At 38.5% G+C, this 72,089-nt stretch overlaps 1 protein-coding gene across 5 annotated transcripts; it reads right to left on the bottom strand.

Annotated features, from left to right (window-relative positions):
* Positions 1-19,801: 19,801 nt before the first annotated feature.
* On the bottom strand, positions 19,802-55,896 carry Sult2a8 (sulfotransferase family 2A, dehydroepiandrosterone (DHEA)-preferring, member 8). Of its 5 annotated transcripts, XM_006540427.2 has the most exons (8): positions 47,572-47,674; positions 46,601-46,630; positions 36,900-37,166; positions 34,464-34,672; positions 32,553-32,679; positions 25,334-25,428; positions 22,745-22,913; positions 19,805-20,935 (listed from the first exon to the last, which is right to left on the bottom strand). In XM_006540427.2, exons 3-8 carry the CDS (start codon positions 37,033-37,035, stop codon positions 20,823-20,825), a joined length of 849 nt encoding a protein of 282 aa, XP_006540490.1. In that variant the 5' UTR covers positions 37,036-37,166; positions 46,601-46,630; positions 47,572-47,674; the 3' UTR covers positions 19,805-20,822. The 5 variants fall into 5 exon arrangements, with proteins under 5 accessions (NP_780459.1, NP_001186235.1, XP_006540490.1 ...); NM_175250.5 differs by lacking the exons at positions 46,601-46,630; positions 47,572-47,674 and adding an exon at positions 55,558-55,703 and having other exon boundaries at positions 19,802-20,935; NM_001199306.1 differs by lacking the exon at positions 46,601-46,630 and having other exon boundaries at positions 19,802-20,935; positions 47,572-47,667.
* Positions 55,897-72,089: the final 16,193 nt, after the last annotated feature.

Genomic DNA, 72,089 nt, shown 5'->3' on the forward strand with positions numbered 1-72,089 from the left:
ATACTGAATACCTTAAATACACAAAATGCTGAAGAAATCATAAAATTATGATTCTTTTTTGAGTCAAAATTTTAGATAATAATAACACGTAAAAGTTAAATTCTGGCTTTTTTTCATCCTTTCACCCTGATATCCACAAGTTTTGTCATACTTTAATCCAAGGTATGGTTCAAGATGTTAGATTTCACCTGTGCTTACTGTCTGCTATCAGGGACTCTAGGCCTCTGAAACCACAAGTCAATTTTAATGCTTTTTTAAAATACATGTCATGATCTTCTATCTCAACAATACAAAAGTCAATGAGACAGTCACCAAGATACAAAACCCTATTACGTGTGCATAACTAATAAATAATATCCATCTAATTATATATCAATTAATCTCTGTCTCTAACTCTGTCAGTCAATCAGTCTGTCTGTCTGTCTTTCTGCTGCCTGCCTACCTATCAAGCCAGCCATCTTCAAATCTACCCAACCATCTATCTTATACTCTGGAGAGACATAAGGATAGTAACAATGAGTTCATATGGCAAATCAGCAGTATAAATCTCAAAAAATTAATTCTAAATAGTGCTGTGGTATGATCACATGGTAAATGGATTGCCAAGCATTGTGTGGACATGAGGGCCATTCCTATTACCATTAAAAATATAGCAACCACCCATTACAAGGACCTTCCTCTCATTTATCACATTCAAACTTTGGCGCAAGCATGCCTGGATTCATACACTTGCATTCACGCCATCAGAAACACAGATATCTACAAACAACCAAAGTAAAGCTAAAAGACAAGCCAGATGTAGTGACACACATTTGTAATGCTGACATGTATTAGATAGAAAAAGATGTCCAGGAGTTTAATGTTATTTTCTGATCCTCAGTGAATTTGTGGCCAGCTTGGAATCATCCAGATTCTGTCTCAAAACAAACAAAAGATACAAGAACACGTTAGTGTAGATAACAATAATTAACCTATAATATATATTTAAATGATAATTAACAGTAGTTCTACCATGAAAGTGATTAAGAGGTATCTGTTTGGAGGCAGGGATTGCAAAGGGCATGTCTACAAGGCTAAGCTAAGTACATTTTGTAGACAAGGGTGGCTTTGAACTACTGACACTCTTCAGTTCTGGGATGAAAGAATTGTATCATCCTCCTCAACCTGGATATTTGTTATTTCTTATACTTTATTGGAGATGTGTAAAGTGTCAGTTTATTCATGGATCTAATAACAACTACCCACCCACAAGATCTGTCTGTTAGTGGTAAATAATGTTCAGTAAGCTGACAAGCCAGCACCTGTCTCCTGGTGAGGTATACTAAGAAGCTAGAAAAATTTGATGACAGAGATGGGAGGAATGATATTTTATATGATGTTAGAAAAAGATCCCAATCAATATAGCATATGATTCACTGCAATAAAATGAAGGTATGAATCAAGGTTTATGAATATCATTAATAATAATATCAGTGAAGATAATGAAGGTAATAGGGTATGTGTGTGTGTGAGAGAGAGAGAGAGAGAGACAGAGTGAGACAGAGAGAGACAGAGACAGAGAGACAGAGGCAGAGAGACAGAGAGAGAGGGAGAGAGAATGCTTTTGTGATTTTAAAATCATCTTAGCATTTATGCATGAGTGCTGCAGACCCTCTGGGTCCCTGAATCTTCGTAGAACGGGATCTCTTGAGCAGATGGGCAAAGAGTTGGATGGAGTGACAGACAGCCAAACACACAAGAGAGGTGTTGAATCTGAATGTAATTTTCCAGTCGAGCCTCAGACTTTTTATAATACAGAGTAAATTGCAAATCATAACAGAATGAGGCACATTGAATTTTTCCAGGTGCAAAAGGAGTGACTTCAAAAGGAACCAGATAAATGTTTAACACTAGAGATTAGCACAGATGCAAGGGGAGTGACTTCAAAGGGACCAGATAAATGTTTACATTAGAGATTAGCACCAGGGTTGTAAACTCTTGACACGCCTCAAGAATAATGTAGTGTCACTGACCCCAAAATTCTCTAGGCCTTGTTAAATTATCTATGTCTGGAGACTTTCCATTTATCAGTATAGTATACTAATTTGCTCTTGGCATGGGATGTAGTCTGTAATATGAATTTCTATCTCAGTGAGAATTTTAGACTCTTTCTGCAGACAACTGAATTAATGGCTAGTGCTTTATTGTTTTATGGTAGTGCTTAATTAGTTACTGAATAGGTTAAACTCCTTGCTGCTAACTGGAATCTAAGAACACTGGGAAAAGGCTTTAGCTATGTTAGAATACAATCTTAAAAGGCATTTACTATAAGGTAATGCTTAATAGAGTGCACGTTGATCCATACATTAGACTAATGTGAGAATGGAAAAATTAATTTTATGGTTTATATAGATTAGGGAGAAAATGTCAGGCCCCCGGGAAGGGAGTTTCCTTGAAACTCTTTGCTTCATGAACCAGCTTCCCAGCTTTCGCTTTGTCAAGCTGACTCCACCAGAGTGCCGTGACACATGAAGTAGATCTGCTGATTAGAAGAAATAGAAAAGGCACAGCCAAGTATGGCAGACAAGAGCCAGAGGTTTCTATGAACATAGTGGAGCATGTGTCCTTTTTATATGTTGGCACATGGTATACCCACGAGTGCTATAGCTGGATGCTCAGGTAGAAATATTTCCAATTTTCTATGGAACTGCCAGACAGATTTCCAGAGTGGTTGTACCAGTTTGCAATCCCACCAGCAGTGGAGAAGTGTTTCACTTTCTCCATATCCTTGCCAGTATCTGTTATCACCGGAGTGTTTGATCTTAGACATTCTGACTGGTGTGAGGTGGAATCTCAGGATCGTTTTGATTTGCATGTCCCTGATGAATAAGAATGTTACACATTTCTTTAGGGACTTCTTGGCCATTCAATTTTTCTCAGTTGAGAATTTTCTGTTTAGTTCTGTACCCCATTTTTCTTTTTTTAAATTTTATTTTATTGGATATTTTATTTATTTACATTTCAAATGCTATCCCCTTTCCTCGTTTCCCCTCTGGAAGTGTCCTATCCCATCTCCCTTTCACCTGCTTCTAGTAGGGTGCTCCTCCACCTATCCACCACCTCCCATCTCCCCAACCTGGAATTCCCTTACACTGGATCATTGGGCCTTCACAGAACCAAGGGCTTCATATGTAGTAGAGAATGGCCATGTCAGGTGTCAGTGGGAGGAGAGACCCTTGGTCCTGTACCCAATTTTTAATAGGGTCATTTGGTTCTCTGGAGTCTGACTTCTTGAGTTATTTGTATATTAACCTTTTATTCGATGTAGGGTAGGTAAAGATCTTTTTCCAAATCTGTAGGTTACTGTGTTGTCTTATTGAGAGTATCCTTTGCCTTATAGAAGCTTTTCAATTTTATGAGATCCCATTTGTCATTTGTTGATCTTAGAGCATGAACCATTGGTGTTCTGTGCAGAAAATTTCCCCTGTGCCAATGTGTTTGAGGTTCTTTTCCACTTTCTCTTCTATTACATTCTGATTGTATGTAGAGGTTTTTGATCTACTTGAACTTGAGTTTTGTACAAGGAGATAAGACTGGATGTATTAGTCAGGGTACTCTAGAGTCACAGAACTTATGGATAGTCTCTAGATGGTAAAGGAATTTATTGATGACTTACAGTCGACAGCCCAATTCCCAACAATTGTTCAGTCACAGCTGAGAATGGAAGTCCAAGGATCTAGCAGTTACTCAGTCTCACACAGCAAGCAGGCGAAGGAGCAAGAGTTAGACTCCCTTCTTCCAATGTCCTTATATTGTCTCCAGCAGAATGTGTGTTCCACCACACCCTTAATCCCAGATGAAAAGGTGTAGCCCAGATTAAAGGTGTGTTCCTTAAACTCAGAGATTTAATCTTCTGAAATCCATAGCCACTATGGCTCAAGATCTCCATACCAAGATCCAGATAAGGATCTCCAAGCCTCCAGATAAGGGTCACTGGTGAGCCTTCCAATTCTGAATTGTAGTTCATTCCAAATATAGTCAAGTTGACAACCAGGAATAACCACTACACTGGATCAATTTGCATTCTTCTACATGCTGACTGAACCTGAACCAGCTCCATCTGTTGAGTATGCTATCGTTTTTCCACTGGATTTTTGTGGCTCCTTTGTCAAAAATCAGGTGTCTATAGGTAGGTGGGGTTATTTCTGGGTCTTCAATTCTATTCCATTAATCTACCTGTCTGTCTCTGTTCCAACACCATGCAGTTTTTATTACTATTGCTCTGTAATACACTGAATGTAATAGAAGAGAAAGTGGAAAAGAACCTCAAGCACATTGGCACAGGAGACATTTTCTGAACAGAACACCAATGGTTCATGCTCTAAGATCAACAAATGACAAATGGAATCTCATAAAATTGAAAAGCTTCTATAAGGCAAAGGAGACTGTCAATAAGACAACATAGCTTGAGGACAGAGACAGTGATTTTCCCCAGTTCTTGTATTATTTTTCTTTTTGTTTGTTTGTTTGTTTGCTTGCTTGCTTGCTTGCTTGTTTGCTTGCTTGTTTGCTTGCTTGTTCTGAGACAGGGTTTCTCTGTGTAGCCCTGGCTGTCCTGGAACTCATTCTGTAGATGAGGCTGGCCTCGAACTCAGAAATCCATGTACCTCTGCATCTCAAGTGCTCGGATTAAAGGCATGCACTACCACTGCCAGGTAAGTTCTTTGATTGTTAAGAATTGTTTTTGATATCCTGCTTTTTTTTTTTTTCATATGAAAATGACAATTGATACTTCCATGTCATTGGAGAATTGCATTGGAATTTTGACAGTGATTGCACTGAATCTGTAGATTGCTTTGGGAGAATGGCCATTTTTACTATGTTATCCTGCCAATCGATGAGCATGGGAGATCTTTCAATCTTCTGAGGTCTTCTTTGCTTTTTCTCTTCAGAGACTTAAAGTCTTGTCATATAGATATTTTACTTGCTTAGTTAAAGTCACACCAAGTTATTTTATACTATTTGTGACTATTTTGAAGCATATTGTTTCCCTAATTTCTTCCCCAGCCCATTTATCCTTTGAGTAGAGGAAGCCTACTGACTTGTTTGATTTAATTGTATATCCAGCCTCTTTGCTAAAATTGCTAATCAGCTGTTAGAGTTCTCTGGTGGAATATTTTGAGTCATGTAAGTACATTATGATACCATCCATAAATAGTGATATCTTGACTTCTTCCTTTCCAATTTGTATCCCTTTGATCTCCTTGTGTTGTCTAATTGCTCTGGCTAGAACTTTGATTACTATATTGAAAAGACAGGGAAAGAGCATGCATCCTTATTTATAATACCAGAATTTGAAAACAACCCAGATGTCCCTCAATAGAGACATGGATACAGAAAATGTGGAACATTTATACAATGGAGTACTACTCAGCTTTTAAAAACAATGACTTCATGAAATTAACAAGCAAATAGTGGAAGTAGAAAATATCATCCTGAGTGAGGTAACCCAGTCACAAAAGAACATACATGGTATGTTCTCACTGATAAGTAGATATTAGCCAAATAGCTCAGAATACCAAGCATATGAACCCAAGAGAAAGAAAGACCAATGTATGAATGCTTCAGTCCTACTTATAAGATGGAACAAAATAATCATGTAGGTAGATGGAGGGATGGAGGGAAGGACCTGGGAGGGAGAGAGGAGGGGAAGGGAAAAGGGGTGTAGGATCAGGTATGGGAGGAGTCAGGGGAGAAGTACAGAGTGTCAAAAATTTGAACAGAGATCAAAAGAAGACAGATGTCAGCTATTGATTAAGGTGTTATGCAATTTGGCTCAGTCACACACAGGTGATAATGAGGCAAAGTAAATGTTTATTTTAAGGATCAGGGTGCTTCCTTTTAGAGACCTTCTGGGGCTTTATTTCATTTAGTATGCTTGTGCTTTTCAGCATCTGTTCAGACATAAGCAATAATCTTGGAACTGGCAATAACTTTTTCTAAAAAAAAAATTGAAGATGTTTTATTGTTTTTTTTTTTTTTTTTTACATTTCAAAGGTTATCCCCTTTCCAAGTTTCCACTCCCCTAACACCCATCCCAGCCACCCTCCCCCTGCTTCTATGAGGGTGCTTCTCCACCCACCCACTCCCACTTAACTGCCCTAGCATTTTCCTACACTGGGGCATTGAACCTTCACAGGACCAAGGGCCTTCCCTCCCATTGATGTCAGATAAGGCCATCCTTTGCTACATATGCAGGTGAAGCCATGAATCCCTCCATGTATATTCTTTGGTTGGTGGTTATTCCCTGGGAGTTCAGGGAGTTCCAGTTGTTGATATTGTGATTCTTCCTATGGGGTTGCAAACCCCATTCAGCTCCTTCAGTCCTTTCTTAACTCCTCCATTGGAGTACGCATGCTCAGTCCAATGGTTGGTTGCAAGTATCCACATCTGTATTTGTCAGGTTCTGGTTGTTCCTCTCCAGAGAAAGCTATATCAGGTAACTATCAGCAAGCACTTCTTGGCATCCACCATAGTGTTTGGGTTTGGTGTCTGTATATGGGATAGATCTCCAGGTGGGACAGTCTCTAGATGGACGTTTCTTCAGTCTTTGCTCCACACTTTGTCTCTATATTTCATTTAGACAGGAGCAATTCTCATGTGAGTATTATGTTTCCCCTTATAAGAAGGACTGAAGCATCCATGCTTTTTGGTCCTTATTCTTCTTGAGCATCATATGGTCTGTAAATTGTATCTTGGGTATTCTGAGCTTTTGGATTAATATCCATTTATCAGTGAATACATACCATTTATGATCTTTTGTGACTGGGTTACCACATGCAGTATGATATTTTCTAGTTCGTTCCATTTGACTAAGAATTTCATGAAGTCATTATTTTTAATAACTGAGTAATACTCCATTGTGTAAATGCGCATTTTCTGTATCATTTTTTTTCCTGTGGAGGGACACCTGGTTTGTTTCAAGCTTCAGGCTATCATAAACAGAGCTGCTATGAACATAGTGGAGTGTTGTGTGTCCTTGTTATATGTTGGAACATCTTTGGGTATGCATCCAGGAGTGGTATAGTTGGGTCCTCAGGTAGCCAAAATTTTGAGGAACTTCCAGACTGATTTGCAGAGTGATTGTACCAGTTTGCAATTTTGCCAGCAATGGAGGAGTGTCCTTCTTTTTCCACATCCTCACAAGCATCTGCTGTCACCTGAGGTTTTTTTTAACTTAGCCATTCTGACTAGTATGAGGTGGAATCTCTGGGTCGTTTTGATTTGTATTTGTGTGAAAACTAAGGATGTTGAACATTTCTTTAGATGGTTCATTGTCATTTAATATTCCTTAGTTGAGAATTCTTTTTTTTTCATTTAATAATTATTTTTTATTGAATATTTTCTTTATTTTTAATTTTAAACAATTTTTATTAGATATTTTCTTCATTTACATTTCAAATGCTATCCTAAAAGTCCACTATACCCTCCCACTGCCCTGCTCTCCAACCCACCCACTCCCGCTTCTTGGCCCTGGCATTGCCCTGTACTGGGACATATAAAGTTTGCAAGACCAAGGGGCCTCTCTTCCCAACGATGGCCAACTAGGCCATCTTGAGAATTCTTTTTTTAGCTCTGTACCCCATTTTTAATAGGATTATTTGGTTCTCTGAATTCTAACTTCTTGAATTCGTTGTATATATTAGAATTAAGCCTTCTATGAAATATAGGATTGGTAAAGATTTAGAGTTGCTTATGTATTCTATGATATCATCTGCAAATAGTGGTATCTTGACTTCTTCCTTTCCAATTTGTATTCCTTTTGTTTTTTAATTGCTCTGGCCAGAACTTCAAGTACTATATTGAATAAATAGGGAGCAGGCTTTTCTTGTCCCTGTTTTTAGTGGGAATGCTTCAGTTTTCTCTCCATTTAGTTTGATGTTGGCTACTGGTTTGCTGTATATTGCTTTTACTATGCTTAAATATGCGCCTTGAACTCCTGAACTTTCCATGATTTTTTAACATGGAAGGGTGTTGTATTTTGCAAAAGACTTTTTTTCAGTATTGAATGAGTTGATCATGTGGCTTTTTTCCTTTGAGTTTGTGTATACAGTGGATAACATTGTTGTATTTCAGTATATTAAACCACCCTGCATCCATGGGATGAATCCTACTTGGTAATGGTGAATGATCAGTTTTATGTGTTCTTGGATTCAGTTTGTGAGGATTTTACTGTTAACTTTTGCATCAATACTCATAAAAAAAATTTCACCTGGAATTCTCTTTGTTGGGTGCTACACACACTCCAGTGAAGTTTGCTTGGCAGGCCGAGAGGCCTGGGAGCACTCACGAGGCAAAGAGTTTCACCGAAACTCACCTCCTGGAACTTTGGCGTTCTCAAAACCATATACTCATACCCTATCCCCATGTTAGTCTGGTGTATGGATCTACGTGCTCTCTTTTAGTATTATCTTATTATAAGTGCCTTTTAAGATTGAATTCTGATATAGCTAAGCCTTTGCCAGTGTTCCAACATCCCAGAAAATACTTAAAGCCAACAAACTTGGAATTCAATAGGAATTCAGTAAGAAAGTTACCTATTCAGTAACTAGTTAAGCATTACAAAGGATGAGCTAAAGCAGCTCAGGGCTGGTCTGCAGAGTGTTTACTTAGGACAGCAGTCAGTCTCATCAAAACAAAGGAATACACATTGGCCTAGCTAATAGGTGGGTTTACCATGAAAGAGTTAGGGAACCCCACTGAGACAGAGATCTTCAGTACAGCCAGGTATATCAGGCTACATGGCATATTAGAAGAAAGTTGGTGAATTCTTCTGACAAATGGAGATTCTCCACAGATACTTAAAAGTTATACTCATACAAGAATTTATCAGGGCCCAGGAAATACGGGGGTTGTGGTATTGCATTATTCATGAGAAGGTCTGCTAGAGCAGAACCCCTGAAGGTGGGCTTAACAATAGACTAGCTTTACACCTGGCTCCCTTCTTTGTGGCAGTGGCCTTGTCTCCGCCTTCTTTTGATGTTACATTCCTTTTGTATTATGTCACTGTAACTCGCCGGTGGATGCATCTCACCTGGTTTCTTGTTATTCTTCTGTATAAAAAGTTTGATGCTCGACTTGACAAATTACATTCAGATTCTACACAATCTCCTGTGTGCATCTGTCTGTCATTCGCTGACTCCTTGCCCATCTGCACCCAGAGACACATCCTATACAGACAAGGGACGCAAGAAGGTCTGAGGCAGTTTTGGCGCCTGAACAGGGAGAGAGCACATGGATCCATACACCAGACTAATGCAGAGATAGGGTATGAGTATATGGGTTATGAGAACGCCAAAGTTCCAGGAGGTGAGTTTCCGTGAAACAGTTGGCCTCATGAGTGCTCCGAGGCCTCTTGGCCTGCCAAGCAAACTTCACTGGAGTATGCATAGCAGTTGGATATTTGTGTGGTTTTAGGATCAGCTTAACTTTGCTAAAATCTGCAGTAAAACCACCTGGCCATGGGCTTTTATTTTGGTTGAGAGATTTAATGATGGCCTCTACTTCCTTAAGAATTATGAGACACTCCTCCATTGTTGGTGGGATTTCAAGCTTGTACAACCACTCTGGAAATCAGTCTGGTGGTTCCTCAGAAAATTGGACATAGTACTACCGGAGGATCCAGCAATACCTCTCCTGGGCATATATCCAGAAGATGTCCCAACAGGTAAGAAGGACACATGCTCCACTATGTTCATAGCAGCCTTATTTATACTAGCCAGAAGCTGGAAAGAACCCAGATGCCCCTCAACAGAGGAATGGATACAGAAAATGTGGTACATTTACACAATGGAGTATTACTCAGCTATTAAAAAGAATGAATTTATGAAATTCCTAGCCAAATGGATGGACCTGGAGGGCATCATCCTGAGTGACGTAAAACGATTGTAAAGGAACTCACACAATATGTACTCACTGATAAGTGGATATTAGCCCAGAAACTTAGGATACCCAAGATATAAGATACAATTTGCTAAACACATGAAACTCAAAAAGAATGAAGATCAAAGTGCGGATACTTTGCCCCTTCTTAGAATTGGGAACAAAACACCCATGGAAGGAATTACAGAGCCAAAGTTTGTAGCTGTGACGGAAGGATGGACCATCTAGAGACTGCCATATCCAGGGATCCACCCCATAATCAGCTTCCAAATGCTGACACCATTGCATACACTAGCAAGATTTTGCTGAAAGGACCCAGATATAGCTGTCTCATGTGAGACTATGCCGGGGCCTAGCAAACACAGAAGTGGATGCTCACAGTCAGCTATTGGATGAATCACAGGGCTCCCAATGGAGGAGCTAGAGAAAGTACCCAAGGAGCTAAAGGGATCTACAACCCTATAGGTGGAACAACATTATGAACTAACCAGTACCCAGGAGCTCTGGACTCTAGCTGCATATGTATCAAAAGATGGCATAGTCGGCCATCACTGGAAAGAGAGGTCCATTGGACATGCAAACTTTATATGTCCCAGTACAGGGGAACGCCAGGGCCAAAAAAATGGGAATGGGTGGGTAGAGAAGTGGGGGGGATAGGGTTTGAGGGACTTTTGGGATAGCATTGCAAATGTAATTGAGGAAAATACCTAATAAAAATATTAAAAAAAAGAATTATGAGACTGTTTAGATAGTTAATCCAATCCTGATGCTAATTTAGTACCTGGTATCTGTCTAGAAAATAACCCATTTCTTCTAGACTTTCAAGTTTTGCCTTTTTTGGTTTGTTTGTTTGTTTTGTTTTTCTTTTTTTAAATTTTGCTTTCTTTTTTATTTTTATTTTTTAGATATTTTCTTTATTTACATATCAAATATTATCCTCTTTCCTAATTTTCCCTCCAAAAATCCCCTACCCCTTCTCCCTCCCCCTGTTCCCCAACTCACCCACTTCCATTCCTGGTCCTGGCATTCCCCTGTACTGGGGCATAGAGGCTTCCCAGGACTAAGGGCCACTCCTTCTATTGATAACTGACTAGGCCACCCTCTGCTACATATGTTGAGTATAGGCTTTTGTAGTAAAATCTAATGTTCTTTTTTTTTTTTTTTATTTCCTCAGTTTCTGTTGTTATGTCTCCCTTTTCATTCCTGGTTTTGTCCATTGATATTGAGAGATATTAAGGAAAAGTAATTATTGCTTCCTGTTATTTTTGTTGTTAGAGTTGGGATTCTGTTCTCTGGCTGTCTTATTTTAGTTTTGTTGAAAAATTACTGTCTTGCTTTTTCTAGGGTGTATTTTCCATCCTTGTGTTGGAGTTTTCCCTTTATTATCCTATAAAGGGCTGGATTCATGCAAATATATTGTGTGAATTTGGTTTTGTCATGGAATACCTTGGTTTCTACATGTATGGTAATTGAGAGTTTTGCTGGATATAGTAGCCTAGGCTGGCATTTGTGTTCTCTTAGGATCCCTATAACATCTGTCCATGATCTTCTGGATTTCATAGTCTCTGGTGAGAAGTCTGGTGTAATCATAATAGGCCTGCCTTTATAAGTTACTTGATCTTTTCCCCTTACTGCTTGTAATATTCTGTCTTTACTTAGTGCATTTGTTGTTGTGATTATTATGTGTCAGGAAGAATTTCTTTTCTGGTCCAGTCTATTTAGAATTCTGTAGGTTTCTTGTATGTTCATGGGCATCTCTTTCTTTAGGTTAGGGAAGTTTTCTTCTGTAATTTTTTGAAGATATTTACTGGCCCTTGAAGTTGAAAATCTTCATTCTCATCTATTCCTATTATCCTTAGGTTTGGTCTTCTCATCATTTCCTGGATTTCCTGGATGTTTGAGTCAGAATCTTTTTGGATTTTGCATTTTCTTTGATTGTTTTGTCCATGTTTTCTTTGAAATCTTCTGCACCTGTATCTCTTCCATCTCTTGTATTCTGTTGCTGATTCTCAAATCTATGTTTCTTGATTTCTTTCCTAGGATTTCTATCTCCAGAGTTTTGTCCCTTTGGGTTTTCTTTATTGTTTTTACTTCCATTTTTAGATCTTGGATGGTTTTGTTCAATTCCAGTACATGTTTGATTGTGTTTTCCTGTAATTCTTTAAGGGATTTTTGTATTTCCCCTTTAAGGACTTCTGTCTGTTTATCAGTGCTTTCCTGTAATTCTTTAAGGATTTCTTCCTGTTTAGTAGTGTTCTCCTGTATTTCCTTAAGTGCTTTATAAAATGCTTTAGAAATTGTGGTATCACACCTAGAAAATGCAGTAGAAGAAATACAGCATCAGTTTTCTTTAGAGTACTCTGCTTGCTTTGTTATGGCCTCTGTATCCTTTACTCTATAATGCATATTATTGACAACAGAATACAATCAATAATCAATAAGGAAAAATGCAATATTATGAGAATGTTACTGTAGATTTAATATTCCTCAAAAAAGTACGTACAGACCTGAACGGTGCTCACCAAACACCCAATTTCTTTTCATCCATTGGTAAAGGTTTATTATAATAGGTACAAGATTTAACCATTTGCCATGCTTTAATGTGCATTCAGTACTGTGGTTGGATTGTGTTGGTAACACTTTCAACACTATGAAGTATTTATTCTTTAAAGGGATAGTGTGGTCACTTACACATTCTGATAAAAATTAATCATCTGCCGCAAGGGCCCACACGGGACCACCCACGGGATCCTAAGACCTCTGGTGAGTGGAACACAGCGCCTGCCCCAATCCAATCGCACGGAACCTGAGACTGCGGTACACAGGGAAGCAGGCTACCCGGGCCTGATCTGGGGCACAAGTCCCTTCCGCTCGACTCGAGCCCCGGGCTACCTTGCCAGCAGAGTCTTGCCCAACACCCACAAGGGCCCACACGGGACCCCCCACGGGATCCTAAGACCTCTGGTGAGTGGAACACAGCGCCTGCCCCAATCCAATCGTGTGGAACCTGAGACTGCGGTACATAGGGAAGCAGGCTACCCAGGCCTGATCTGGGGCACAAGTCCCTTCCGCTCGACTCAAGCCCTGGGATACCTTGCCAGCAGAGTCTTGCCCAACACCCGCAAGGGCCCACACGGGACCCCCCACGGGATCCTAAGACCTCTGGTGAGTGGAACACAGCGCCTGCCCCAATCCAATCGCGCGGAACCTGAGACTACAGTACATAGGGAAGCAGGCTACCCAGGCCTGATCTGGGGCACAAGCCCCTTCAGCTCCACTCGAGCCCCGGGCTACCTTGCCAGCAGAGTCTTGCCCAACACCTGCAAGGGCCCACAGGGGACTCCCCACGGGATCCTAAGACCTCTGGTGAGTGGAACATAGCGCCTGCCCCAATCCAATCGCGTGGAACCTGAGACTGCTGTACATAGGGAAGCAGGCTACCCAGGCTTGATCTGGGGCACAAACCCCTTCCGCTCCACTCGAGCCCCGGGCTACCTTGCCAGCAGAGTCGCCTGACACCCGCAAGGGCCCACACAGGATTCCACAGGAGATCCTAAGAACTCTAGTGAGTGGAACACAACTTCTGCCAGGAGTCTGGTTCGAACACCAGATATCTGGGTACCTGCCCTGCAAGAAGAGAGCTTGCCTGCAGAGAATACTCTGCCCACTGAAACCAAGGAGAGTGCTACCCTCCAGGTCTGCTTATAGAGGCTAACAGAGTCACCTGAAGAACAAGCTCTTAACAGTGACAACTAAAACAGCTAGCTTCAGAGATTACCAGATGGCGAAAGGCAAATGTAGGAATCCTACTAACAAAAATCAAGACCACTCACCATCATCAGAACGCAGCACTCCCACCCCACCTAGTCCTGGGCACCCCAACACAACCGAAAATCTAGACCCAGATTTAAAAACATTTCTCATGATGATGATAGAGGACATCAAGAAGGACTTTCATAAGTCACTTAAAGAATTACAGGAGAGCACTGCTAAAGACTTACAGGCCCTTAAAGAAAAGCAGGAAAACACAGCCAAACAGGTAGAAGTCCTTAAAGAAAAACAGGAAAACACATCCAAACAGGTAATGGAAATGAACAAAACTATACTAGAACTAAAAGGGGAAGTAGACACAATAAAGAAAACCCAAAGCGAGGCAACGCTGGAGATAGAAACCCTAGGAAAGAGATCTGGAACCATAGATGCGAGCATCAGCAACAAAATACAAGAAATGGAAGAGAGAATCTCAGGTGCAGAAGATTCCATAGAGAACATCGACACAACAGTCAAAGAAAATACAAAATGCAAAAGGATCCTAACTCAAAACATCCAGGTAATCCAGGACACAATGAGAAGACCAAACCTACGGATAATAGGAATTGATGAGAATGAAGATTTTCAACTTAAAGGGCCAGCTAATATCTTCAACAAAATAATTGAAGAAAACTTCCCAAACATAAAGAAAGAGATGCCCATGATCATACAAGAAGCCTACAGAACTCCAAATAGACTGGACCAGAAAAGAAATTCCTCCCGACACATAATAATCAGAACAACAAATGCACTAAATAAAGATAAAATATTAAAAGCAGTAAGGGAGAAAGGTCAAGTAACATATAAAGGAAGGCCTATCAGAATTACACCAGACTTTTCACCAGAGACTATGAAAGCCAGAAGAGCCTGGACAGATGTTATACAGACACTAAGAGAACACAAATGCCAGCCCAGGCTACTATACCCGGCCAAACTCTCAATTACCATAGATGGAGAAACCAAAGTATTCCACGACAAAAACAAATTCACACAATATCTTTCCACGAATCCAGTCCTTCAAAGGATAATAACAGAAAAGAAGCAATACAAGGACAGAAATCATGCCCTAGAACAACCAAGAAAATAATCATTCAACAAACCAAAAAGAAGACAGCCACAAGAACAGAATGCCAACTCTAACAACAAAAATAAAAGGAAGCAACAATTACTTTTCCTTAATATCTCTTAATATCAATGGACTCAATTCCCCAATAAAAAGACATAGACTAACAGACTGGCTACACAAACAGGACCCAACATTCTGATGCTTACAGGAAACCCATCTCAGGGAAAAAGACAGACACTACCTCAGAGTGAAAGGCTGGAAAACAATTTTCCAAGCAAATGGACTGAAGAAACAAGCTGGAGTAGCCATTTTATTATCGGATAAAATCGACTTCCAACCCAAAGTTATCAAAAAAGACAAGGAGGGACACTTCATACTCATCAAAGGTAAAATCCTCCAAGAGGAACTCTCAATTCTGAATATCTACGCACCAAATGCAAGGGCAGCCACATTCATTAGAGACACTTTAGTAAAGCTCAAAGCATACATTGCACCTCACACAATAATAGTGGGAGACTTCAACACACCACTTTCTTCAAAGGACAGATCGTGGAAACAGAAACTAAACAGGGACACAGTGAAACTAACAGAAGTTATGAAACAAATGGACCTGACAGATATCTACAGAACATTTTATCCTAAAACAAAAGGATATACCTTCTTCTCAGCACCTCATGGGACCTTCTCCAAAATTGATCATATAATTGGTCACAAAACAGGCCTCAACAGATACAAAAATATTGAAATTGTCCCATGTATCCTATCAGACCACCATGGCCTAAGACTGATCTTCAATAACAACATAAATGATGGAAAGCCAACATTCACGTGGAAACTGAATAACACTCTTCTCAATGATACCTTGGTCAAGGAAGGAATAAAGATAGAAATTAAAGACTTTTTAGAGTTTAATGAAAATGAAGCCACAACGTACCCAAACCTATGGGACACAATGAAAGCATTTCTAAGAGGGAAACTCATAGCTCTGAGTGCCTCCAAGAAGAAACGGGAGACAGCACATACTAGCAGCTTGACAACACATCTAAAAGCCCTAGAAAAAAAGGAAGCAAATTCACCCAAGAGGAGTAGACAGCAGGAAATACTCAAACTCAGGGGTGAAATCAACCAAGTGGAAACAAGAAGAACTATTCAAAGAATTAACCAAACGAGGAGTTGGTTCTTTGAGAAAATCAACAAGATAGATAAACCCTTAGCTAGACTCACTGAAGGGCACAGGGACAAAATCCTAATTAACAAAATCAGAAATGAAAAGGGAGACATAACAACAGATCCTGAAGAAATCCAAAACACCATCAGATCCTTCTACAAAAGGCTATACTCAACAAAACTGGAAAACCTGGACGAAATGGACAAATTTCTGGACAGATACCAGGTTCCAAAGTTGAATCAGGATCAAGTTGACCATCTAAACAGTCCCATATCACCTAAAGAAATAGAAGCAGTTATTAATAGTCTCCCAACCAAAAAAAGCCCAGGACCAGATGGGTTTAGTGCAGAGTTCTATCAGACCTTCAAAGAAGATCTAATTCCAGTTCTTCACAAACTATTTCACAAAATAGAAGTAGAAGGTACTCTACCCAACTCATTTTATGAAGCCACTATTACTCTGATACCTAAACCACAGAAAGACCCAACAAAGATAGAGAACTTCAGACCAATTTCTCTTATGAATATCGATGCAAAAATCCTCAATAAAATTTTCGCTAACCGAATCCAAGAACACATTAAAACAATCATCCAACCTGACCAAGTAGGTTTTATTCCAGGGATGCCCAGATGGTTTAATATACGAAAATCCATCAATGTAATCAATTATATAAACAAACTCAAAGACAAAAACCACATGATCATCTCGTTAGATGCAGAAAAAGCATTTGACAAGATCCAACACCCATTCATGATAAAAGTGTTGGAAAGATCAGGAATTCAAGGCCCATACCTAAACATGATAAAAGCAATCTACAGCAAACCAGTAGCCAACATCAAAGTAAATGGAGAGAAGCTGGAAGCAATCCCACTAAAATCAGGAACTAGACAAGGCTGCCCACTTTCTCCCTACCTTTTCAACATAGTACTTGAAGTATTAGCCAGAGCAATTCGACAACAAAAGGAGATCAAGGGGATACAAATTGGAAAAGAGGAAGTCAAAATATCACTTTTTGCAGATGATATGATAGTATATATAAGTGACCCTAAAAATTCTACCAGAGAACTCCTAAACCTGATAAACAGCTTCGGTGAAGTAGCTGGATATAAAATAAACTCAAACAAGTCAATGGCCTTTCTCTATACAAAGAATAAACAGGCTGAGAAAGAAATTAGGGAAACAACACCCTTCTCAATAGTCACAAATAATATAAAATATCTTGGCGTGACTCTAACTAAGGAAGTGAAAGATCTGTATGATAAAAACTTCAAATCTCTGAAGAAAGAAATTAAGGAAGGTCTCAGAAGATGGAAAGATCTCCCATGCTCATGGATTGGCAGAATCAACATTGTATAAATGGCTATCTTGCCAAAAGCAATCTACAGATTCAATGCAATCCCCATCAAAATTCCAACTCAATTTTTCAACGAATTGGAAGGAGCAATTTGCAAATTTTTCTGGAATAACAAAAAACCTAGGATAGCAAAAAGTCTTCTCAAAGATAAAAGAACTTCTGGCGGAATCACCATGCCAGACCTAAATCTTTACTACAGAGCAATTGTGATAAAAACTGCATGGTACTGGTATAGATACAGACAAGTAGACCAATGGAATAGAATTGAAGACCCAGAAATGAACCCACACACCTATGGTCACTTGATCTTCGACAAGGGAGCTAAAACCATCCAGTGGAAGAAAGACAGCATTTTCAACAATTGGTGCTGGCACAACTGGTTGTTATCGTGTAGAAGAATGCGAATCGATCCATACTTATCTCCTTGTACTAAGGTCAAATCTAAGTGGATCAAGGAACTTCACATAAAACCAGAGACACTGAAAATTATAGAGGAGAAAGTGGGGAAAATCCTTGAAGATATGGGCACAGGGGAAAAATTCCTGAACAGAACAGCAATGGCTTGTGCTGTAAGATCGAGAATTGACAAATGGGACCTAATGAAACTCCAAAGTTTCTGCAAGGCAAAAGATACCATCAATAAGACAAAAAGACCACCAACAGATTGGGAAAGGATCTTTACCTATCCTAAATCAGATAGGGGACTAATATCCAACATATATAAAGAACTCAAGAAATTGGACTTCAGAAAATCAAATAACCCCATTAAAAAATGGGGCTCAGAACTGAACAAAGAATTCTCACCTGAGGAATACCGAATGGCAGAGAAACACCTGAAAAAATGTTCAACATCCTTAATCATCAGGGAAATGCAAATCAAAACAACCCTGAGATTCCACCTCACACCAGTCAGAATGGCTAAGATCAAAAATTCAGGTGACAGCAGATGCTGGTGTGGATGTGGAGAAAGAGGAACACTCCTCCATTGTTGGTGGGATTGCAGGCTTGTACAACCACTCTGGAAATCAGTCTGGCGGTTCCTCAGAAAATTGGACATCGTACTGCCGGAGGATCCAGCAATACCTCTCCTGGGCATATATCCAGAAGATGCTCCAAATGGTAAGAAGGACACATGCTCCACTATGTTCATAGCAGCCTTATTTATAATAGCCAGAGGTTGGTAAGGAATCAGATGTCCCTCAACAGAGGAATGGATACAGAAAATGTGGTACATCTACACAATGGAGTACTACTCAGCTATTAAAAAGAATGAATTTATGAAATTCCTAGCCAAATGGATGGACCTGGAGGGCATCATCCTGAGTGAGGTAACACATTCACAAAGAAACTCACACAATATGTACTCACTGATAAGTGGATATTAGCCCCAAACCTAGGATACCCAAGATATAAGATATAATGTGCTAAACACATGAAACTCAAGAAGAATGAAGACTGAAGTGTGGACACTATGCCCCTCCTTAGATTTGGGAACAAAACACCCATGGAAGGAGTTACAGAGACAAAGTTTGGAGCTGAGATGAAAGGATGGACCATGTAGAGACTGCCATATCCAGGGATCCACCCCATAATCAGCATCCAAACGCTGACACCATTGCATACACTAGCAAGATTTTATTGAAAGGACCCAGATGTAGCTGTCTCTTGTGAGACTATGCCGGGGCCTAGCAAACACAGAAGTGGATGCTCACAGTCAGCTAATGGATGGATCATAGGGCTCCCAATGGAGGAGCTAGAGAAAGTAGCCAAGGAGCTAAAGGGATCTGCAACCCTATAGTTGGAACAACATTATGAACTAACCAGTACCCCGGAGCTCTTGACTCCAGCTGCATATATATCAAAAGATGGCCTAGTCGGCCATCACTGGAAAGAGAGGCCCATTGGACTTGCAAACTTTATATGCCCCAGTACAGGGGAACACCAGGGCCAAAAAGGGGGAGTGGGTGGGCAGGGGAGTGGGGGTGGGTGGATATGGGGGACTTTTGGTATAGCATTGGAAATGTAAATGAGCTAAATACCTAATAAAAAATGGAAAAAAATTAATCGTCTGACTATGAAAAATAAAATGAGACAATTTGAAAGTGAGAAAAAGCCAAGACATTGACAAAGGCTCTGATGGAAGAGTGAGTGAAATAGTCTAATTTTGTTTTTAAATACTCGGCTAGTCTAGGTCAGATCATTTAGAATATAAATAAAAACTGCATCCATATCACATGAACCTTCCCTTTACCATCTCAAACATCTTATTCCTATTTCTAAAAATATTATTCTCTCTGTAGATCATCTGTCCTACACTTCTACCACAGAGAACTGAAGAATGTCTCTGGTATTCCTCTCAGCTTGGCCTACATATCCCCAATACCACAGAGTAAGTTACTAAGTCTCAGTCTTGACTTACACCTCTCAGAGTAGACTGAATAATAAAGTTTAGAGACATTAAATAAAGAAAAATAAAGAAAAATAGTCATGATTGTTTTTTTTTTAATTTTTGTTTACCGACATTATTGATTATAAGTGAAATGATGGAGAAATATTAAATATGATGATACTTTAAAGCATTTCTTCAATGCAAGCAATAGAAGAAGTAATTATACTTTTGTTGTTCTTGTTGTTCCAAAGGTGTTTTTTTTTAAATTCGTTGAAAGAAATAAAATTGTATTTTAAAAAATACAGAAGTCTTCTACACTGAAAGACAGGAACAAAACGAATAAGTTAGTATTTTTTCTGAGGCCAATCTGATTAGCTCTGTATTGGAATCTTCCCCAGCCTGTTACACAAACAGGCAGGCATCTTTTCTACTTCAAAGGTATGAGGAGCACTCTACTGCTTCATGGCTTGTCCAGGCATGAAGCTTCCCTGGAAAGGGGTGGGAGAAGTTAAGAAACATCAAAAACAGCTGAATCTCTTTCTTATCAAACTGTACAAATTTCTACTTCCATAAGTAGAGAACCATAAAAACTGAGTAGGCTCATGACCTGGATTTTCAACAGCTGGTCATATTTTAGGAAAATCCTTACTAAGATTTGAAAGTCACCTGTGACCCACAGGGCCAGACATAGAGGTGTACAGAAGTGGTCCAAGAGCAGAGTTATGATTGTTTCTGAATTTTACTTTTCTTTAAAATGTCTGAAACACTCAGAAATCAAATTTGTATAATTATTTCATTATTTAAGGATTTGACATCAAGAAATATTTTAATTACAGAAATTTTATGGGTGGAGCCATCATGGTGCATTTGTGGAAGTCTAAGAATAATTTCAGGAACTACTTCTTTCCTTCAACTATGTTGGTGCCAGGATTGAACTCAGATCCTCATGGTCGTTAACAAGATTCTTTATCCTTGGAGTCACTTCTCTAGCACAATACTTGATTACTACAGTATGTGAGATTAATTAGCAATTTATATGCCACATCCTTAAATCAAAAACAAGTACAAGGAAAACAAATCATAGAGAGTATTCCAATAAGATCCACAGTGTTGATTATTCCCATGAAAAGAGCTCTTGAGGAAAATCAGCTGCTTTCTCCTGAAATGCTTTATCAAAGGCTTCAGCCTGGGCTACTGTAAAGTGATTCTTCCAGTCCCCTGTGATGCCTGAAAAACATTGATAAAACGGTGAAGACAGATCTTGCGATAGGTCTGATGAACAAGCTTGTCTCCTAATTCAACTGTGCCAATATTCCTGTGCAGATGCCTAAAGATCCCCTTTCCCCTAACTTAAAACTGAGCAGATCCTACAGATATAAATAAATGATCACATTTCTTTGTTTTTAAACATTGCACTAGAGGTGTTATGCCTTTGGCAGGAAAAGTTACCATAGTTTTGATAACTGTTTTAAAGATAATCATCTCCTGATCATTTCAAGAAGAACCAATCTGAGATCAGTTGTTGTGAATTATCTGTTCTTTCTTAGAGTAGCAGGGATGGATTTGTTTCAGTCATTTCTCATTTTCATATAGGTGGGTAACTCCATTCCTTCTCATATTCCATCCCTTTAGTGCAGAAGGGAATACTCAATGCAAACCAGGTTAACGAAGGATAGTTGATACAGTTAGTGCTAAAAGCATCTGAGGGGGATTACCACTGGTAGAGCAAATGGAGGTTGGTTTTGATAACAATGGATGTAGGCTGCTGCTAATGGTAGTCAGTGTCTTGTTTGATCATTTAGCAGACTTATCTCTGAAAGAGTGAATCAGTACAGGGTACTGTTTGTCACAAGTGAGGAACTCTGTGTTCTTTGAATTGTTTGGGGACTGGCAAGCAGAAGAGAAAAATGATAGGAGGCAGTTATTTATACACAACACACACACACACACACACACACACACACACACACACACTCAGAGCATGAAGCAATTCAATCTCCAATAACTTCAAAAACACTATCAAAGGTACATTCATGCGTAGAGACAAATACAAAGGTACATGCATGCATGCATATTCACATATTTACTTAATGGAGCAAATCTGTAACCATATTACTTTTTCTCTTAGCATTTTTATATCATCTAAGTCTATGGAGGCTGTAAATTACATCTTAGTCACAACTTGCATAGTCGCTAAAAAAAAAATATCACCAAAAATACATAAAAAACACATAGTCTTCAGAAACACATGAGAACCACAGGTTTCTCTTTAATATGAAAAAATCATACCTAATATTAATATGTCTATACGTGGAGATATGTGTGGGCTTATGTTGTGAGGGGAAAAAAGAACCATAGAAGAAGAAAATGAAATATAACACTTGATATATTTGAGTGGAAAGAATAATTTAGGTGATAGAAGGGCTAAAATTGAATAGGAGATATAAGGAGAAACAATAGAAAAAATTTGAGAATATCATGTTGCAATTCATACTTGATAAATGAAAATTTCAAGGATTTAAAGTATAGAATGGGCATGAGAGAGGTGGCTCGGTAGACAGATAATTTATTTCTCACCTGGGTGAACTGGAGTTGAGATCCACAAATCCTATATGAAAGCAGGGCAAGACTAGTAACAGCTTGTGCTCACAGATCTCAGGATAGAGAAATGGGGGATATTTAGGTAAACTTGCTTAGCAAGAGGAGCTGAAATCATCCTGTTTTGAGTTCATGGAGGGACTCTATCAAATAGAGAATAACAGAGAGAAAGCAGGAGAAACCCAATACTTCCTTTAGGAATCCTCTTGAGTATGGACACATGTATACACCCACACACACCTGTACAAGGATGCATCACAACACTTGTGATCATGTATGCCCACCATACATATATCCATGCTTATTAAAAAAGAAAGAAGGAAGTGAATAAATTAAATAAGGTAACACATAAAACCAACTTGGTGTCATCTTCCTTTCCCAATCACATGAAATTCCATGTATATTCATATACACCTCAGAAATATAGAATGTCTCTACCTTTTCTCATAATGAATTCATGTTTTTCTATATTTGAGAGACATGACTGAGATATCATCCTTTCTTTCATGATCTGAAAAGAAATGTTCTTCAAAACTAACTCCAGTTCCCCTGATTCCAAATTCTCTCCCAGGAATTCACAGATCTTCTTGATGGTATTTCTTGTATCCTGAAGGAAAACAAAAATACCAGTGGGATTTGAACCTGAACAACAAAATAACAGGAATTGAGAAGGGTGAAAGAGAAGGAGAAGAATAGAGAATGAAAGTAATAAATAAAGGGAATGAGGTTTGGGAATGCTGAAAAGGCTCAAGGGAGAGGAAGCAAAAGTGAGAAGTAACATCACCATTTGTCCTCTGACCTCCACATGTCCACAATGACAACAAATATAGAAGAGCACATACAGGTTCCATCAGTCACAGACACACACACACACACACACACACACACACACACACACACTCACAAACTCACATACATTCACACACTGTTTGAAAGCATATGAGGGCCGAAGGAATGGCTCAACACATGCCCATTGAAGGGAGCCTGGATTTTGTTTCAATAACTCTCATCAGTTAGCTCAGAATTGGTTGATACTCCAACTCTGAGAATTCATCTCCTTGTCTGGACTCTGCAAGTACTTTCACTCATGGACCACAACTAACTCTTTCCCGAACCCTACTCACAAATTAAATCAATCATTTGGATATGGTTGTGTAGGCTTGTAATCTCAGGACTTTGGAAACAAAAGCAGTCACATTTCTCTGAGTTTGAGACAAGTCTGGTCTACATAGTGAGTACCAGCATCATCACTGTTATATAGATAGAGCATCAAAATCAAAGATATTATTAAATGAATAAAATAAATCTTTAGTAATTTGTGTTCCATGATTTCTCACATACACACATGAGTGCACACACAAACACACACAGATATCCATGCATATATATTATCAATGAAGAGGCAAACAAATGTAAAAAAAAAATTGTTCAGGAGTCTGGCATATTGATGTATAACCAAATTCCCAGCACTTTGGAGTTACAGAGAGAATGGAGAGTTCAAGGGTACCCAGTCACACAAAGTAAGTTGGAGACTACCCTGGATCCATGAGACCCTAAATCTAAGACAAAACTCCACAAGAAGCAGCACAGGAAGACCTGACAAAGTCAGTCATTGAGTTATGGGAGGACCATGTCTGTGAGCCGAGGAGGTGCGAAGCTGAGACTGGAGAATAACTATGAGTGCGAATAACTGAATTTGCATGGTGGCTAATGGGCAACATTGTGTGTCCTGAAGTGTGTGTGTGTTAGATTTTTGAGTGTTTGTAAGATTGTGTGCTTGTGCATGTCGGGTGGGGGGGGTGCATTAGATGAATGTGCACTAAGGCTTTTTGTTATTGTTGTTTGTTTGTTTTGTCTTTTTGTTTAGTTTGGTTTGATTTGTCTCCTTGTTATATGGGAAGATATTTTTTGGCTTATTTTTGAGACAGGTTTCTTAAGGATACACACATGCAGAGTCCAGTAAAGCTCACTGAGTTTCTTCCCAACCAATCTCGTATACTCTAAAAACAGTGTCTTACAGAACCTAAAGCTTCTCTCTCTCTCTCTCTCTCTCTCTCTCTCTCTCTCTCTCTCTCTCACTCTCTCTCTCTCACTCTCTCTTGCTCTCTCTCACTCTCTCTCTCGCTCACTCTCTGGCTCGCTCTCTTGCTCTCTTGCTCTCTCGCTCTCTCGCTCGCTCTCTTGCTCTCTCGTTCTCCGCTCGCTCTCTTGCTCTCTCGCTTTCTCGCTCTCTCTTGCTCTCTCTCACTCGCTCTCTCTTGCTCTCTCTCACTCTCTCTCTCGCTCACTCTCTGGCTCACTCTCTTGCTCTCTTGCTCTCTCGCTCTCTCGCTCGCTCTCTTGCTCTCTCGTTCTCTCGCTCGCTCTCTTGCTCTCTCGCTTTCTCGCTCTCTCTTGCTCTCTCTCACTCTCTCTCACTCGCTCTCTCGCTCTCTCTCGCTCTCTCTCACTCTCTCTTGCTCTCACTCTCTCGCTTGCTCTCTTGCTCTCTTGCTCTTGCTCTCTTGCTCTCTCGCTCTCTCGCTCTCTTGATCTCTTGCTCTCGCTCTCACTTGCACTCAATTTTTGTCAGACTCACCTTAGAGTTTAAATTCTCTACCTATATATACAGTTCCAATGAAGAATTTCCAATCATACAAAGTTATTCTTGGACTTTTCTGTCAGTGCTGGGTATTCTAACTTGGATTCAATGGCTGGCAAATGAAGTATACTTACCTAATGGGCAAACTTCCCTAGCATCATCACAGAAATATTTATATGTGAAAATACAAGTAGAGGTATCTTTAGCACCTTAACACATGAGAAAATTAATTTAGGTTGTTACAACTAGAAAGACCTGAAAAAAAACCTGGAACTTGTAAAGGAGCCTATAGAAGCAGACTAGTGGAATGAGCATAAGTAACCCTTATGATTCTTCCTAAACCAAGCATTGATGTGGTAAGTATATTGGGGACACTGAGTAATAGGGACTATTACATGGAGTCAGATGATAGGCGGCACAGTGGTGACTATAGAAATGGTGGTTACCTTTTTCAGCTGTTCATAACTTAACACTAGAATGTTTTCTCTTTTCCTCAGGGATATCCAGCCACATGCATGTTCGAACCATGATCCAAAATATGCTGTACAGAAGAGGCCAGAACGTCGAGATTAAAAATATACAACAGGTGTCTATTGCCTGATAGATAGCTCAGTGTTTAAAGATGCATGTTGCCAAGCATGATGACATGAACATAATCCCTAAGAATTACATTGCATGAAAAGTTAAGTGCTTCTTCCTTCACGGAGAGTCCACTGCATGGATGCATACTCAAAAGTGGCATTTTACATAAAAATTATATATACTATACATATTATGCATACAGTATTATACAGATTATGCACATAGATATATAAAGGGAAATTGTGATGTCAATCTCAGTATATTCTCAATCTCACAGAAATAAGGGGCAGGGTGTCATAAAAACTAAAAGGAAAGTGACAGCAGCAGGTGTGTGTGTGTGTGTGTGTGTGTGTGTGTGTGTATAAAAGTAGGCATTTCAATAGAGGACATATAAGCATCCTATGCATTTAATAATTCTTTCTGGAGAAGTACCTCAGCTGATTCTGAGGAGAAAGCTCCATTTTGGTATCTTATTCCAAAACATTTTTGTGTTTCTGATAAATTTCTTGCATGGTAATTTGATTGGGGTGCACATGTATGTGTGTTTCAGTATGGTACAAGATCATGCATGTGTAAGGAGGTCCAAAGTGACATCAGGTGACTTTCTCAATTGATTTCAATTTTTGCTACTCAGATAGGCTCTTTTAACACAGAAAATTGGCTTATTCCCTTGGCTAAGCTGTTCTGTGGTCCTGTATATGTGTGTGCTATCAAAAGCAATGAACCCCATGAGGCTTTTACATGAGTCATATAGCTGGAGTTATCAAACACTTTAAAGTATCCATCATGGGTTTTGGACTCTATTTTGTCCTCTACAAGAGTAGGTTGCACTCTTAAAGGCTGAGGTGTTTCTATATCTCCTTTAGATGATTCCTAGCCTAATTCTATCTCTTAGGATTTTACTGATTTGAATAGATACCATGACCAAGACAACTCTTTTTTTTTTTTTTTTTTTTTTTTTTTTTTTTTTTTTTTTTTTTTTCTGAAACAGGGTTTCTCTGTGTAGTTCTGGTTTTCCTAGAACTCACTTTGTAGACCAGGTTGTCCTCAAACTCAGAAATCTGCCTGATAAATTTGCAGATTGCCCTTTCTAATTGGTTGAAGAATTGAGTTGGAATTTTGATGGGGATTGCATTAAATCTGTAGATTGCTTTTGGCAAGATAGCCATTTTTACTATACTGATCCTGCCAATCCATGAGCATGGGAGATCTTTCCATCTTCTGAGATCTTCTTTAATTTCTTTCTTCAGAGACTTGAAGTTCTTATCATACAGATCTTTCACTTCTTTAGTTAGAGTCACACCAAGGTATTTTATATTATTTGTGACTATTGAGAAGGGTGTTGTTTCCATAATTTCTATCTCATCCTGCTTATCCTTTGTGTAGAGAAAAGCCATTGACTTGTTTGAGTTAATTTTATATGCAGCTACTTCACTGAAGCTGTTTATCAGGTTTTGGAGTTCTCTGGTTGAACTTTTAGGGTCATTTCTATATACTATCATATCTGAAAAAAGTGATATTTTGACTTCTTCCTTTCCAATTTGTATCCCCTTAATTTCCTTTTGTTTTCAAATTGCTCTGGCTAGGACTGCAAGTACTATGTTGAATAGGTAGGGAGAAAGTGGGCAGCCTTTTCTAGTCGCTGAATTTATTGGGATTGCTTCTAGTTTCTCACCATTTACTTTGATGTTGGCTACTGGTTTGCTGTAGATTGCTTTTATCATGTTTAGGTATGGGCCTTGAATTCCTGATTTTTCCAAGAGTTTTATCATGAGAGGTGGTTAGATTTTGTTAAATGCTTTCTCCTCATCTAAGGAGATGATCATGTGTTTTTTGTCTCAGAGTTTGTTTATAAAGTGGATTACATTGATGGATTTCCATATATTAAACCATCCCCGCATCCCTGGAATGAAACCTACTTATTGAGGATGGATGACTGTTTTGATGTGTTCTTGGATTTGGTTATCAAGAATTTTATTGAGTATTTTTGCATCGATATTCATAAGGGAAATTGGTCTTATGTTCTCAGTGTTTGTTGGGTCTCTCTGTGGTTTAGGTATCAGAGTAATTGTGACTTCATAGAATGAATAGAGTAGAGTACCTTCTGCTTCTATTTTGTGGAATAGTTTGTGAAGAACTGTAATTGGATCTTCTTTGAAGGTCTGATAGAACTCTGCACTAAACCCATCTGGTCCTGGGCTTTATTTGGTTGGGAGACTACTGATGACTGCTTCTATTTCTTTAGGGGATGTAGGACTGTTTAGCTAATAAACCTGATCCTGATTTAACTTTGGCCTGGTATCTGTCTAGAAATTTGTCCTTTTCATCCAGGTTCTCCACTTTTGTTGAGTATAGACTTTTGTAGAAGGATCTGATGGTGTTTTGGATTTCTTCATGATCTGTTGTTTTGTGTCACTTTTTATTTCTGATTTTGTTAATTATGATGCTGTCCCTGTGCCCTCTAGTGAGTCTGGCTAAGGGTTTATCTATCTTGTTGATTTTGTCAAAGAACCAGCTCTTCCTTTGGTTGATTCTTTGAATTGTTCTTCTTGTTTGCACTTTGTTGGTTTCACTCCTGAGTTTGATTATTTCCTGCCATCTACTCCTTTTGAGTGAATTTGCTTCCTTTTGTTCTAGAGCTTTTAGGTGTGTTGTCAAGCTGCTAGTGTGTGCTCTCTCTAGTTTCTTTTTCGAGGCACTCAGAGCTATGAGTTTTCCTCTTAGAAATGCTTTCATTGTGTCCCATAAATTTGGATATGTTGTGGCTTCATTTTCATTAAACTCTAAAAAGTCTTTAAAATCTTTCTTTATTCCTTCCTTGACCAAGGTATCATTGAGGAGAGTGTTCTTCAGTTTCCACGTGAATGTTGGCTTTCTATTATTTATGATGTTATTGAAAATCAGCCTTGGTCCATGTTGACCTGATAGGATGCATGGGACATTTTCAATATTTTTTTATCTGTTGAGGTCTGTTTTGTGACCAATTATATGGTCAATTTTGGAGAAGGTACAATGAGGTGCTGAGAAGAAGGTATATCCTTTTGTTTTAGGATAAAATGTTCTGTATATATTTGTTAAATCCATTTGATTCATAACTTCTGTTAGTGTCCATGTGTCCCTCTTTAATTTCTGTTTCCATGATCTGTCCATTGATGAAAGTGTTCTGTTGAAGTCTCCTACTATTATTGTGTGAGGTGCAAGGTGTGCTTTGAGTTTTGCTAAAGTTTCTTTAATGAATGTGGCTGCAATTGCATTTGGAGCATAGATATTCAGAATTGAGAGTTCCTCTTGGAAGATTTTACCTTTCATGAGTATGAAGTGCCCCTCCTTGTCTTTTTTGATAACTTGTTGTCAGAAGTCGACTTTATTCGATATTAGGATGGCTACTCCAGCTTTTCCTTCAGATCATTTGATTCGAAAATTGTTTTTCAGCCTTTCACTCTGAGGTAGTGTCTGTGTTTTTACCTGAGATGGTTTTCTGTAAGCAGCAACATGTTGGGTCCTGTTTGTGTAGCCAGTGTGTTAGTCTATGTCATGTTATTGGGGAATTGAGTCCATTGATATTAAGAGATATTGAGGAAAAATAATTGTTGCTTCCAGTTATTTTTGTTGTTAGTGATGGCATTTTGTTCTTGTGGCTATCTTCTTTTAGGTTTGTTGAAGGATTACTTTCTTGCTTTTTCTAGGGCATAGTTTCTGTCCTTGTATTGTTTTTTTTTTCTGTTATTATCCTTTGAAGAGCTAGATTTGTGGAAAAATATTATGTGAATTTGCTTTTGTCATGGAATACTTTGGTTTCTCCATCTATGGTAATTGAAAGTTTGTCTGGGTATAGTAGCCTAGGCTGGCATTTGTGTTCTCTTAGTGTCTGTACAACATCTTTCCAGGATTTTCTGGCTTTCGTAGTCTCTGGTGAAATGTCTGGTGTGATTCTAATAGAATTGCCTTTATAAGTTACTTGACCTTTTTCCCTTACTGCTTTTAATATTCTATCTTTATTTAGCGTATTTGTTGTTCTGATTATTATGTGTTGGAAGGAATTCCTTTTCTGGTCCAGTATATTTGGAGTTCTGTAGGTTTCTTGTGTGTTCATGGGCATCTCTTTCTTTAGGTTTGGGGAGTTTTCTTCTATAATTTTGTTGAAGATATTTGCTGTCCCTTTAAGTTGAAAATCTTCATTCTCATCTACTCCTATTATCCGTAGGTTTGGTCTTCTCATTGTGTCCTGGATTTCCTGGATGTTTTGACTTAGGATCTTTTTGCATTTTGCATTTTCTTTCATTGTTGTGCCCATGTTCTCTATGGAATCTTCTGCACCGGAGATTCTCTCTTCCATCTCTTGTATTCTGTTGCTGATGCTCACATCTATGGTTCCAGATTTCTTTCCTAGGGTTTCTATCTCCAGAGTTGCCTCACTTTGGTTTTTCTTTATTGTGTCTACTTCCCTTTTTAGTTTTAGTATGGTTTTGTTCAATTCCATCACCTTTTTGGTTGTGTTTTCCTGTTTTTCTTTTAGGACGTCTACCTGTTTGGTTGTGTTTTCCTGTTTTTTCTTTAAGGACTTGTACCTCTTTAGCAGTGTTCTCCTGTATTTCTTTAAGTGAGTTATTAAAGTCCTTCTTGATGTTCTCTACCATCTTCATGAGATATGCTTTTAAATCTAGGTCTAGCTTTTTCAGGTGTGTCAGGACTGGCTTAGGTGGGAGTGCTGGGTCCTGATGATGGTAAGTGGTCTTGGTTTCTGTTAGTAAGATTCTTATGTTTGCATTAGTCATATGATAATCTCTGGAATTAGTTGTTTCAGTTGCCTCTGGTTAGAGCTTATTCCTTCTGTGATTCTGTTAGCCTCTATCAGCAGATGTGGGTGACTAGCTCTCTCCTGAGTTTCAGTGGGCGGAGTACTCTCTGCAGGCAATTTCTCCTCCTCCAGGGAAGGTGCACAGATATCTGACTTTTGGACCTGCCTCCTGGCAGAAGATGAAGGCCTGAAACAGGGCCTGTCTCAGAAGCTGTGTTGCTTCTGCCTGTCCCAGAAGCTGTTAGCTTCTGTAATCCCCACTCTCACCTGTGCAGACTAGTCTCTGAGGGATCTGGGAACCAATATGGCTCCACCAGGTGCTCCGGCAAATCCCTTCCAGGCGGGGCAGACACCTCTCCTCTGGCACAGAAGGTTCCTGGATGCCTGGAGCCTGAATCGTGGCATGCCCCAGAAGCTGTGTGGCTTCCATGTGTCCCAGAAGTTGTTAGCTTCTATCGTTCACACTCTCACCTGTGCAGACTATTCTCTGAGGGATCCAGGCACCAAGATCAATTTTATTTTTTAAATTGGATTTATTTACATTTCAAATTTTATCCCCTTTCCTGCCCCCCCAGAAGACCCTACCCATCGTCCCTCCCCCACTTCTATGAGGGTATTCCCTTATACACCTATCCACATTTGCATCCCCACCCTCAAATTCCCCTACACTGGATTATCCATTGAGCCTCACATGATCAACAGCCTGTCCTCCCATTGATGTAAGACAAGGCCTTCCTCTGCTACATGTGTGGCTGGAGCTTTGGTCCCTCCATATGTACTACTTGGTTGGTGACTTAGTCCCTGGGAGCTCTAGGAGCATGGTTGGTTGATATTGTTGTTCTTCCTATGGGGATGCAAACCCCATCAGCTCTTTTAGTCCTTTCTCTAACTCCTCCATTGGGGACCCCGTGCTTAGTCCAATGGTTAGCTGAGAGCATCCACCTCTTTATTTGTCTTCCACAGTGGCAAACCTACTCTACCAAGACCACAACTCCTAATGGTGTTGCTAAGCATATACAAATCATCACATTCTGTTACACATATACTGTCCTTTGTCATGTTTGGTTCTACTTTACTGTTTTCAAAAAAATTTAATTCTATATTACTCTTTTTGTAGAAACAGTATTTTACTGATTCTTGCTATATATAATGTATGGCCACATGTGTTGTCTGTTTGTGAATGGATGTTTTTGCCTGTGTACACTGGGAAGAAGATGGAAAAGTAAGTGGTATGTTCAGTTTATGGATCTTAGTCTCATTCCTATTTGGAAGTGTCATTTCATAAGTTTAGCTCTTGGATTTCTCAGCCATGCTGTAACCAGAAACCCCAAATGTGAGGGCTCCAATAGTCTCAGATGTTTTGATACTTGCATCCAAGTTGGTAATGTTGTTTGGGTAGAATTTGAAGGATTGTCCTTGCTGGAGTAAGAATGACAAGTGGGATGTATTTTGAGGTTTTAAAACACATATCCATATTCAATGAGTTATCTATCATTAATGGTTTTTGCTCATGGATGTAAGTCTCAGCTTCTTGCTTCTGATGCTCAGTTCTCTCAGCATGGACACTCATCTCTCTGGGATGATTACCCCAAATTAAAAAGTTTATATAAGTTGTCTCAGCCAAGCCATTTTTCACAGCAAAAGAAAAACAACTAACAACACTCAGCATCCTCCTACCTCTCTTTTCTTATTCTCTAGCCTCAGGGCAAATGTGTTTGGAATATCACACCAGCTTATAGGATGCACTCAGGCCCTCTTGGTTGTGTGGGAAGCACTCTTTAATTCTGAGCCCTCTCTTTATGGTCCATATTATCTTTATCTTACATATTTTTATTCTTAAGCACCAGAGTGAGCAAAGTGTCAAAAGTATCAAAAAGATGCTAGTTTAGGAATATTTATAGTCCTTCATTTGTCTTGTCAAATTAGAAATTAATCCAGATAAATCTGGGATATATCTGCAGAGTAAGTTCAAGTTCAACCTGGGATTCATAGTGAGATCCTTTCTCAAAGCAAGACATAGATTGTAGTGCTGGGGTTGTAGCTGGTGAAAGAAAATTGCTTGGAATGTGTGTGCTCCTGTATATAATTAAATATCAGAAATAGAGGAATCTATGGACTGTTTAATCATGAGGAAATCCAAGGATGGACTGCAGTCCTGTAACTCACCCAATCTCCTCCTATGCAGTGGTGATGTGGTTCATAGTCTGTGTGTCACAGAGTTCTGATTGGGTCCAGACATATCAAAAGATTGACATTTCTCTATCAACAAAACACAGCATACTTACATTTTCCTTGCAAAAAGTTCTCAAAATATATTTTCCATGGCACTTGTTCCTTTCCCTGTTTTAGAGCATTGAAGTAGTGATAGCCTGACACAAGAACATCTCTGGGATTTCTGATGAGATAAATCACCTTCAATATAAAGTGAGACAATGAAAACATATGCACTCAATTTTCAATGCTTCCATTTTAATTTCCAAAGTAATTTAATAATATCCCTTCTATATATTGATGGATTTCCCACATTGGTGAGTGTGTGTGTGTGTGTGTGTGTGTGTGTGTGTGTGTGTGTGTATGTGTGCAAGCATGCATGTTTTGTGTTACAGGATCTCATATACTGTAGAGAGTTCTCAAGTATGCCACAGAAGTGAGTTGAAGCACTGATCTTTCCAATACCTCCCAATACTAGGATCTGGTCATGTACCAAGATAACAGCCACACTATGATCTCTTAACAGTTGGTTACTTTGTATATTAAACAAATTATTATGCTAAATTTCCCTTGAATGTAGCAATTTTATAACAGAGAGTCAAGAATATGGTCATTCTTTATTATGCCCACAAGATGAGTAAATCTTTAATAAGCTTTCAAAAGTTAAATGGATTTCATAAATATTCGTTTCACTTTACATATATACAAAATTGTCCTGTAACATATCCCAGTTGCACTTCTAATAGTGACCCATGCTGTGTTAGATCTCAGTATCCCTGGTTGGTTCTTATGATTCTCTCTTAGTCACACATAATAATTGGATGCCTTTAATCTCAACAGGCAGCTGGACTTGGTGGATGTAATAACAGTTCTTACATATAGCAATCTCGAGCATTTAAATTCTGATATATGAATACATGGTTTATAAAATGAACAACAATAATAGTGGTGTTTTGATTCACATGAAAGTAGTAATTGAATGTAAGTTCAATAAATATATTTTAAAATTATTAACTTAGTATCTATTTATACATGTATATATATACATATATATACTTACTAAAATTAAATAAGATTATCTATTTGAGTTATTAAGTTAAATTAATTTATGAACCTTGGCTATTTGTGATCTAGTGAAATATCTCAGTTAGTAAATTTCTTTCTGTGCCAGTTGTAGACACTAGGAGAGGGTTGAAGAGAGGCAGATAATAGGACTTTACTAGTTAGCTAGACTACCAGAGTAAATGAGATCTGAGTGACTTGAGGAATGACACACTCTCAAAAATGTAAAGAAGTGAGTGCTTAAGGAAGTTGTCCTACATCTACCTCCATCATCCACAGATGAGGATAAAGTCAGCACAGAAATACACATACACATGCAAGGACACATCCTATATAATCGCACATATGTGTACATGCTTGGGTGCACACACAAAAGAAGTATTTATTATTCAAAAAGTGGTTGTGACAGTATAATACTAATTTTCCACATCACCAATTTATTGGGATGAAATCTTCCAAAGATTCTCCAGGCTTGATGTTTGTTCACCATGTTATCTGATTGTGATCTATAAACCACTATCAACTAAAGCCTGAAATTCTCAGGAAACACCCAAAATAGAAAAGGAAGTAAGAAATTTAACAATGTAGCAGAGCAAGTCTAGTTATATATGAGTACTTCAACAATTTCCCATGACAAGGGTAGACAAGGTAGGCACATAAATGTTCACAACAATGGTCCAGTGAGTAAATAAGGTGCTGCTATTAAAGAAGATAGGATCATTTCCCAGCACAACTACAAAGCATCTCATAATGAAGAATAACTCCAGTTCTGGAAAACTTGTCACAAACTTCTGGTTCTCAAGAATCTGCAGAGTGTGTGTACATATAAGTACCTATATATGCATATACATAATTTAAAACAAAAATAAAATAAAAGAGTTCATAAGTATTGGCCAAACTGATCTGGATACTTCAGCACTGACCTTTGCCTTAGAACTGAAGAAAGACTTTGGAAATAGTTGGATGGGAAGGAGAGAGGCCATGAGACGTGGACCCTCCTTGCTGTTTAGTATTCTATAGTTATTTTCAAATTCTATCCATGGTGTGCGCTCATTGGCAATTGTAGATTGGACCCATGTGGGATCTCCCTTGGTCAGAATCAAGCAGACAATTTCATTCAACCAGTGGGTTCCTGAATGAAAAGGAAAACTGGTCAGCCATTTCAACAGAACTCACAAAAATATAAAACTAGCATTGTAGACAGTTCCAAGAAGAAATTATAGTCCTCCTCCTCTCACTGTCTCTCTGTATGGCTCTCTCTCTATCTGGCTCTCTCCCTCTCCCTTTTCCTCTCTCTGTTACATATGCTGTCTTATATAAACTTGGTTTTCATGGAACTCTCAATGTAGGCACTATTTATGTTGCAATTCCGCATTCCTCCACATGCTTAATTGTAGGATTTCTCTCTTGTAAAACTTTGACCAGTTTAACCTCTTCTAGAAATTGAACAAGTCCATATTCAAGAAGCACTCTACAAAATGAGCTTCATCATCAGCTCTAGGAATGCCATATGTCTAAAAAAATGTCTGCACTAGGTTATGCCATACATGTCTCTGGTGATGTCAATGGTTATCTTTAGGTCACATGGATGATTTTCATAGAACACAGATGGTTTTTAATTCTAGGTCTCCTTGACACTCAGTTGCTGGAATTTTAGGCATGTACAGCTAAATTTCACTTCAAAATCTATTTTAACTAAATTTGACACATAAATATTTATTAATTTTATTTTATGTCTATGTTTATTTGTGCCCAAGTGTATGTATATTTGCCACATGTGACAGAATTTCAGAGATGAGAACAGGTATCTGATCTTTTTCAACTGGAGTTGATGATTCATGTGAACTCTACTGTCAGTATAGAGTTTTCTACAAGATAAGATAGTTTTCTGAAATCCTGACCCATTTCTCTAGCCCACATATTATATTATATTTTCAATTAGATGTCTTGATATGTTTGTGTTGCAAATGTATTCTATGCCATGTAGGCAACAAGAGGGTGGAAAGTAAACTGAGCACTGCATAGTTTGTGCAAATCAAGTGGCAATCAGCGAATTTGTTCCTCTGAAATAGCACTCAGTGCTCTTAAAAACTGATCTTTCTTGCTGGTTCACAAATATTTCTTTCAATTATTCCTATTGGATTTGATTATAATCTTCATCCAACCCTCATACTACTGTCCTCAAAATTTGTATATTGTGAAATGCTACTATTAACTCCCTGCCATGTCCTTGTAGTTCCTCAAATTTTCCAGGCCTTGTTCCAGACCCTACTCTCCAATTGTTATTCATTTATTAGCAGTACATTCCTTCAATTTATTTCCATTTAGGAGTGGTTTCTTGCACTGTGGAATGCATAAATTTTTTATACACTGTGTAAAGTTTACCCATGTGTTGTTTAAATGTGCATACATCTTGTTTAAATCTGGGTGTGGCATTGTAATTCTTACACTAAGAGTGTCTTTTCTCAGGATTGTTTAAACAACTCTTAACATTTATTATCTGACTTGTCAATAAATGCTGATAATCCAATGGGTTTTCAGAAGTTAGAATAAGCTGGGTTGTCACAGAGATAGATAGATAGATAGATAGATAGATAGATAGATAGATAGATAGATAGATAGAGAACATGTTTCTGATCATCCAATAAGATAGACTATTTAGAGCCATATGGAAGTCATCCAGTGAAATCATGGAAACACACCTAATGCTGTAGGAGCCAGATTCACCAAAATGTGCAAGAATCAAGGGAACTGGATGGGAGGTATACAGATTAGGTATCCCATTTAACTGCTCTGCTAATGATATAGCTTGAAGTAAATCTTAGTTTCTCTGTGTTGTTATTGAAGACTATCATTAGAAAATGAAATACAGTTACTGATTACTTCACTGGTTACACTTGCATTAAAACTAATCATGTTATAAGGTTTCTTTTTTTTTTGTTTGTTTGTTTGTTTGTTTGTTTTTTGTTGTTGTTGTTGTTTTTATAAATAGGCCCATATCTTCATTAACAGAGCTTGAGAATCACTCTTTACCTCTGCATCTGTTGATATGGACTCTACTAATTCTTTCTAAGTTCTCCTGAGCTGTCACTTTGCCATATCACACTATCACACAGGATCTGTCTGCTTGAATTAGAAGGTTTGTTACCCCCAAGTTAAAGATCACAGCTAGGTAGAAGGAGGCAGCCTTTATTCTTTGAGTGAGTAAAGACACTGCCATAGTTCTGGAGTTGATAGTTCACTTTCCTAATTCCTGACATGATTGGGTCTTTACATACAGCCAAATGAAAAGTAGTTGCTTAGCAAGCACAAAATCCTTGCTTCAATCCTCGACCAGAAGAGAAAAACATTATACATACCTGATTTTGGATAAGTCACTATGATCGTGTCTTCATCCCTTACCACAAACCTGTCACGTACTTCTCTTATGATTTCTTGTGAGTAGTAAACTGTAGGGAATGGTATCCCTTCTATCCACAGAAATTCATCTGTCATGATCGTGAGCTTTGGGAATTTATCTGTTTGACCTCTTCTGTTGGAGATGCACACAGGTGCTTTGAGTCTCAATTTTATAGTGAGGACACAATGATCAGTGTTTCTGCCTCATTGGTTAAGAAATCAAGTTGCTGTTGAAGACAAACATATATTGTTACATTTTTGTCATAGCATTATACATGCAAATGAATAATATATGAACCTTATTTCTTAAAAATAGAAAGACTAACACAATCCAGAGAACTAGTATGATGATTGCTGATGGCTTTAGTTTTGATATAAGCTCTGTCCATTGATGAAGCTCTTAAAAGGTGTCTCATGTCAGCGAATTCCTGGTCGTTCTGCTGTGTTTTGTTTGAAATAGAGTTTGGGATGTTTAAGAAAATCTTCATTAATTTATTGATTCATTCATTCACTCATTCATTTACTAACATTACTTTTTTAGACACATGTGTGAGTGTGGGTTTTATATAAAACATTGCACATATTGACATCAAAACTATTTTTTTTTTTACTTTTCCTCCTTTGAGAAATTGAGTGCAAAGGACAACTTGAGAAAGGATATTACATTCTTCTATTTTAGGACCCTGTCAACATTATTTTCCAAGTCTTTATGTTACATGTCCTAGTTTGTCTTTTGCTGCAATTAATATCAACATGACCAAAAAACCCGTAGCGGGGAATGGTTTATTTTGGCTTCAGTCTACCAGGTCAGAGAGGGATGTTAGGTTAAGAACCAGAAGACAGTAAATGGAGAAAGCCAAAGGAAGCTCAACAGCAGTAGAAGATGAAAATAAAACTCGTCTGAGTTCCACTGAATACTTCATCATCTGTTCAAGTTTTTCTCACACTTACTAAGAACATTCCACAGCTTACATAGGACAGACAATATTATAATACACATGTCTATATGAGCATCCCAAGATTGTGTGTGTGTGTGTGTGTGTGTCTATCCTCCCTCCAAAAGAAGAGTATGCCAATTTTCTAAAATCTGAAATAGATTTCTACTGAAAACAATTTTATATTTAGTAAAGACACTTGTTGCATAGTAGACTCTACTGAGAGTCAGCTCTTAAGAGCAAAGAACATAGTAGACTCTACTGAGAGTCAGCTTTTAAGAGTCAGCTCTTCTTAGACTTGAAGAGGCCATGGAAGATTTTGGATTCATGCATTGCTCCTCATGGCTTGCAAAATCTGGTTCACTGTACAACACATGACTATGTACTTAGATTTGGCAACTGCCATACTGCCCTGGGTGCTACCATATCTATTAATATTTTAAAAAATGCCCTCTATACTTGATTGCTGACAAGTCAAGAGGAGGTATTTTCACAATTCATGTATACTATTACCATTTCATAGTAGCTGATGTCAAATAGACATAATATGAATAAAACACATGAGAGTTTTTGTTTATTTTTGTGGTGTGTGTGTGTGTGTGTGTGTGTGTATGTGTGTATGCAACAACTCATCTTCAGGTAGACATCACTGTACCAAGAATATACTCTACAGTCAGTTATTCTTGAGAAAATCCTTCTTTTATATCTCTGTGTTCCTTCTAGCAATAGTGGCTGCTTTCTGTTAAAAAACCAATTGTTCCCATGTACATCTTCAACTGGCTTGTCCAAAACCTACTGGTCAATAATAAACAAATATACATCTAAGTAACACTAAATTGACTCAGTTTTAAACACTGTTTAATTACATATATATATATATATATATATATATATGTGTGTGTGTGTGTGTGTGTGTGTGTGTGTGTGTGTGGTGTGTATGTGTATAATAAATTCATATTGTACGTGTGTGTGTGGGATGTGTGTGTGTGTGTGTGTGTGTGTGTGTATGTATGTGTATGTGTGAGTGGGGTCAATGTAGGTTGTCAGAAAATAACATAGACAAGATCCTAAAAATTCAGCATAGTTGATGGAAGCAGAAATAATATTATGTAATTCACAAGAGCACATAAATCATTGAAAGACCTTAACATGGAATACAGCAAAAAGAGGGTTGGAATCTGGTTCTATGTAGAGCATCAACTACTTTCCCACAGTGAGGGGCTGAAGTGTGCCTCAGTTGAAAAATATTGCCTATAACAATGAATATGGTGGATTTAGTTTATATCAACACAGAAAATAACAAATACATAAAGGAAGTCAGGCCTTCTCTCTGTTCATTTGGAATGACTACACTATCCAATACTAAATATATTTTTCTAAGTTATAGGTCACCATAGAACTCAAAGTTAAAAAAAAATTAATAAATGTACTCCCAGATGCCACTTGACATTGGATAGGACAACCCTAACCGTTCATCTCCAGACATCCTCGTTGTTTCTAATCTTGTCAAAACTAGTAGATCTTTTCTTTACTAAGAACCCAAGTCTGAAGATTCCCTAGATCTGATTATAAATTAATTACCATAGGTTATGTCCAGTGCAAGGGAGAGGGATCTAAAAAACAATATTTGCAGATTTACTGAAGATGGACAAAGTTACTCCCTGAAGAGCAGTGGGATGATTGTTTCACCAGAACAAGGGGAAGGAAGATAATGTACCCTATATATTCGGAAAAAATAGTATTTAAATGTGAATTCCTGTGATGTGAAGATTCAAATCTTAGAGTTCAGATTGGTTTCTGTATTCTAGAATGGAGGGGGTTTCCAAGAAATTTTCTTTGGTTTAAGTGTAACTTTGTAAATTTAAAATGTTTAACATTTCAAGACAAGTAAAAGCCGCAGTACAAGTTGTTGGGATGTGTGAAGAACAAGGTATTCTTACCATCTTGTCTCTGCCTATGTCAGAGTCTAAAAGCTGCTTTGTCTTTATTTGCATTTAACTCTTTCTGAGAGCCCATATACCCCATTCTCCATCAGAGGCCATTGTAAGGCCCCAAGGCTGAGGTTCCTGTTCAATTTTTGTGTCTGAATGTGAATGTCTCTAACATGCTCTAATAATGCACACCATCAGCATGCATAAAGTTGTAGCAAGAAGTGATGGAGATTTAATCATTACAAATTCAAGAGGCTATATACATATGCAATGCCCAAAGAAATTTTTATTTGATTTCATTTGATTTATTTCATGGCCTTGTCTTATTTCAAAATAACCTGTGTCCCAGCACAATTTTGAATTTCTGATTTTACTGCCTGCAGATGTGTGCAGCAATTGACTGAACACAGTGAATTCTGCATCCTAGAGAACCACATTACACACTGGCTTGCATGTCCATACTAGGTTATTATTTTCATGATATTTTATGTCTGAAACATAATGGAAAAATGAAAACTGGTCCTAAAATTCCAGCAAAAATCACAGCTGTGACCTTTGGTCAACATCAGAACCCAGGTCTCTCTGTTACAAGTGATAGTTTGACTTTCCCTGTGATATGATTTTTAAGACCAAAAACAACTAAAGAAGAAAAGTGGTTTTCTAGCTTTCAGTTTTTACAGTCTGTCATGCATGAAAGTGAAGGCACTAAACAGACATAAAGAAGTGAATAAATGTTGTGAGAATTCCATCAGCTGTGAAAGTCAGAGACAACTTAATCACTAATGATTTCCACTGAATCATTTAAATCCTAAAATATGTTCTGTGGAAATCAGGAACCTGCCATAATGATCACAGCGCTGTCAGTATTTCATAATATTGTTTATATGGTAATTATTTCCCTGTAAAGCAAACCATACAAATAATCAATAAAGAAATTTACACATCAGTTTCCCTCATTATGTTGTAAATATACTCAACAAAATACAAACAAAATTAAAAATCATATCTGAAAGATCATTTAATGTGATCAAGTTGGTTTCATACTACCAATGCAGACATGTTTCAAAATATGAATGTATGTCAATGTAACCCACAATATAAACAAACTGAAAGAAGAACACACATGATCATATCTTTAGGTCATGATAAACCTTTGGTAAAGTCCAGCATGCATTCATATAAAAATATTTGTGAGATCAGAGATACAAGGAACATACCTAAACTGTAAAGGTAATTTCAACTAAGAATATATCCTATATCAAATTTAATAGAGAAAATATTAACATGTTTTAGTAATCTTAGGAAATAGACAAAAAAAGATGTCTACTTCATTTATATCTATAAAACATAGTAGCTGAAGTTCAAGCTACAAAAATAGACACTGAAAGGAGATCAAGTCAATATAAATTCAAAAGGAATGAATTATTGACTCAATATTCTCAGATGAAATCATTGTATATATAAGCAAGTAGAATATTTCTACCATAAAATTTCAGAAGTTTGAAACCACATTTAATGAAGGAGATGGATACTAGATTAACTAAAATATAAAAGTAATCCTTAGCCTTACAATAAAAAATGACAAATATGCTGAGAAACAAAATCTTTCAAATACCAACAAACAATAAAAGATATCATAGTGTAACTCCAACCAAGCAAGTGGTAGACTTGTATGATGATAAGTTTCTTAGAAGAAGAAAATTTAAGAAGTTACCAGAAGTTACCATGCTCACATAGTGATAGAATTAACCATTCTGGTAGAATAAGCTCACATAGTGGTACCATTAACCTAGTCAAAAGGAGTTTCTTCCAAAAATCTATGGCTTCAAAGTAATCCCCATCACAATACCAAGAACATTCTTCACAGATTTGAAATGAACAATATTCAACTTCCTGTGGTAAAACAAAAGGTCAGGAGAGCTAATCCTGTACAATAAAAGAACTTCTGGAGGTGTCACAATCTTTATACAGAAAATGTGGTACATCTACACAATGGAGTACTACTCAGCTATTAAAAAGAATGAATTTATGAAATTCCTAGCCAAATGGATGGACCTGGAGAGCATCATCCTGAGTGAGGTAACACAATCACAAAGGAACTCACACAATATGTACTCACTGATAAGTGGATACTAGCCCAAAACCTAGGATACCCACGATATAAGATACAATTTCCTAAACACATGAAACTCAAGAAAAATGAAGACTGAAGTGTGGACACTATGCCCCTCCTTAGAAGTGGGAACAAAACACCCATGGAAGGAGTTACAGAAACAAAGTATGGAGCTGAGATGAAAGGATGGACCATGTAGAGACTGCCATATCCAGGGATCCACCCCATAATCAGCTTCCAAATGCTGACACCATTGCATACACTAGCAAGATTTTACTGAAAGGACCCAGATGTAGCTGTCTCTTGTGAGACTATGCCGGGGCCTAGCAAACACAGAAGTGGATGCTCACAGTCAGCTAATGGATGGATCACAGGGCTCCCAATGGAGGAGCTAGAGAAAGTACCCAAGGAGCTAAAGGGATCTTCAACCCTATAGGTGGAACAACATTATGAACTAACCAGTACCCCTGAGCTCTTGACTCTAGCTGCATATGTATCAAAAGATGGCCTAGTCGGCCATCACTGGAAAGAGAGGCCCATTGGACACGCAGACTTTGTGTGCCCCGGTACAGGGGAACGCCAGGGCCAAAGGGGGGGAGTGGGTGGGTAGGGGAGTGGGGGTGGGTGGGTAAGGGGGACTTTTGGTATAGCATTGGAAATGTAAATGAGCTAAATACCTAATAAAAAATGGAAAAAAAAATAAAGCTGTATGAACATCAGAGATATTGCTATAAAACTTATATGGAATTAAAACAACCCTGAGATTCCACCACACAACAATCAGAATGGCTAAATTAAAAAACTCAGGTGACAGCAGATCCTGGTGAGGATGTGGAAAAATAGGAACACTCCTCCTCTTGATTGCTGGTGGGATTGCAAGCTGGTACAACAACTCTGGAAATCAGTTTGGTTACCCAAGATCCCAGAAATATCATTTTGGGGTACATAAGATACTCCAACATGTAATAAGAACACATGCTCCACTATGTTCATAGCACCCTTATTTATAATATCTAGAAGCTGGAAAGAACTCAGATGTCTCTCAACAGAGAAATGTGTACAAAAAATGTGGTATATTTGCACAGTGGATCTCTATGCAGCTATTAAAAACAACGAATTTATGAAATTCTTAGACAAATTGATGGATCTGGAGGATATCACCCCGAGTGAGGTAACCCAATCACAAAAGAACACAAATTATACGCACTTATTGATAAGTGGATATTAGCCCAGAAGCTCAGAATTACTAAGTTAAAATTTGCAAAATACATGAATCTCAAGAAGAAGGAAGACCAAAGTGTGGATACTTCAATCCTTCTTCAAGAGGGAACAAAATAACCATGGAAGAAGTTACAGAGAAAAAATTCAGAGCAGAGGCTGAAGGAATAACCAGCCAGAGACTACCCCAACTGGGGATCCATTCCATAAACAACCACCAAATCCAGACACTATTGCAGATGCAAACCAGAGCTTGGGAACAGGAGCCTGATAATGCTGTCTCCTGAGAGGCTCTGCCAGTGCCTGACAAATAAAGAAGTAGATGCTCACAGTCATACATTGGATATAGCACAGGGTGCCCAAAGGAGGAGCTAGAGAAAGTTTCCAAATATCTGAAGTGATTTGCAGCCCCACAGGAGGAACAACAATATGAACTAACCAGTATCCCCAGAGAGCTAAACCACCAATCAAAGAAAACACATGGTGGTACTCATGGCTTTAGCCATGTATGAACATATGTAGCAGAGGAAAGCCTAGGTGGTCATCAATGGGAGGAGAGGCCCTTGGTCCCGTGAAGGTTCTATGCCGCAGTATAGGAGAATTCCAGGGCCAGGAAGCAGGAGGGGGTGGATTGGGGAGCAGTGGGAGGGGGGATGGGATAGGGGATTTTCAGAGGGGAAACTAGGAAAGGGGATAATATTTGAAATGTAAATAAAGAAAATATCTAATAAAAAACGGAATCACATGATTATCACATGAGATGCTGTAAAAAGCCTTTAACAAAATACAATGCCCCTTCATGTTAAAAATGTTGGAAAGACCAGGAATTCATTGCACATACATATACATAATTAAAGCAATATACAGCAAACTAACAACCAAGATCATGTTAAATGGAGAGAAATTAAAGGAACCCCACTAAAATCTGGGACAAGACAAAGCTGTCCACTCTCTCCCTATCTATTCAATATAGTACTTGAAATTCTAGTTAGAACAATTAGAAAACCAAAGGATATCAAGGGGATACATACTGGAAAGGAAGAAGTCAAGATATCACTATTTGCACATGATATGATAGCATATATAAATGACCCCAAAAACTAGATCAGAGAACACATACAGCTGATAAACAACTTCAGCAAAGTGGATGGATATAAAATGAACTCAAATCAGTAGCCTTCCTTTATACAAAATTTAAATGGGATGAAAAAGAAATAATGAAAACAACATCCTTCATAATAACAATAATTAATATGAAATATTAATATGAAATATATTAGTGTAACTCCAACCAAGCAAGTGGAGGTATATATGACAAGGACCTGAAGTTCATGAAGAAAAAAAAAAATCAAAGAAGACCTCAGAAGATAAAAAGATTACTCAGGCTCATGGATTGATATGATTAATGTAGTAGAAATGGCCTTTCTACCAAATCAATCTACATATGTAATGCAAGTGCCATCAAAATTCCAACATAATTCTTCACAGACAAGGGAAGAGCAGTGATCAAGTACTAATGAAAAATTAAAACAACCCCAGAATAGTGAAAATAATTTTCAACAATAAAAGAACTTCTGGGGGAATCACCATACCGGACCTCAATGTGTACTAGAGCAATAGTGTTAAAAACAAACAAACAAACAAATAAGCCTACATGGTATTGGTACAGAGTCAGAAAGGTCAATCAATGGACTAGAATTTTGGAACCAGAAATTAACACACATACCTATGGACACTTGACCTTTGACAAAGAACCCTAAACTTTAAAGTAGAAAAACAAAATCATCTTCAACAATTGGTGCTGGTCTAACTGGTCTGCAAGAAGAAGAATTCAAATTGTTCCATATTTATCAGCTTGCACAAACCTCAAGTCTAAGTGGATCAAGGAACTCAACATAAAACCAGGATCCCTAAATATAACAGAAGAGAGAGTAGGAACTAGCCTTGATCACATTGGCACAGGGGAAATTGTCCTAAGTGAAACACTAATGACTTAGACTCTAAGATCAACAATTGACAAATGGTGCTTCATGAAACTGCCTTCTGTAAGGCAAATGACAATGCCAATAGAACTAAATGGCAAACTACAGATTGGGAAAAGAGTTTCACTAAACCTGATAGAGGTATAATATCCAAAATATATAAAGAACTCAAGAACTTAGACTCAAAAACCAAATAACACAATTAAAAATGGGGTAAAGAGCTAAACAGAATTCTCAACAGAAGAACATTGAATGGCCTAGAAGCATTTAAAGAAATGATCAATGTTCATAGTCATCAGAAAAATGCAAATCAAAACCCCCTTGTTATTCCACACTACACCAATCAGAATGCTTAAAATAAAAAACCCAATTGACAGCACATACCTGCAAGGATAAGGAGAAAGAGGAACACTCTTCCTTTGCTCTTGGGATTGCAAACTGGTACAACTACTCTAAAAATCAATCTGGCAGTTCCTCAGATAATTGTAAATACTTGTACCTGAATACCCAGTTGTACTGTTCCTGGAAATATACCGAAAATATATCCCACCATACCACAAGGGCATGTGTTCTACTATATTCTTAGTACCTGTGTCCATGATAGGAAGAAACTGTAAACAACCCATATATCCTTCTACCTAAGAATGGATACAGAAAATGTGGTTGATTTACACAATGAAATATTATTCAGCTATCAAAAACAAGGACATCATGAATTTTGCAGGAAAATAGATGGCACTAGAAAATATCATTTTAAGTTTGTTAACCCAGGCCCAAAAGGACCTGCATAATATGTACTAATTTATAAGTGGATATTAGTCAAACTGTACAGAACATCCATGATACAACCCACAACTGTAAGACGTTTAACAAGAAGGAAGTCCCAAGTCAGGATGCTTCAATCTCACTTAGGAAAAGTAACAAAGTAATCATGGGAGGAAGAGGGAGGGAGGGACCTGAGTGAGAGAGGGGAATTGGAGGGGAAAAGGGGGCAGGATTAGGCATGGGAGCAGACGAAGAGAAGTCTAGACAGCCAAATGAGTAAATTTTCATGCAGCTGCTTAGGAAGGAGAATGAAGGAAACTGCCATAATGTCCCAGAGAGACATGGGATGCTAAAGGCTACCAGGACTGAATGGTGAAGACCTTAGCTGAAATACGCAACAATGGGGAAAATGAACCTGAAGAGACTACCTCCAGCAGATAAACAGGGCCTATAATTGTGGGGTGGGATGACAGACCCACTTTCAGACTTTTTGACCCAGAATTGTTCTTGTCTAGAAGAAATGCAGGGAAAAAGATGGAGCAGAAACTGAATAAAATGACAGCCAGTGATCAGCCCAAATTGGAATTCCTTCCATATATGGGCACCAAACCCTGACACTATTACTGATGCCATGTTATGCTTGCAGACAGGAGCATAGCATTGTAGTCCTCCGATAAGCTATACCAGCAACTAACTCAGACAGTTGCAGATACTTACAGCCAACCATTGGACTGAGGATGGGGACCCCTATGGAAGAGATAAGGGAAGGATTTAAGAAGCTGAAGGGGGTGGCAACCCCATAGGACTACCAACACTGTCAACTTCCCTGGTCCCCTGGGTGCTCCCAGAGACTAAGCCACCAACCAGAGCATACATGATCTGTGACCTCCTGCACATATGTAGAGGAAGAATGTCTTGTCAGTTCTCAGTGCGAGTGCATGTGCCTAATCCTGTAGAGACTTGATACCCCAGGGGAGAGGACACACTGGGTGGATGGCTGGGTATGTGGGGTGGGTGGGTTAGTGGGAATTGTTGGGTGGGTGGGGGAGTATACTCTCAGTGGCACTAGGGAGGGAGTATGGGGTGAAGGACTTTGGGAGGGGGACCAGGATGTGAGCAAAATTTAGAATGTAAATAAATGAAATAATTTTCAAAATTTTAAATTTATTCAAATTAATTAAATGTTTAATTAATTTATGTTACTGATTTTTGTTAATGAATTTACCTTGGCTAATTGTGAGTCAGTAAGATCAATCTGTGTGTAAAATGCTTGCTGAGGAATAATTAGAAGCTGATTTTATAGCTCAGCACTAACATTAAATTCAGAAATTGTTCAAAAAGCCTGTAACCTCTGAACTGTGGTAGAGGAATTGAGAGAGGCACATAACAGGGACTCACGGGGAATCCAGCAAAGAAGAAACAGTGAGCTTTGGATGCCTTGAGGAAACACCCTTTTTTTTTTTAATAAGTAAACGATTGAATGAGGAAGTTGTTCCACATCAACCTCCATCCTCCACATAAGCAATAGCATTATGTGTATGTGTACATGCTACTCAGTCATACACATATGAGAACACACAGACAAACATGTTAACACACACATATCCATGAATAAACACTGCATATGCTATCTATCACACATGAATATACACATGTACTCATACATAACAATACATATTTGTACTTACAATTGCCTATATAGATTTTGCTTTTGCAGGTTTTTATGTGACCATGGCTGAACACAAACTCACTGTGTAACTCAGGGTGAACTTGAACTACTTACTGATTCATCTGTCTCAACCTACTATTTATATGCCTCTGAGGATTGAATTCAGAGATGCCTGGATTCTAGATAAGCTTTTAACCCCTGACCTACATCCCTAACTTTGCCTATTGATTTCATGTCATGTTGTTTCCAAACCAGAATTGATCAAATGTAATATGACCTTTAAACTATTGAGCAGACCTTACAAGCCACCATGTGTAAATATTGGATTCCATAGTTCTATATTACATGTCTAAGTTTGCTTTCCACTGCTGTGATAAACAGCCTGATCAAAAACAGCTTGTGAAAGAAGGCATTTGTTATACCGTATAAATCCATCCTGGAGGGAAATTGGTGCAAAAACTCAAGACAAGAACTGAAGCAGGACAAAAAGAAGATCAAAATCAACCACAGTTATTTAGAAAAATACCAAAACCTCTAGTGTCTAATCAGAGATGTCTAGCAGTTACTTAAAGCAGGGTAACAAGCCTTCTCCACTTTACCATCCTAGGGGAGAATTTTCTTTCCTTCTTTATAAATTTTTTTTTCTGGAGCTAAGAGAAATTTAAATTACAGGTTTCTAGTGCGAACTACTTCATCTACATTAAACAGAACTTGCACTCTAAGCATATAGCAGTGTACTGACTTGTTTTGTGTGTCAACTTGACACAAACTGGAGTTATCTCAGAGAAAGGAGCCTCCCTTGAGAAAATGCCTCCAATGATATCCAGCTGTAAGACATTTTCTCAATTAGTGATCAAGAGAGGAGGGCACATTCTGGGTGTTGCCATCCCTGGGCTGGAAGTCGTGAGTTCTACAAGAAAGCAAGCTTAGAAAGCCAGGAAAAGCAATCCAGTAAGCAGCACCCCTCCGTGGTCTCTGTCAGCTCCTGGCTCCAAGTTCCTGCCTTGTGAACGTTGCTATCCTGGCATCCTTTGGTGATGAACAGCAATGTGGAAGTATAATCTGAATAAACCCTTGTGCCCACACTTGCTTCTTGGTCATGATGTTTTGTGCAGGCATACAAACCCTGACTAAGACAAGCAGTGAAGATCATGTCTCAAGAGAAAAGTTCAGAGACCATGGAAGATCACTTCTTCTTGGCTTGCTCCTTAGGGCTTCCTCAGTCTTCTTAATTATATTATGCAGGATCAGCTCCCCAGTGCTCATAACTCCAACATTTTGGTCCTGAGCCATCTGACATCAATCATTAATCAGGAAAATAGCCTTCAGATTTGACTAAAGTCCTGTATGTTGGAGATATTTTCACAATTGTTATTCCCTCTCCTCACATGACCCTGGGTTATGACCCTAGTTTCATAAGAAACTAATCTTCTGTGTAGATTTTTGGTGTCTGGGTTTGTGGGTTGGTTGTTATTTTTTTCAGTGAATCAAAAATTGTTTCCAGCCTGCCATCTCTGTACCCAAAAGTAACTCTATAGAGTCAGTAATGCTGAATACAATTCCTTTTCCTCTATTTTACCTCTCTGTTTTCTTAGAAAAAAAAACGTAGCTCTTTAATATTCATCTATTTCTTTGTTTTATTAAAGCCCTTCATTTAGGTCATTACTCTTAAATACTTGTATATCTTATAATCAGCTCAGAAGTTATACATTTTTTGAGAGGGATTCAGGAGACACAGGATGAGTAGAAGTGAAAAATAGAGAGGGATTTTAAAAAGGTAAATGCAATAATCATATAGGGCACTCTCAAAACAGTAAAAATGAATAATTAAAATAATTCTTTAAATTATGATACGCTGAAGACTTTAAATTAGACCATAGAAAAGACGTAAGTTTGGGATATGACATATGTCATTGCTCAAGGCTAACTTCCTAAAGTAGCAACTATTCTACTATCTAGTCAGTTCTGGTATTGATGCAAGCATTTAGTCACAATTTTGGAATTTTGGTTTCTTTAAAAACAGAGAAATATTATAAAAATGTTTTCATTTTAATCCCATTCATGTAATATGAGGCTGCTTCAGATTGCACACAGCAGTTGACTGTGATTTGCTTCACTCTCTTTCACAGGCATGATATTGCAAGATGGAGATTGTGTCTATGAATATATGGTTTGGAATTCTGGGGATATTTTAGAGGATATATCAATGCCACAAAAGGTAGTGTAGGTTGTTGGGTGTTGATTCATTGTTGTTGGTCAATGTTATCCCATGTTGTTAAGTACTCATGTGCAGAGAAGAAAAATCAAGAAGAAATTAAATACGCTAAGGTTGAATATTAAATTTGCATTGAGGAACTCGATGAGCCTAATCAGCAGGAAATAGTCAAATGATAACATAGCCACCTTTGCTCTCTATTCTTTTCTCTTTCCTGATTAGTGATAGAAGATTGAAATGTGGAAGAAACGGGGAGGAAAAGCATGAATGAAAGAAGAACCATCAAGATAGCAAATATCAGCTACACAAGTCTTCCCCAGATTTTTGTGTTTTTTGTCTATGTCATTCAGGACAGTTAATGAGGTAATCCTAATAAGACATCAAATGTGATAAGGCAGTGAAATAGATACTTGAGAGTGCATGTACCTGTGGTATGAAACATTCAAACTGACCAGGTAATAGGACAGAATTCCAAGGAAACACCATGTGATTATTGGAAGATACAAGCTGTCCCATGGAGTCATCTGCAATACCACATGTGAAGATCTACTGTTTTTCCCCCATAGGTTAATAAACATTCTGTGCATTTATACCTGTTTGCTTCTTGCTTATAATGCATCTGACTCAAGTAGACTGACCTATTGATAAGAATGGTTCCTAAGAAAGCTTTTTCCTATTCCATCTTAGAAGTCATAAAGACTAGAACCAGCTCAACACTAAGTCATAAATGTCACGATGTTATGGATCTACATAAATATCGACCACAAATACTTGATGTTGGAACAGAACAGACAAAATGTTCACAATATGACATATGAGGATTCATGTCCTAAGCCAGCGAGAATGTAGCTGGGCAAGTTCACATTGAATGTTGAAGGATAATGCATGGTTTCAATGCTATGTGCTTCTGAGACAATGTGAGGCATAAGGTCATACATAATCTAGGAAGGCATTCTAAATTGTCTAGAGTTTTTCTGCCATGGCTTATCGTTTCTGATATTTGAATATCATATAGGATTTCTTTACATTTTTCTTTCCTTTCTTTCTTCTTCTTTCTTTCCTTCCTTCCTTCCTTCCTTCCTTCCTTCCTTCCTTCCTTCCTTCCTTCCTTCCTTCCTTCTCTCCCTCTCTCTCTCTCTTTTTATTTCTTTTTTCTTCCTTTATTTTCTCTTCTTTCTTTCTTTCTTTCTTTCTTTCTTTCTTTCTTTCTCTCTTTCTTTCTCTTTCTTTAGTTTCTCTTTTTTCTTTCTTTATTGATTCTTTTTAAAAGTAGAGCCTGCAGAGATGGTTCAGTGGTTAAGAACAAATTTGGATCTTTCTGTTGACCAGGGTTCAAGTTTCAGCTCCTACATAGAGGCTCACAACAAAGTGAAGCTTCAGTATTGTGAGATTACATACCCTCTTCTGTCCTATAAGAACTCTGCAAGCACACATTGCACAGACAATCAGGCAGGCCAAACAACTTTGTATATAAAATACAATACATATATTACATAAATATGTTTTTGGGAAAGCAAGAGAGGTTTTGTCTCCTAAATGTCCCTATAGTTTTATTAAAATTTATTATTTGTTTATATGTACATTGGTGTGTGTGTGTGTGTGTGTGTGTGTGTGTGTGTGTGTATGTATGTGTGCGCACACACACACGAACCATGTTTCTCCTGTGGAGGTCAGAAATCAATTCGTATAATCAGTTTTCTCCTTTTACCATGAGGATTAGGGAAGTAAATTTGGGTCACCCACCTTGGTAGCAAGCACTCTTAATCTGCTGAGCCTTCTCACTGGTGTTTTGGTGTGTGTGTGTGTGTGTGTGTGTGTGTGTGTGTGTGTGTTGTGCATGCACATGTTTAACTTTATTCATTGGAATATTTTTGGGTTCTTTTGGGGGGGGGAGAGGATCTCCTCTGACCTAGACTATTCTACAGCTGGCTTTATAGTCAAAAATACCTTGGTTCCTTATTCTTCTACCTTCCTTATGAAAGTTCTAGAATATAGTGCTTGTTCAATATGCCCAGCTTATATATATCAACATTCACCAGAGGCTCACTCACAACACCACATATCACATTTTCTCCTTTCTTGTATTTCATTCAATTTGCATATTATTATTGTATATTCGCTTCTTCAGGAAGATTCTCTAGGCTAAACCACTCAAAAGGTAATACCAACATAACTCCCTCTGAATGGATTTCCTCGCTAGATAAATTGACTTCTCCATACGTCTGGAACCTACATTAATACCATGAAAAATCTTCTTGGTTACAGCATATGAGGTTCTCTCATGGGGACAATGGTAAATATTGATACATACACTAAGAAGAATATAAACTGTCTATCAGTCAGTTTATAAGCTGATGATCCAGGCTTGGTGATATATGTATTGAATTCCAGGATTTGGGGAGCAGTAGATTGCCCAGCTCTGTGTTTTCTGGGATTACCTAGGCTACAGAGTGAATTGCAGCTCTGTCAGGGATACATAGTGAGACCTGGACTGAAAAGTAGTCAATCAATCAATCAATAAATAAATATATAAAAGCTAAAAAACAAAAAACAAAACAAAACAAAAAAAAAAAAACAGAACAGAGGGCTTTCCACAAAAATAACATGTGGCATCTAATGTGTTCACCATACTTGTCATAATAGAAATTAAAATTTAAAATACTGTGAGATTTCATTTTAACACAGTCTAAATTGCTTCTATGAAGGAAAAATGGACAAATGCTGGTGAAATATGGGAAAAGGCTGACCATTTATTCTTCAGTGTATTTAATGAAAAATGTGGCAGTGTAAATAAGTACATTCAATTACTTCTTATGTACAACTGTATGGAAGATTTTTAAAGGTGACAGATGCATTGTATTACCCAGATGTATCCTTTTCTCTCTCTCTCTCTCTCTCTCTCTCTCTCTCTCTCTCTCTCTCTCTCTCTCTTTCTCTTTCTCTCTCTCTCTCTGTCTCTCTCTCTGTCTCTCTCTATATATATATCAGGAAACACATAAAGGTGTTTCCCAACCATTTTCACTACTACAGTATTCAAAATTGCAATAAAACAGAAGCAGTGCCCTTCTGGTTAGCACCAGCACCAGGTCACCTTGGGCAGGGAGTTGCCCCCCACCAAGGTCCCCTAGATGACTCTCCACAGGATCTTAGGACCACCGGTGAGTGGAACACAACTTCTGTTCCAATCCAATCACGCGGGACCTGAAACAGCAGTAGGAAAGCAGGAAACCCAGCCTGACCAGGGTCACAAGACCCTTCTGGTCGGCAACAGCACTGGGTCACCTGGGCACAGAATCGGCAGACGCCCCCAAGGTCCCTAGAAGACAGCTTCTGAGACAGACCCCATTTTGGGCTCCAGACATCTGGGCACCTTCCCTGCCAGAGGAGAGGTGTCCTCCCTGCCCGGGAGGGCTTTGCTGGAACACCTGGGGGAGCCATCTTGGTTCCTGGATCCCTCTGAGACTAGTCTGTGCAGGTGAGAGTGTGGACTACAGAAGCTAATAGCTTCGGTGAAAGGCTGAAGCAACACAGCTTCTTGGACACGTCCTGTTTCAGGCCTTCATCTTCTACCAGGAGGGAAGTCTGAATACCAGATATCTCTGCACCTTCCCTGTAAGAGGAGAGCTTGCCAGCAGAGAGTGCGCTGACCACTGAAACTCAGAGGAGAGACCTAGTCTCCCAGGTCTGCTGATAGAGGCTAACAGAATCATGAGAGGAACAATCTCTAACCAGAGACAACTATAACAACTAACTCCAGAGATTACCAGATAGCGAAAGGCAAACATAAGAATCTTACTAACAGAAACCAAGACCACTCACCATCATCAGAAATCAGCACTTCCACCTCAGCCAATCCTGGATACCCCAACACACCTGAAAAGCTAGACCTGGATTTAAAAGCATATCTCATGATGATGGTAGAGGACATCAAGAAGGACTTTAATAACACACTTAAAGAAATACAGGAGAACACTGCTAAACAGGTAGAAGACCTTAAAGAGGAAGCACAAAAATCCCTTAAAGAATTACAGGAAAACATGACCAAACAGGTAATGGAATTGAATAAAACCATCCAAGACCTAAAAAGGGAAGTAGACACAATAAAGAAAACCCAAAGTGAGGCAATCAAATATATGTAAAGAACTCAAGAAGGTGGATTCCAGAAAATCAAATAATCCCATTAAAAATGGGGCTCAGAGCTAAACAAAGAATTCTCACCTGAGGAACACCGAATGGCTAAGAAGCACCTGAAAAAATGTTCAGCATCCTTAATCATCAGGGAAATGCAAATCAAAACAACCCTGAGATTCCACCTCAAACCAGTCAGAATGGCTAAGATCAAAAATTCAGGTGACAGCAGATGCTGGCGAGGATGTGGAGAAAGAGGAACACTCCTCCATTGTTGGTGGGATTGCAAGCTTATACAACCACTCTGGAAATCAGTCTGGTGGTTCCTCAGAAAATTGGACATAGTACTACCAGAGGATCCAGCAATACCTCTCCTGGGCATATATCCAGAAGATGTTACAACCGGTAAGAAGGACACATGCTCCACTATGTTCATAGCAGCCTTATTTATAATAGCCAGAAGCTGGAAAGAACCCAGATGCCCCTCAACAGAGGAATGGATACAGAAAATGTGGTACATTTACACAATGGATTACACTCAGCTATTAAAAAGAATGAATTTATGAAATTCCTAGCCAAATGGATGGACCTGGAGGGCATCATCCTGAGTCAGGTACCCCAATCACAAAAGAACTCACATGATATGTACTCACTGATAAGTGGATAGTAGCCTAGAAACTTAGAATACCCAAGATATAAGATACAAATTGCAAAACACATGAAACTCAAGAAGAATGAAGACCAAAGTGTGGATACTTTGCCCCTTCTTAGAATTGAGAACAAAACACCCATGGAAGGAGTTACAGAGATAAAGTTTGGAGCTGATATGAAAGGATGGACCATTTAGAGACTGCCATACCCAGAGATTCATCCCATAATCAGCCTCCAAACACTGACACCATTGCATACACTAGCAAGAGTTTGCTGAAAGGACCCTGATATAGCTGTCTCTTGTGAGGCTATTCTTGGGCCTAGGAAACACAGATGTGGATGCTAATAGTCATCTATTGGATGGATCACAGGGCCCCCAATGGAGGAGCTAGAGAAAGTACTCAAAGAGCTAAAGGGATCTGCAACCCTATAGGTGGAACAACAATAAGAACTTATCAGTACTCCCAGGAGCTCATGTCTCTAGCTGCATATGTATCAGAAGTTGGCCTAGTCAGCCATCAGTGGAAAGAGAGGCCCAATGGTCTTGCAAACTTTATATGCCTAAGTACAGGGGAACACCAGGACATAGAAGTGGGAGTGTGGGGGTGAGGGCATTGGGGACTTTTGGGATAGCATTGGAAATATAAATGAAGAAAATATTTAATTAAAAAAAACAGAAGCAGTATAGATATTCTCAGTAGATATACTGGGATTAATAATGTGGTAGGTCTGTGTACAGTGGAAGTATAATCAGTTTAAGCAAAAATAAAGTTTCTGAAATTTGCAGAAAATATATAAATCTAATTATCTTTAAATTAAACTGAAACTTGGAGACTTATGTTATCTCAGCAAACACTCTTATCAACTGAATTATTTCTCCAGTCCTAACACAGAAACATTTATGCATTTACAACTGTATACCAGCATAGCATGCAGAAAAAGACTTTGTGTTGTTCTAACCTGCAAATAGAAAGACAAGAATAAAGAGTATTAATCTTAGAACGAACTAACCTGAAGCAGGGTAATTGAGAAAGCAAATCTTTCTTGGAAGTCTTCTTTAGACTAACACTGACCGAGAATGTTGAATGAGAACACTGAGGGTATAGGCTTTTACATGGAGTAAGGTCGGGAGAATCTGTGGTGTAACTACAAGAATAATGCTTACCTCTTTGAGTCTTTAAAACTCAGCAGCAGAGTGTTTTCTCTCTCCCAGGGTCATCCAGCTCTGTTTGATCAAATTTTGATCCCCAAATTACAATTTGTAAGAGATAAGAAACTGAAAATCAACTGGATCGAAGCAAAACTTCAATGCCAACTCAATGGTTCAATGGTTAAATTTGATTGCTCCCAACACTTTGATGTGAATTTGAGCAATATAAATCACATGATTTTAAAAGGTAACTGATATATCAAGTTGTTCTCTGATGTCAACGTGGAATTTGTAGTACACACACACACACACACACACACACACACACACACACTAGCATAAATGCACATCTGGATATTAAGACTTTACAAAAAAGGTACAGGCCTACAGGCCCAGTAGTTCCTCTAGTCCATCTGCTTACCTAAGTTATAATCATATTACTATTTAATTATTTATGTATTTTATTCATATGGGTGCTTTTTCTGCAAAAGTAAGCTTTCAATGGCATGTGACTAGTCATTGATGGTTGAGAGCTAAATTCTGAGGGCTGAAAATTGATCTCAGTACCTATGGTAGAATAACCAGTACTTTTAACTATTGATCTATCTCTACTACTCATAAACCATAGGTATATTAATAACTTCTGTAGCAGTCAAAATACTTCTACTGGGAGCATCATTTTAAAAGTGTCCCTTTTGTTTTTGCATGGAGATAACTTCTCTCTCCCATATACATATCTGCTGCTAAAATCTTCCCCAAAATTTCCTTTTATTGCATTGCCCATATGTATGTGAGATAATGAGTATGCCAGTGGGGTTGGCTTCATGTTGTCTGTTTGTATATTAACATGTATAATATACATGCACAACACAAGCCTTTCAAACCTGATCCCTCTTTTTATGATACTGATTATATTATTGCATGTGTACATATATGCAAGCATGCACGTCTTCAACTTGCATTATGTGGAGGTTCGGGAGCTCATACATATTTGTATTCAAGCACATAGAGACTCCAAACTGACAGTGTTGTCTTTCTCAACTCTATTTCCTGGGATAGATGTCCACTAAAGCTCAAACTGGACATTTTTTTCTATTATGGTGCTATGGTAGGCTCTGCATTTCAAAACTTCAAAACAAGCTCAGTTTGCTCTGTTTCACATTTGTTTATGAAGACATAAGCACTCAGCTTCTTGCTCCTGATACCATGCCTCAGATCTTCCATCTTGTACTCTTAACCCCTGGAACAATTATCTAAAATATACTTTCTTATTTCTGTAGCCTTGGTCATAGTGTTTCATCACAGAAATAGAAAAGTAACTAACACAAAAATATTTATTCTTGTGTTTCTTCTACCTGATAATACAGAATTAGAGTCATAGAGTTATATGAGTCTACTACTTTCAACTAGTCAAATCAATGTTTTAGCAATAAAGTGATCTCTAGTCCAGCCTGAGAAATTTCGGAAGAAACTTTCTCAAAAGGAAATGTAGAAGAAAGATGGAGGATGGAGCTGTTGATAGGGCACTCACTTGGTATTTACAGGCTGCTGGGTGGACAGAAAGATGTAGGGATTAAGGAAAACTTGGCATGTTTAATCATGGGGTAATCAGAGGCTGGATTGTATTCATTTATGCAGCCAATCTACTTTCTTGTGATAATGAGACCCACAATCTGCTGAAACACAGAAAGGGAAGATGACCCAGCAATTGTATAAAGTCTTTGAGCTTCTCAGACTAATAGTGAATAGCACAATCACACTACCCTTGAATGAACTTATCAAAATGTCTATTCAATGACTTTAATTTCTTAATTTAATTTGTGCCATGGCAGAGCAAATAGCCAGACCCAAGAACATTTTTGGTAAACATTTCTGAAAAAAAATTACCTTCAACACAAAAAGAAGAAAGTGAAAAACCTATTAATTGAGTTACCAATATCTTCATTTTACTTGCAAGGCAATTTAATAAAACATCTTCTAAGTATCAATAGATTTATCATTTTTATTTTGTGCATGTCAAGATATGTTTGTCTGTGTATGTTGTGTCCATTACACATAGACTTGTTCCCACATACTATTGCTTATCCTGTTTCATTGTGCCCCCCCCCCCCCAATGGCTTCTGAAAGTTAATAAACCACCTGGAAAAATAACAAAAAGTTTGAGTCATCCAAAAAATGTGTATATCATATCAAACTATCAGCTGAATCATGAATCAGATGGATTTCAGAGTGAAAGAGTCTAAAGTTAATATGAATTTACAACATTAAATTCATCTAATGATATTAATACCACTGCCAACAGCACATTGCTAGCTCATGGTTGTCTTTTCTTTATTACTTTTACTTTTTTTTACAGTCCAGTAATTACTCCCACCAAGTCCTCCCTCTCAAAGTTCCACATCTCTTTCTTCCTCCCCCTGTCTCCAAGAGGATGTCCCTACCTCCACCATAACTCCTTCCAGTCTCCCCATTCTATGGGGCCTCAAATCTCTCAAGGATTAGGTCAAGTCTTTCTTTGAGGTCAGACCAGGCAGTCATCTGCTGTGTATGTATGGGGGTCTCAGACCAGCTAGTGTATGCTGCCTGGTGGACTGCTCAGTGTCTGAGAGACACTCAGGTTAGGTGAGACTGCTGGTCTTTATATGGGATTGTACTCCTCCTTAGCTTCTTCCAGTCTTTTCCTAATTCAATCACAAGGGTGCCCAGCTTCTGTCCACAGATTGGGTATAACTATCTTCTTCTGAGTCAGTTAGCTGCTTGTTGGGACTCTCAGAAGACAGCCACTCTAGGCACCTGTCTGTAAGCACACCATAACATTGGTAATAGTGTCAGGTCTTGGAGTCTCCCTTGAGATGGATCCTAAGTTGGGCCAGTCACTAAACCTCCTTTCCCTCAGTGTCTTCTCCATTTCTGCCCTGCAGTTCTTTTAGACAAGAAATATTCTGGGTCAGTGATTTTGACTGTGGGATGGCAACACTACCCCTCCACTTGATGCCCTGTCTCTCTGCTGGAAATGGACTCTACAAGATCCCTCTCCCCACTGCTGGATATTTCATCTAAAGTCCCTCTCTTTGAGTCCTGAGAGTCTCTCATATCCCAGGTGTCTGGTATATTCTAGAACTCCCCCATCCAAGATTACAAATTTCCACTCTTTCCTATGGTCCTCAGGGCTTTTTTCCTGCTCTGCCCCAAATACCTGATCATGTTTTTCCTTTTCCTTTCTTCCCCTCTCCCATTATAGTTCCCTCCCTCCATCTGCTCTCTGATTTCTTCTCCCTCTCTAGTGGGATTGAAGTAAGGACTTGGGCCCTGTGGCCTGATGACCTTTTTGACTTCTGTGGATTGTATCCTGGGTATTCTGTGATTTTTTTTTTTTTTTGCTAATATCACTTATTAGCAAGTACATACCATGCATGTCCTTTTGGGTCAGAGATACCTCACTCAGGATGATATTTTATAGTTCCATCCATTTGCCTACAAAACCCATGATGTCCTCGAATTTAATGGCTAAATAGTAACCCACTGTGTAAATGAACTGTACATTCTGCATCTATCCTTCCTTTGTGGGACATCTGGGTTGTTACCAGCTTCTGGCTATCACAAATAAGGACACTATAAACATAGTGGTTTATGTGTGTTTGTGGCATTATGGGAAATCTTTTGGGCATATTCACAGGAATGATATAGCTGGCTAATAGATCTTCAGGCAAATCTTTGTTAAATTTGCAGAGGAACCTCCAGATTGATTTCCAGAGTGGTTATACCAGGCTGCAATTACAACAACAATGGAGAACTGCTCCTTTTCCTCTGCATTGTCACCAATATATGCTGTCACATGAGTTTTTGATCTTAGCCATTCTGATGGGTGTAAGGTGATGGCTCAGTGTCACATTGATTTGCATTTCCCTTACAACTAAGGACTTTGACCATTTCTTTAAGTGTTTTTTGGACATTTGAGATTCTTTGGTTGACAATTCTTTGTTTAGCTTTGTACCCCATTTTTGATTGAGTTGTTTGATTTCTTTTTAGAGGTTAACTTTTTCAATTATTTATATATTTTGGATATTAAACCTCTATCAGATGTGAAGTTAGTGAAGATATTTTTCCCATTCTGTAGGTTGCCAATTTGTCTTTTGACTATATCCCTTGCCTTACAGAACCTTTTCAATTTCATGAGGTTCCATTTATTAATTCTTGATCCCCTTGATCTCTTTTTTTTTTCTTATGGCTCTTGGTAGAACTTCCTTATCTATGTTGAACAGATAATGGGAGAGTGGGCATCCTTGTCTAGACCCTGACTTTAGTGGTATTGCTTCATGTATCTCTCCATTTAATTTGATATTGGCTATTGGATTGCTGTATATTGATTTTATTATGTTTAGGTATGGGCCTTGAATTACTGATCCTTCCGATAATTTTAATGTGAAGATGTGTTGTATTTTTTTCAAATGCTTTTTGAGCATCTAGTGAGATGACTACATGATGTTTTCCTTTGAGTTTGTTTACATATTGAATCACGTTAATGGATTTTCATATATTCAAGCACTCTTCGATCACCACACTGCTGGGCGTTTCCACTAATATCATCCCCATTGAGTGCTGAGAGTCTCTAACATCTAAAATCTCTGGGACTTTCTAGAGGATTCCCATGGCCACACAGAGCGCAACAGCATATTTACATTTATTATTCTGCCCTTCTTGTTTACTCCCCTGTCTCTCCCCAAAACAGATCTTGCCCCCCCTTTCCCTCCCTCATCCTCCCTTTTCCCACCCATGTCATTCCTTCTCTCTGCCTCCCATTTTTTCCTGCTTCTAAATGGTATTGAAACATCTTCAGTGGGTCCGTCCTTTTTGGTAAAATTCTTACTGTCTGTGACATGTAACATGGTTATTGTGTATTTTGGCTAATATGCACTTATCAGTGAATATATACCATGCCTATCCTTTGTAACTGTGTTGCTTCACTCAAGATGATATTTTCTAGTTCCATCCATTTGTCTCCAAAATGAATGGTGTTCTTGATTTTAATAGCTGGATAGTACCTAGCAACAGTGAGGTCCATAAAAAGGGGTGCTCAGCCCCCACCTTGCTCTCTCTCTCTCTTATTCCTTTCTCCTCTCTTTCACTTCCCTCTCCTCTTCCCTTTGTCTTTGTCTTCTCTCTTCTCCTCTCCCTCTCTCTTTCTCTCTCTGTCTTCCTCTCTCTCTCTTCTACCTTCTCTCTTTCTCCCTGCATTTCTATAGTAAAGCTCTTAAACCATAAAACATAGCTGAATAATATTACATTATGTAAATGAACCACATTTTCTGTATCCATTCTTTTGTTGAGGGACATCAGGGTTATTTCCAGCTTCTTGCTACTACAAATAAGTCAGGTACAAACAGAGTAGAACATGTGTCCTTGAGGTATGGTGGAGTATCTTTGAAGCCAAGGAGCAGTATTGCTGGGACTTCAAGTAGAAATATTTATTATTTTCTGAAGAAGCACCAAAGTGAGTGTTTGTATGAATTTTCAATTCCAACAGCAATGGAGGCATAAAACTCTTTTTCCACATCCCAGACAGAATCAGCTGTCAACTGTTTTTTTTTTTTTGTTTTTGTTTTTTGTTTTTTGTTTTTTTTTTTTTTTTTGTTTTATTTTAGACATTCTGATTTGTGTGAGGTGGAACATCAGGGTTGTTTTGATTTTCATTTCCCAGATGACTAAGGATGTTGAAATTTTATTGAAGTTTCTTCTCAGCCATTAGGGATCCCTCACTTGGGAATTCTTTGTTTATCTCTGTACCCCATTTTTTAATTGGGCTATTTGGTCTGATGGAGTCTAACTTCTTGAAATTCTTATATATTTTTGAATTTTCTCCTCTATTGGATGTATGGATAGTGAAGAACTTTTCCCAATCTGTAGGTTGCCCTTTTGTCCTATCGACAGTATCCCTTGCCTTACAGAAGCTTTTCAGTTTCATGAGGTCCCATTTAGCAATTGTTTTTCTTAAAGCCTGGCCTGTTAGCATTCTTTGTAGGAAATTTTTTCCTGAACCAATATGTTCGAAGTTCTTTCTACCTCCTCTTCTATTAGATTCAGCATATCTGGTTTTGTGTAGAGGTTCTTGATCCACTCGAAAATGAGCAACGTACAAGGAGATAATAATGGATCAATTCTTCTATAGACTGACTGCCAAATGAACCAGCACCATTTGTTGATAATGCTGTCTTTTTTCCATTGGATGGTTTTGGCTTCTTTGTCTCAGATCAAAGGTCCATACCATTTCTGTGGCTTTGATTCTATTCTAATGTTTAATCTGTCTCTCTGTACTAATACCAAGTGGATTTGATCACTACTGTTTTGTTGTACAGCTTGAGATCAGAGATGGTGACTGCCTCAGAAGTTCTTTTACTGTTAAAAGTTGTTTCTGCTATCCTGGGTTTTTCTTTTTCCATATGAGGTTGAGAATTTTTCTTTCCATGTCTGTGAAGAATTGTGCTGAAATTGTCATGGAGCTTGCATTAAATCTGAAGATGACCTTTTGCAGGATGGCCATTTTCACTATGTTAATTCTACCAATCCATGAGCATAGGAAATCTTTCCATCTTCTAATGTCTTATTCAGTTTTTTTTTTTCTTCAGGGCCTTGAAGTTCTTGTCATACAGATGTTCCCCTTACTTGGTTAGATGTGGGGAGCTCTAGAGGGCTGCTTCTAGACACTTGGTTGGAATCCAGAACAAAAGAAGTAAGCTCAAGTCAGGAATCTGTCTTTGTGCCAGGACTCAAGAACTAGGATCATATTAAAAACATTTACATTTCAGTTAATGCAAAGCTGAAAGCAGGCTCAGGTGAGGCATTTGGGGCATTCCTTTTGTCTTAGTTTTCCCTAGAAAGGTGTTTATGGGATTTTGTTTATTGCCTGCTTTTTCCTTGACTCAGAACTGATCTTATTATTTTGCATGTACTTAAACTGGTATAAAAGAAGACTGGAAAAAATAAATCTGCTTCACTCTCAGAACTGGCTGGAATCATGCTACAGTGTTGTCTAACTGTCTATTTTCTTTTTAATCCTTGCTCCTTCCCTGGAGAACCTGTTGACTGACTGAGCTGGCTTGGTCAGTTAGGTTTACACTAAGATATTTTATAGTATTCATGGTTATTCCCTAATTTCTTTCTCTGCCCATTTACCATTTGTATGAAGGAAGTCTACTGATTTGTTTGAGTTACTATTATATCCAGCCACATTGATAAAGTTATTTATCAGCTGTAGGAGTTCTCTAGTAGCATTTTGGGTGTTTATTATATACACTATTATATCATCTTCGCATAGTGATACCTCAACTTCTTCCTTTCCAATATGTAGCCCCATGATCTTTTCTTGTCTAATTGCTCTAGCTAGAACTTCTACTACGATATTGGATAGGAAGAGAGTGGGCAGCCCTGTCTTGTACCTGATTGTAGGGGGATTGCTTCATTTATTTAATATTGGCTGTTGTTTTGCTGAATATTGCTTTTATTATGTACATGTGTGTGCACAGAATTTCTTATCTTTCAAAGACTTTAAAAATGAAGGGGTGCTGTATCTTGTCAGAAGTTTTTTCAACATCTAATGATATGACATGTGTTATTTACCTTTGAGTTTGTTTATATCGTGAATTATGTTGATGGATTTTGATATACTAAACCATTCCTACATCTCTTGGATGAAACCTACTTGATCATGGTGAATGACAGTTTTGATATATTCTTGGATTTGGGTTGGGAGAATGCTATTATTTTTTAATACTATGCATAAGTGAAAGTGGTCTGCAGTTCTGTTTGCGTGTTGTAGGTATGAGTGTAATTGTGGCTACATAGAATGAATTAGGTGGTGGGTTTTTTTGTTGTTGTTTATATTTTGTGGAATAACTTGAGAAGTATTGGTATTAGCTTTTCTTTGCAGGAGAGGTATAATTCTCACCTAAAACCATCTGACCTTTTGTGGTTTGAGGTTTTTATTGACTGCTTCTATTAATTTAGGGGTTATAGGATTGTTTAGGTAATTTATCTAATCTTGTTTTAAGTTTTATAAGTGGTATCTGTCTAGAAAATTATCCCTTTCATCTAAATATTACATTTTTGTTGCATAGAGTTTTTATTTATTAGGTATTTTCTTCATTTACATTTGCAATACTATCGCAAAAGTCCCCCATACCTCCCCCCCTACTACCCTACCCACCCACTCTCACTTCTTGGCCTTGGCATTCCCCTGTACTGAGGCATATAAAGTTTGCAAGACCATTGGGCCTCTCTTTCCACTTATGGCTGACTAGGCCATCTTCTGATACATATGCAGCTAGAGACATGAGCTCTGGGGCGTACTGGTTAGTTCATAATGTTGTTCCACCTATAGGGTTGCAGATCCCTTTAGCTCCTTGAGTACTTTCTCTAGCTCCTCCATTGGGGGCCCTTTGATCCATCCAATAGATGACTATTAGCATCCACTTCTGTGTTTCCTAGGCCCAAGAATAGCCTCACAAGAGACAGCTATATCAGGGTCCTTTCAGCAAACTCTTGCTAGTGTATGCAATGGTGTCAGTGTTTGGAGGCTGATTATGGGATGGATCCCCAGGTATGGCAGTCTCTAGATGGTCCATCCTTTCATCTCAGCTCCAAATTTTGTCTCTGTAACTCCTTCCATGGGTGTTTTGTTCCCAATTCTAAGAAGGGGCAAAGTGTCCACACTTTGGTCTTTGTTGTTCTTGAGTTTCATGTGTTTTGCAAATTGTAACTTGTATCTTGGGTATTCTAAGTATCTGGGCTAATATCCACTTATCAATGAGTACATACCATGTGAGTTCTTTTGTAGTAAGATCTGATAATTTTATTGAACTTCCCCAGTTTCCAGTATGTCTCCCTTTTCATTTCTGATTTTGTTAATTTGCATACTGACTCTGTGCTCTTCAATTACTTTTGATAAGTTTTCTATCTTGGAGATTTTCACAAAGAACCATCTCCTAGTTTTGTTAATTCTATATATTGTTCTCTTTTTTTCTAGTTAAATGATTTTTATCACTGTTTTTTTACTTTCTTGCCCTTTACTCTTCTTAGGTGTATGTGTGCTACTTTTTTCTAGAGATTTCAGGTGTGCTATTTTTGTTGTTGTTGTTGTTCTTTTGATTATTTTCCAGTGGGTTTTTTGGTTGGTTGGTTGGTTGGTTGGTTTTTATTAGATATTTTCTTCATTTACAATTCAAATGCTATCCCTAAATTCCCTTATAACCTCCCCCTGCCCTGCTCCCCAACCCACCCACTCCCGCTTCCTGGCCCTGGCATTCCCCTGTACTGGGGCATATAATTTTTGCAAGACCAAGGACCTCTCCTCCCAATAATGGCCGATTAGGCCATGTTCTGCTACATATGCAACTAGAGACAAGAGCTCAGGGGGTATAGGTTAGTTCATATTACTGTTCCTCCTGAAGGGTTACAGACACCTTCAGCTCCTTGGGTACTTTCTCCAGCTCCTCCATTGGGAGCCCTGTGTTCCATCCAATAGAAGACTGTGAGTATCCACTTCTGTATTTGCCAGGCACTGCCAGAGCCTCACAAGAGACTGCTATATCAGGGTCATGTCAGCAAATGGCTGGCATATGCAATAGTGTCTGCATTTGGTGGCTGATTATGGTATAGATCCCTGGGAAGGGAAGTCTCTGCATGGTCCTTCCTTTCGTCTCAGCTCCATACTTTTTCTCTGTAACTCCTTACATGGGTGTTTTGTTCCCCATTCTATGGAGGGATAAAGTATCCACACTTTGGTCTTCCTTCTTCTTGAGTTTCATGTATTTTGCAAATTGTATCTTGGGTATTCTAAGTTTCTGGGCTAATATTCACTTATAAATAAATACATATCTTGTGAGTTCTTTTGTGATTGGGTTACCTCACTCAGCATGATAGCCTCCAGATCCCTCCATTTGCCTAGGAATTTCATAAATTTGTTGTTTTTAATAGCTGAGTAGTACTCCATTGTATAAATGTACCACATTTTCTGTATCCATTCCTCTGTTGAGGGACATCTGGGTTCTTTCCAGTTTTGCTAGTATAGAATCTCTCCAAAGAGCAGAGTCTGAAAGAATGACCATCCAAAAACTGTCCCACCTGGAGATCCATCCCATAAAAAACCCACCAAACACAGACACTATGGCAGATTCCAAAATATCTTGCTGACAGGGCCCTGATATAGCACTCTCCTGAGAGGATCTTTCAGTGCCTGACTAATACAGAAGTGGATGCTCACAGTCATACATTGGATGGAGCACAGGGTCCCCATTGAAGGAGTTAGAGAAAGGACCCAAGGAGCTGAAGGGGTTTGAAGCACCATAGGATGAGCAACAATATGAACTAATCAGTACTCCAGAGCTCCCTAGGACAAAACTGACAATCAAAGAAAACACATTGGTTGGACTCATGGCTCTAGCTTCATATGTAACAGAGAATGGCCTAGTCATTCATCAGTGGGAGGAGAGGCCCTTGAACCTGTGAAGGTTCTATGCCCCAGTATAGGGGAATGCCAGGGCCAGGAAGCAGGAGTAGGTGGGTTGGGGAGCAAGGCGAAGGGTAAAAGGATAAGGGATATTTGGAGGGAAAACTAGGAAAGGCAATAACATTTCAAATGTAAATAAAGAAAATATGTAATTAAAATAAAAATAAAAGAATACACTTAGCTGCATGAATTTTCCACATATGTGTGGATAGATAGATAGATAGATAGATAGATAGATAGACAGACAGATAGATAGATTCCCTTGGTTATTTTCTTTATTTACATTTCAGATGTTTTCCCTTTCCAGCTCTCCAGTTTGGAAAACCACTATGCCATCCCTCCTCCCCCTGAGTCTATGAGGGTTCACACACTCACACACACACAAACACACACACACACACACACACACACACACACACACACACACTCCTGTCTTCTTGCCCTGGAATTCTCCTAGATTGGGGCATAAAACACCCACAGGCCCAAGGGTCTCTCTCCTAGAGGGAGAGCCTTTCAGGAGAGAGACATATCAGGCTTCTATCATCAAGCACTTCCTGGTATCTGCTGTAACGTCCAGGTTTGGTGATTTGGTGACTGTATATGGGATGGATCCTCTGGTAGGGCAGTCTCTGAATGGCCTTTCCTTCAGTCTCTACTCTACACTTTGTCACCATATTCCCTCTATTGAGTATTTTGTTCAACCTTCTAACTAAAAAGCACTGAAGCATCCACATTTTGGTCTTCCTTCTTCCTATGCTTCCTATGGTTTGTGAATTGAATTTTGGGTATATCCACTTATCAGTAAGTACATACCATGTTTGTTCGTTTGTGATTGAATCACCTAATTCAGGATGATATTCTCAAGTTCCATCCATTTGCCTGCAAATTTTATGAAATCATTGTTTTTAATGGCTGGATTTTCCTCATAACACTGCTACCATTGTGTCCCATAAGTTTTGCTATGCTCTGCCTTCAATTTCATTGAAATCTATAAATTCTTTAATTTCTTTCTTTATTTCTCTCCATACTAAGTTATCATGGAGTAAAGAGTTATTCAGTTTTTATGGGTATGTGCACTTTATACTGTTTTTGTTGTTCTTGAAGTCCAGCCTTAGTCCAGGGAGATCTAACAATGAATGAATTTCTATCTTCTTGAATATATTGAGGCTTGTTTTGTGTCCAATTATGTGGGCAGTTTTGGAGAAAGTTGCTTGAGGTGTTGAGAAGAAGGCATATTCTTTTGTTTTGGAGTGAAATGTTCTGTTGATATCTGTTTAAAAATGTAGTTTGTAACTTCTGTTAGTTTTACTTTGTCTCTCTTCTGTTTCTGTTTCAATAACCGGTCCGTTGATGAAAGTATATGAGGTTATTACTTTGTGAGGTTTAATGTGTGTTTTGACATTAAGTAAAGTGTCTTTTATGAATGTTGGTGCCCTTGCATTTGGGGCATAGATATTTAGAATTGGGATTTTCTCTTGGGGATATATTTCCATTGATGAGTATGAAGTGCCCTTCTCTCTTTTGATTACTTTTAGTTGAAAGTCTATTTTATTGAATTTAAAACAGTGACTCCAGCTTGCTTCTTTGGATTGCTTAGTTTGAAAGCTTTTTCCAGCCCTTTACCCTCACATTGTGTCTGTCTTTGTTGCTGAACTGTGTTTCTTTTATGCTACAAAATGATGGATTCTGTTTTCATATCCAGTCTGTTAACCTGTGTCTTTTTATTGATGAATTGAGTCCATTAATATTGAGGGATATTAAACACCAATGATAATTATTTTCTCTATTTTTGTTGTTGGGCATAGTATTATGTGTGTGTGTGCGTGTGCATGTGTGTGCCTGCATGAGTGTGTGTGTGTGTACGCATGTGTGCTTGTGTGCATGTGCATGTGCATGTGTATGTGTATGTATGTGTGTGTGTTTCTCTTCTCTTGAGTTTGTTGTGAGATGTTTAATTTCTTGTGTTTTCTTGGGGTTAGTTACTCTCCTTGTGTTGAAGTTTTTCTTCTAGTATCCTCTATAGGGTTGGGTTATTAGAAAGATATTGTTTAAATTTGGTTTTGTCATGGGATTTCTTGGTTTCTCCGATTGAGAGTTTTGTTGCATATAGTAGCCTGGGCTGGCATCTGTGGCCTTTTAGGGTCTGCATGACATCTGTTCAAGATTTTCTGGCTTTTGGAGTCTCTGTTGAGAAGTCTGGACTAAGTCTGATAGGTCTCCCTTTATATATTACTTGGCTAATTTCCTTTACAGGTTTTAATATTCTTTCTTTTTTCTGTACCTGTAGGGTTTTGATTATTATGTGGCAGGAGGATTTTCTCTTCTTTTCTAATTGATTTGATGTTCTGTAGGCTTCTTGTACATTTATGGTCATCTCTTTCTTTAGGTTAGGGAAGTTCTATTCTATGATTTTGTTGAAGATGTTTTCCGGCCGTTTGAACTGGTAATTGTCACCCTCTTCTATTCCTATTATGGTTAGGTTGGGCATTTTCATTGTGTCCCAAATTTCCTGGATATTTTGGTTTAGGAACTTTTTACACTTTGAATTTTCTTTAACTGATATGTCAATACCTTCTATTGTATCTTCTATGCCTGAGATTCTCTCTTCCAACTCTTGTATTCTCTTGGTGATGTCTTCTGATAGTATATTTGCAGGTCCTGATTTCTTTACTTGGCTTTCAATCTCCAGAGTTGCCTTCAATTTTTTTTATATATTTCTTTATTGTTTCTCTTTACAGTTTTAGGTCTTTGACCATATTGTTCAATTCCTTCACCTGTTTGATAGTATTTTCCTATATTTCTTTAAGTGATTTATTTATTTCCACTTTAAGGTCATCACATGTTTGCCTGTATTTTTCTGTATTTCTTTAAGGGAATTATTTATATCCTTCTTAAATACCTGTATCATCTTCATGAGTTGGAATTTTAGCTCAGAATCTTGGTCTTAGAGTGTGTTAAGATAGCCATAGCTTGCTCTGGTAGAAGAAATGTATTCTGAGAAGGCCAGATTAATTGGCTTCTTTTGCTTATGTTCTTGGACTTGCCTCTGGCCATCTGGTTATCTCTGGTCTTAAACTGCCTGGGTGTCTCAGACTGGAGCAGGCCTCCTTAGTGGCAAGTCAAGCAATGTGACCTGGGTTACAACAGTCCTCCTGAGAGGCAGGTAGTGCTGTTTCTGGTTATGACTGGCTTCCTGTGTGCATGATTAGAGCAAGCATCATCTGTCCATCTGTCCCCATGTCTCTGTGTCATTGTATCACTGTTTCCCTCTGTTCCTGTTTAGGGAAGATCTCAGGGGAGATTAGATGGTTTTGGGGTCCAATGACAGGCTCATCAATCTACCACTGATTCAAGTGGAGGTATGGATCTGAGGTACTATGGGGCTCAGACAGAATGAGATAGATCGCACATTTGCTGGGCTCTATGTGGGTTCCTGCTGGGGTGGGTATAGGGACAGTCGTCTCATATGTGTTCTTAGTTATGGTAGACTTCCTGTGAGACAGGTAGGCTACAAGGGGAGGGGAGCATGTCAATATCCCATGGATTTAGGTGAGATACAAACCAGAAGGAAACTTGGACTCAGGTTAAGCAGCATAGATGGGTAGGGGAAGGGAAACTATCCTGTATGGGTCAGGAATCTCAGGTATGATACAGGAGGGTGTCAGAGACCATCCCGTGAGAAAGTGAGCCCTTCACAATTTCCCTAACAGGCCAAATGGCCTTGTACTAAGAGCTGGTTATTACCCCCTTCCTCCTTATTCCCTTCCTAACACCTAAGGCTGTAAAATTTGAATAACAGTCCCCTCTTCCCTATCGCTTCCTGAGTTCCCATGACATCCAAGGACATGAATTACGCCTGAGCCCAGCTTGATACCCAAGGCTGTGAAGGAGGATCAATGTTCCAGAGATAAGATGCAAAGTGCCCGCTGCCTGGTGCCTGACTTCGGCCCCCATGTCAGCAGATGCCCACTTCTTTGTTCTTTGTATAATTCTCCCTCGACCCCTCCCATATTCCCCGGATGTATGCTTTAAAAAGAAGGCACCTCAGCATAATAAACGAGACCTCGATAGGTACCCTTCCTGGTCTCCTATTCCTCTTTCTTTTCCTTCCATCTCCTTCCAGGTTTGCGGTCTCCCTCGCACCCAGGAATAACTGAATCTTGCGGGACGGGATAGGAGGGCACGGGGCAACAGAAGAATCAGATTGCAGGCTGATCAGGGCCCCTTGGCATGACCCAGAGTGATCATAGAGCAGGGAAAATTGGGGAGAGATGGGAAGCTTACCTGAATGGTTCAGGAATCTGATGGGGGTAGAGGAAAGGTGATAAGAGAATGGAAGTCTTTCTGGGATGGCAGGCTGCTTAGTGAGCTTGGTTTATCCCAGAGGGCTCAAAGAACAGAGAATATGGGTGAAGGAGTGGAAGCTTACTTCAATGGTTCAGGAGTCTGATGGGGTTGGAAGTGAGGCAGCGAGATGATCCTACTGCCTATTTCTAATTCTGGGTTCTATCTATCTATCTATCTATCTATCTATCTATCTATCTATCTATCTATCCATCCATTCATCCATTGATCTCTATCATCTCCATCTTTATCTCTATCTTTGTGATATTCCTAGTCAAGACTTTCCAAACCCCAACTACCAGGATCAGAGTTCTGGAAATTTCAAGGATGCACCCAAAATAAAAATTTTCCCTAACTTTACCTCCTGTACCTATATCTGTCTCATCTGGAGACTGCAAACTTCTCTAAATAAAAAGCCTCTATCCATTGACTTACTAAAAAACGTTATAAACTAGATACTTCTGATAAATTGAATTTACAATTGGCTTGAGCTTATGGCTTGAACCAGAATATCAGATTGCTCCGAAGCTGCCTGAATTTTGCCAGCTTCTGGTGGTCACACAGAACCCTTGATACAAGGAAAACAGATGTCCCCTTCCTTTCACTTTTGATCAACCAGGTACCTAAGGATGGAATCCTAATTCAGGAAAGCAGTTACAGAAGAGATTACACTGCTGCTTATCATCTACAAAAGGGCTCAAATATCAAGCATAAAAGAAATTCAGGACAAATAAATAACTGTGGTGCTCACTGGCATATAAAAGTCCATGCTGGCCTCCTGGCTTTGTCAGCAAGTACCAATTACAGATTCCATGATAGCATCCTATATTCTCATAGCCCATATCACCCCACCCATTCCCTAAACTTCTCCAGACCATGGGCTGCCTTTTCCCCAGCTTCTAATTCCTATATTACTCTGCTATTGCCATTATTTCCCTCTTGGATCTGTTGGTCTTCTTGTCCCTTCTCTCCAGTTGCCCTAATTCTTGGTCCTCCTTTATTGCTCCCCACCTTTTGGCCTTGCCTATTTTGCTGGCTATGTTCAGTCTACTACATTGTGTTTATGCTCTTTTATTTTAGATGTCATGGGCTCTATTCTCTGTCATAACTGTAGGAAAAATATCAACCATAGAAAACAAAATAGAATACCACAATCTTTCTCCCATATGCATATCTATATTCATATATAAGTGTGTCTGTATGACATGCAACCAGTCAGGGTCTATGTAGCAAAAGAAAGTGCTAACATCAGGGGAACAAACAAGCATGAGCAGTAGAGAGCAATACTGAGTAAATTACAATGATGTATATATATCAAAGATTTGTAATGAAACACATTATTTTGTACACTCACTAGAAATTGCCAAAAAGAAGAAAAAGTGAAATACAATTCTAAAGAACTGAGCAGAAATGTAAGTTTATAAATGTCTTAAACCATAGGCTATTTGAATAACATGTCAGAATCTCTGTGAAAACATTTTTTACCCAATTCTACAGAGTAAAACTACTTATATTTTATGGTAATATTATTTTTAAAATATTGTTTTT

The sequence above is a fragment of the Mus musculus genome, chromosome 7 (assembly GCF_000001635.26).
Source record: "Mus musculus strain C57BL/6J chromosome 7, GRCm38.p6 C57BL/6J".
Classification (NCBI taxonomy): domain Eukaryota; kingdom Metazoa; phylum Chordata; class Mammalia; order Rodentia; family Muridae; genus Mus; species Mus musculus.

Coding starts and splice junctions, on each gene's coding strand:
- Sult2a8 (NM_175250.5), bottom strand. CDS start 37,035: ATGACAGATGAATTTCTGTGGATAGAAGGGATACCATTCCCTACAGTT. Junction 34,673..36,899: donor AGTGACTTATCCAAAATCAG/GTATGTATAATG, acceptor CTTTTCATTCAG/GAACCCACTGGTTGAATGAA. Junction 25,429..32,552: donor GAACTTTTTGCAAGGAAAAT/GTAAGTATGCTG, acceptor TCTTCTGTACAG/CATATTTTGGATCATGGTTC.